The sequence below is a fragment of the Pleurodeles waltl genome, chromosome 4_1, assembly GCF_031143425.1.
Source record: "Pleurodeles waltl isolate 20211129_DDA chromosome 4_1, aPleWal1.hap1.20221129, whole genome shotgun sequence".
Taxonomy (NCBI): Eukaryota; Metazoa; Chordata; class Amphibia; order Caudata; family Salamandridae; genus Pleurodeles; species Pleurodeles waltl.
Window position 1 is genome coordinate 497,700,749 of NC_090442.1, and position 72,089 is coordinate 497,772,837.

Below are 72,089 nucleotides of genomic sequence, written 5' to 3' on the forward strand. Positions count from 1 at the left end.
CCTGTCCACCTTGAACTGCCATTGCTCCCCTTCCTATGTCCCCATGGACAATGCATCTGTGCTACAAATAGACTAGAACTCTACCCTGGACTTTCCGCCATCATCACCCCATCCCAATGCACTTGCCCCACTTCTCCTTGTCACTTCAATAAATACCCTTTGAACAAATACAAGTATGGAGTGTGTCAAATTTAAGTATGTATTCATTTAACCAGGTTCAAAAATTGCAATTCAACTGTTCAGTAATGTTCACATAGGATAGACCTGTAGTTGGCTGCAGTGATCACACCACGAGCGATAGTGGGGCACCAACATCTGCAAAAAGAGTTGCCAAAGGGTACAGTGTGTGGGCATAGAAGTGGGAAATAACAGCCTGCCAGTGACAAAGTGAAACAAAAAAATAAATGTCAATGAAATGTGAAGTAACACTGTCTTACCTGTGTGTTATTGGAAGTATTGTTGAATCACTGCAGTTCTGTTGTCCTCATCCTCTGCCTCCTCATCCTCACTGTCCACAGGGTCGACTGCTGCCACACGGGCATCTCCAGCCTCCTCCTCCTGCAGAAAAGGCACATGGCATCTTAAGGCAAGGTTGTGCAACATGCAGCATGCCACGATTATCTGGCAGACCTTCTTGGGTGAGTAGCACAGGGATCCACCTGTTAGATGGAGGCACCGAAAACTGGCCTTCAGGAGGCCAAAGGTACGTTCAATTATCCTTCTTGTTCACCCATGAGCCTCGTTGTAACATTCCTCTGCCCTTGTCCTGGGATTCCTCACAGGTATCAGTAGCCATGATAGGTTGGGGTAACCAGAGTCACCTGCAAATATTGAGGGACAACATTTAGCCACACACTATCCCATATGGCCCACACCATACTCATACACCAACATCCACTGGGTAGGAACCAGGGCTCACCTATTAGCCACACTCGGTGCCTCTGTAGTTGGGCCATCACATTTGGGATGCTGCTATTCCTCAGGATAAAGGCATCATTCACCGACCCTGGATATTTAGCATTGACATGGGAGATGTACTGACCATCCAGGCACACCATCTGGACATTTATGGAGTGAAAACTCTTTAGATTTCTGAACACCTGTTCATTTTGCTGGGGGGGGGGGGCAAATGCAATATGTGTTTCATCAATTGCCACAATGATGTTGGGGATATGTTCCACTGCATAGAAATCAGATTTCACTGTGGCCAAATCCTCCACCTGGGGGAAAACGATGTAGCTGCACATATGTTTAATCAGGGCAGACAACACTCTGGTCAGCACTATTGAGAACATTGGCTGAGACATTCCTGCTGCCAAGCCCACTGTCATTTGGAAGGAGCCAGTTACCAGGAAATGGATCACTGATAGCACTTGCATAAGAGGGGGAATCCCGGTGTGGTGACAGATAGCAGAGATTAGGTCAGACTCGAATTGGGCACACAGCTCCGTGATTGTGGTCCTGTCAAGTCTATAGGTGAGGGTAATGTGCCTGTCCTCCATTGTTGCCAAGTCCACCAGGGGTCTGTACACGGCAGGATGTCTCCACCTCCTATTCATCCGCAGCGGTTGCAAACTATGGGGTAAAATAGTGAGCAGCTTGTCATTATCTCTACATTCCAACCACTACAGTTCAATGCATGTTGTGATTGTAACAGTATTTTGTTGGAGATGTCCAAATGGTGCATTTGTATACTGTAAGGAAATGCCTCCTTGGCATGATTACCCTCTGACTTTTTGCCTTTTGCTGATGCCAGTTATGATTGAAAGAGTGCTGGGACCCTGCTAACCAGGCCCCAGCACCAGTGTTCTTTCCCTAAACTGTACCTTTGCTTCCATATTTGCCACAGCCCTAGCACTCAGATAAGTCCCTTGTAAATGGTACCCCTGATACCAAGGGCCCTGATGCCAGGGAAGGTCTCTAAGGGCAACAGCATGTCTTATGCCACCCTGGGGACACCTCACTCAGCACATGCACACTGCCTCACAGCTTGTGTGTGCTGGTGGGGAGAAAATGACTAAGTCGACATGGCACTCCCCTCAGAGTGCCATGCCAACCTCACACTGCCTGTGGCATAGGTAAGTCACCACTCTAGCAGGCCTTACAGCCCTAAGGTAGGGTGTACTATACCACAGGTGAGGGTATGTGTCCATGAGCACTATGCCCTACAGTGTCTAAGCACAACCTTAGACATTGTAAGTGCAGGGTAGCCATAAAGAGTATATGGCCTGGGAGTTTGTCAAACACAAACTCCACAGTTCCATAATGGCTACACTGAAATCTGGTATCAAACTTCTCAGCACAATAAATGCACACTGATGTTAGTGTGTGATTTATTGTAAAATGTACCCAGAGGGCATCTTAGAGATGCCCCCTGAATACCAGTCTGACTTCTAGTGCTAGGTTGACCAGTTTCTGCCAGCCTGCCATAACCAGACGAGTTGCTGGACACATCGGGAGAGTGCCTTTGTCACTCTGTGGCCAGGAACAAAGTCTGTACTGGATGGAGGTGCTTCTCACCTCCCCCTGCAGGAACTGTAACACCTGGCGATGAGCCTCAAAGGCTTACCCCTTTTGTTACAGCGCCCCAGGGCATCCCAGCTAGTGGAGATGCCCACCCCTCCGGCGACTGCCCCCACTTTTGACGGCAAGGCTGGAGGAGATAATGAAAAAAACAAGGATGAGTCACACACCAGTCAGGACAGCCCCTAAGGTGTCCTGAGCTGAGGTGACCCTTGCCTTTAGAAATCCTCCATCTTGAGATTGGAGGATTCCCCCAATTGGATTAGGGATGGGCCCCCCTCCCCTTAGCGAGGAGGCGCAAAGAGGGTGTAGCCACCCTCCAGGACAGTAGCCATTGGCTACTGCCCCCCAGACCTAAACACAACCCTAAATTTAGTATTTAGGGGCACCCAAGAACCCAGGAAATCAGATTCCTGCAACCTGAACCAAGAAGAAGGACTGCTGACCTGAAAGCCTGCAGAGATGACGGAGCCGACAACTGCTTTGGCCCCAGCCCTACCGGCCTGTCTCCTGACTCGAAGAAAACTGCAACAGCAATGCATCCAATAGGGACCAGCAACCTCTGAAGCCTCAGAGGACTTCCCTAAAACAAAGGACCAAGAAACTCCCGTGAGTAGCGGCTCTGCTCAACAACAAAAACAACTATTGCAACTTTCTTGCAACTTCTAAAGACTTCACTCTTCCCGCCGGAATAGTGGGACTTCACCCTCTGCACCAGATGCCCCCGGCTGGAGATCCAGAGAACCAACACCACAGGGGGACCCCCAGGCGACTGCAACCTCTGGAGTAGCCCGAGACGACCCCTGTGGGCCTCCACAGCGACACATGCAGAGAGAATCCAGAGGCTCCCCTGTCCGCGACTGCCTGCAACAAGGACCCTGACGCCTGGACCAAGCACTGCACCCACAGCCCCCAGGACCAGAAGGAACCGAACCTCAGTGCAGGAGTTACCCTCAGGCGACCCTCTGCCTTGCCCAGTCGGTGGCTGACCCAAGTAGCCCCCCGGTGCCCTGCCTGCACCGCTAGAGTGACCCCTAGGCCCCTCCATTGATTCTAATACAAAACCCAATGCCTGCTTTGCACACTGCACCCCTGTGCCGATGAGGGTATGTTTTGTGTGCCTACTTGTATCCCCTCAAGTGCTCTACAAAACCCCCTGGTCTGCCCTCCGAGGATGCGGGTACTTACCTGCTGGCAGACTGGAACCAGGGTACCCCTGTTCCTCATAGGCACCTATGTGTTTTGGGCACCTCTTTGACCTCTGCACCTGACCGGCCCTGAGCTGTTGGTGTGGTAACTTTGGGGTTGTCTTGAACCCCCAACGGTGGGCTGCCTATGCCCAGGAACTTAGACTTGTAAGTGTCTTACTTACCTGACAAACTAACCATCACTTATCTCCCCCAGGAACTGTTGATTTTTGCACTGTGTCCACTTTAAAAAAAGCTTATTGCCATTTTTACTAAAGCTGTGTATGCTATTGCTCTAATTCAAAGTTCCTAACTTACCCGTGTGGAGTACCTTGCATCTTATGTATTTACTTCAAATCTTGAACATGTGGTTCTAAAAATAAATTAAGAAAATATATTTTTCTATACAAAAACTATTGGCCTGGAGTTAAGTCTTTGAGTGTGTGTTCCTCATTTATTGCCTGTGTGTTTACAACGAATGCTTAACACTACCCTCTGATAAGCCTACTGCTCGACCACACTACCACAAAATAGAGCATTAGAATTACCTACTTTTGCCACTATTTTACCTCTAAGGTGAACCCTTGGACTCTGTGCACACTATCTCTTACTTTGAGATAGTATATACCGAGCCAACTTCCTACATATACTCTGACGCATTTAGGATCAATGGCCTTGCCCCCCCCCCGAAATGGAGTCCGCCTGTCCTGTATGGAAGGACAGGTGGAAATGAGGTAATTCCGCTGACATTGTGTGCCGTAGTGGGAGATGGTCGAGAACCGCCGTACAACTCCTCATTGGTTAACATTGGGCCCAATGGGGTACAGTAGCCAATGATGATGTATGCTGGCAGTGACGATATGCACCGCCGCGGACGTCACTGCCATTTTCTATCTAATCCCTCACTTGCTACCTGACCTTCAACAGGAGAGGACTTACACTGCATGTGCTGCTGTGACCTGTGTCTGGAACTGATCATGGCTCGTGAGACTGGGAAAAGGGCAGTGGCGGCCGGCAGCTTTAGGAGGGAGGGGGGCGGACACACACACACTCATTCTTTCACACACAGACACGCACGCACGCATGCACATCCATAAACAACACTCATAATACTCAAACATGCACGCGCGCACCAAACATTCAATTTAAAATATCACACACATACACACACACACACACACAGATACACACTTACCTTTTGCCTCCAGGTCCCAGGAGGGTTGGGACTGCTGCCTTCCCTCATTAGGTCAGTCAATGAGGGAAGGCACCAGTCCCAGCCTCGTCACAGAGTGGGATGGGGTCAGTGAGACTGCTGACCCCACCCCACTCTGTGACGAAGTGTTACTGATTGACACTCGCCCTGGACACTTCAGGGCGTAAACCTGAAGCGCCCAGGGAGAGTGTCAATTGGTGACGCTTTCCTCGTCACCCAGGGGAGGGCGTTGAGGCACCTTTGCTGAGCCGAGGAGGTCACACCCATAGGAGCTGTGACCTCCTCAGCCCAGCAAAGTTCAGCTCAGGCAGCCAGCAGTGTGCACAAATTTCGCATGTCTGCTCCTGGCTACCTGAGCTGAACATTGAGAGTGTCTGTCAGACTTACCTTTGTTCAGCCTGACAGACACTCTTCATGAGGGGAAAAAGGTGGGGGGCATGCCCCTCCGCCCTAAAGGTCGGGCCGCCACTGGAAAAGGGCCCCTGCCTTTACCTCGGTGGGCCATTATTATAACAGGGAGGATGGTCAGACTAATACCTTTCCCTGTGTCTATTTCTCTGCAGGTCAGCGCCCATCAAAAGAAGGGTATATGCGTGCCATCGCCAAGGACGTGCAGACCCTGGGGGTCTACAGCAGGCAGAGCACTCAATGTCAGAAACAGTGGGAGGACCTGAGATGCTGGGCATGGAAGATCGCGGAGGCCCAGCTGGGGATGGCCTCCCAACGAGGAAGGGTGCCCGTCGAACCCTGACACCCTGATGGGCCTCATACTGACAGTGGCCTATCCAGAGCTGGATGGGCACTTGGGGGTATCACAGCAGCAACAAGGGGGTGAGTACAGTGCTCCAGTATACAACTTGCGCCTGGTGGGGTGGTATCCGGGTGAGGGGTGTGGGCCCTGTGGGTGCCACTAGCCCAGGCCTGGCATTGCAGGGTAGGTTCCATGTTGGGCATGGTTCTGATGTGAAAGTACTCAAACCAAGCTAGTAGGCATCCACTACTGGGCAGAGGTCTGTGGGTCTCAGGTATGCTGCAATTGGCGTTAGGTGTCCCTATCCATGGGCTGGTGACTAGCATTGTGACTGGTAGTGAATTGCCTAGTGCGTAGGGCTGTTCCCTGTGTGTGAGTGTGTCGTGTACGCCAACGGTGGTGTTGTTGGAGCCATTGACCAAGTGTATCCTTTGTCTCTTCCCCCCACTTTCTGTTTTGACACCCTCTCCTTATGTGCATTAGCATCATCTGGCAGAGGAGCAGAGGCACCAGAGATGGGGGGAGCTGCATCCCACAGGACCCAGGATGCCGAATCCACGACAGTGAGGGCACCAGTGGGACAGAGGGCGAGGTGAGCACCACAGCGGAGACAGGAGGGGACAGTTCGGACACGGATACCTCCTCTGATGGACACTTCTGTGCCCTCCCCAGCTACAGGTATAGCCGCCACCCCCGTACCAGCACCGCCCTCCCAGCAGCCCAGCAGCCAGTTTCCCATGCCCGCTCACCCAGGAGGTTGGTCATCTCCTTCGCCACAGGCACCTCAGCCAGTGCCCCAGTTAGCCCTGCTGCCCTGAGTGAGGAGGCTATTGACCTCCTGAGATCCATCTCTGTGGGGGGTCAACCATTGTGAATGCCATCCAGGGGCTGGCAGCCCAAATGCAACAGACAAATGCATTCCTGGTGGGTATACACACTGGATTGGAGGCCCAAAATAGATCAATCCAGGCTCTGGCCTCCTTTCTATTGGCAGCCATTGTCCCTGTTTCCAGCCTCCCCCCTCCAACTTCCTCTTCCCAATCCCATTCCCCTCAACCCCAACCTATCCCAAGCACACAGTCAGACGAGCATGCACCCAGGACAACACACAAGAGTGGACATGGCAAACACAAGCACCACACTTCATCCCACAGGCACTCACACAAACACCATCCAGAAGCAGATATACCAACATCCACTGCCTCCACTGTGGCCCCCTCCTCCTCGTCCTCCAACTCCCTCCCAGTTGCGTCTCCACTCACACCTGCATGCACTACATCCTCATCCACTACCACCGTCACCAGCACACCTAACAGTACATGCCCCTCACTGGCAGTCACCATCCCCACATCCATGCACAGGTCCCCTGTGTTCTCTACCACTGTGTCTGTGTCCCCTCCTCCCAAAGTACACAAACGCAAGCAAACAGACACCCAAGAGCCATCCACCTCACATCAGCATCCAGCCCATGCACCTGTAACCAAACACAGCAGACAGACATCTCCTACCACCACTCCCTCTTCTTCCACTCCCAAACCATCTCCCTCTTCCCGCCCCAATGTCCCTAAGAAGCTTTTCCTCTCCACCATTGACCTCTTCCCTGCCCCCCGTTCTTCACGTCAGGCCAGGGCGGTCAAAACCCAAGCAAGCACCTCAGCCACCCAGTCCACGGGCACAATAGTGTCCCCAACTACTCCAGGTGGGAAAGGATCACGGCCACCAGCCAGCCAGACGGACAGGGTGCTAGCCCCAAGTGCGTTGAGGCAGGGCAAGGAGTCAGCCCCAGCTACAGGATGGAAGGGCAAGGAGGCAGCCCCAGCTGCAGGACGGAAGGGCAACGAGGCTGCACCAGCTGCATGACGGAAGGGCAGGGAGGCAGCCCCAGCAGCAGGACGGAAGGGCAAGGAGGCAGCACCAGCTGCAGTACAGAAGGGAAGGAGGCAGCCCCAGCTGCAGGAAGGAGGAGCAAGGGGCCTGCAACAGCAGGCAGTAGAGACAAGGGGCCTGGTGCAGGGACTCAGTCGGACCCCCACTACCAACCATGGTGGTGCAGCCGTCCGAGGCTGCAGGGGAAGGGCTGGGGTCTCCCCCCACCACTGTCAGCACCGCCACCAGCACTGCCACCAGCATCACTGCCAGCAGCAGCCCCAGTGGGCAGCTGTCCGAGGCTGCAGGGGATGGGCTGGAGCCTCCCCCACCACTGCCAGCCCCACCAGCAGCACCACTGCCAGCAGCAGCAGCCCCAGTGGGCAGCCGTCAGAGGCTGCAGGGGATGGGCTGGAGCCTCCCCCCACCACTGCCAGCTCCACCAGCAGCACCACCACTGTCATCACTGAGCAGCCATTACCGCAGGTGGACAGAGTATAGTCCTACATCCAGGGGCTGTTGTGCAGCCTGGCCCCAGCACATCCTGTGGTTCTGACACCCAGGTGAGAGACTGTGACCTTGCACTCCCCAGGATCTGCATCACGGGGCTCAATGCCCCCTCCGGGAACCTGGGCACAATGCCCCCTCCAGAACCAGTAGAAGGAGCCATCCACTCACCCCATCCTCCCCAGGATGAAGCTCACTGGGCACAATGCCTCCTCCAGAACCAGTGGAAGAAGCCAGTGGAGAAGCCATACACTCACCGCATCCTCCCCAGGATGAAGCTCACTGGGCACAATGCCCCTCCAGAACCAGTGAAGAAGCCATCCACTCACCCCATCCTCCCCAGGATGAAGCTCACTGGGCACAATGCCCCCTCCAGAGCCAGCAGAAGAAGCCATCCACTTGAGAGACTGTGGCCTTGCACTCCGCAGGACCAAGCACAGGGCATGGAGCCCCCTCCAGAACATGTGGGCAAGTCACACACTTGAGGACTGGGGCCTTGCACTTCCCAGGACAAAGCAGTGGGCAAGTCACTGTGGTCGTCTTCGCCGACATTGGTATTCATAGTGGAGTAGAACATAGAAGAGCATGGAGAACACATGCAAATCGGGCTCCATGGAGGCGTGGTTCTTCCTTGAGTCTCCAGAGGTGAGTCCTTTCCCTTCTGTGCAGTGTTTCTGCCAGGCTTTTGATGTCATTGGTACCGCCCCAGAAAAGGTGGCTGATGTGCATGTCTTAATACAGTGGGCGGAACATTGTCTTCTGCCTGTCTGTAGGCGGTTACCGTTGTGGTGCCTGTTGATTTTGCCCTGGCGGTCGGTGTGTTAAAGTGGCTGTCTGTCTGAGTGGTTTCCGCCGTGGTCATAATTTCATATTTATTACTGCCGGCCTGTTGGATGTATTACCGTTGCTTTATCACCAACCGCCAGGGTTGTAATGAGGGCCTAAATTTGTCTGAGCTCAGTGAACTCTTTGCGGATCTCAACAGTTTCCTTGGCAAAGTCTTGATGTATAAAAATTATATTCCCTTTAACCATTACAGTCAGGGCTTCTCTCTTTGCTTTCTGGAGAAAGACTAAGGCCCTCATTACGAGTTTGGTGGTCACAAAACTCTGACAGCCAAAACTTGTAGGGAGAAGACAACCATAATACTGGCTGCATGACACCCCCGGGCATATTCAGATGTTTCTGCTGGGCTGACCTGCGGGAATATCATATTACAATGTTCCTGCATGTCAGACTGGCAGGAACAATGCTACGGTATTGGTCTTTGCTCCCTTAAGCCGAGGCAAATACCGTAGCACTACAGCACCCTGCAAAGCAGACAGTGCACATTTTGAAGGTGCTGGACATAGGGGTCCCTGCTCTTCCCATGAAATGGCCTAGGCAGTGCATGGGCCCCCCTGGGACCATGCTGTGAAAAGGCTGGCGGAAACAGGAGTCGTAATCAGCACTGCAGCACTGAGTTCAGCACCTCCTTGGGTAAGCAGGCGTCTGACCGCCGTCAGTCCATTGGGAACCTTGTTCCAGGGAGTGTCAGTTGTCCCCTGACGGTCTGACTGCCAAGGTTGTAATGTGGCAGTCAGACCCCCCTACAGTGCGGCGGTCTGACTGCCACTGCGAGTCTTGCAGTCATAATCAGGCCCTAAGTGAAGTTGACGTAGGACTTTAAAGATCATTTTGCAAGGTTTGGTATTTGTTAGACTTGGCATCCTTGGTGTGGTTTCCCCTAACATTTTGCCTCTGCTTCCCAGGTTGTTGATGTATGTTAGACTCTGTTTTTGCTGTTTTTGATACTCTGGGCACTTTACCACTGCTAACCAGTGCTAAAGTGCGAGTGCTTCTATGTAAAATGTATGTGTAAAATTGGCTTATCCATGATTGGCATATTTTATTTATTAGTAAGTCCCTAGTAAAGTGCACTAGAGGTGCCTAGGGCCTGTAAATCAAATGCTACTAGTGGGCCTGCAGCACTGGTTGTGCCACCCACATAAGTAGCCCTGTAAAATGACTCATACCTGCCACTGCAGTGTCTGTGTGTGCAGTTTTAAACTGCCAATTCGACTTGGCAAGTGTACCCACTTGCCAGGCCTAAACCTTCCCTTTTTATACATGTAAGCGACCTTTAAGGAAGGCCGTAGGTAGCCCCATGGGCAGGGTGAAGTGTACGTTAAAGGTGGGACATGTAGTGATGAGTGTTATATGTCCTAACAGTGAAATACTGCTAAATTCAGTCTTCATTGTTGTAAGGCCTATCTCTCTCATAGTTTAACATGGGGGTTGCCTTTAAATAATGTAAGAGTGCAGATTCCCTTTGAGAGCAGATAGAAATTTGGAGTTTAGGGTCTCTGAACTCACAATTTTAAAATACATCTTTTAGTGAAGTTGTTTTTTAGATTGTTAGTTTGGAAATACCACTTTTAGAATAAGGCATTTTCTTGCTTAAACCATTCTGTGACTCTGCTTGTTTGTGGATTCCCTGTCTAGGTCAGTTTGACAGTTGGGCTGTTTGCACCTCTCCTCTGGACAGTGACACAAAGGGAGCTGGAGTGTACCCTGCATACCCTGATGAGCCATTTGTGCTAGGAGGGGCAGGAGGAGTGGTCACTTACACCTGAAAGGGCTGTGCCTGCACTCTCGCAATGCAATCTCCAACCCCTGGTGTGTGTCAGGGGCGTGGTCTGGGCAAGGCAGAATCTGGAGAACAACAGAGACTTTCCTTTGAAGTGCGCTTACTTCAAAGGCAGAAAGGGGTATAAGTATTGGACCCCAAATCCCTGAAAATTAAATCACTTCTAGAAGCAAGAGGAACCTCTGCCAAGAAGAAGAGCTGAGGAGAAGTGCTTCCCCTGCCTGTGACTTCTTTGTTGGGCTATCCTGCAGTTGCTGCTTCTGCCTGCAAAAGGGGACAAACACTGGAGTTTATTATGCATGCCTGCTTGTAAAGAATCTCCAAGGGCTTGCCTCCTGTTTTGAAGTCTCAGGGCCTTCAAAGACTTCCTCTGCTAACATCTGGACTCTCTACTGAGACTCCTGCCCTGCCAAGTGGTGTCCTATCCAGTCCCTGGGCCTTTGAAAGGTGAAGTTGGCAGACAGGAGCTGAAAATCCACATACAGAACTCCGTGCGGGTAAATTTATCGACACACCACCTGCAACGCGGCTGATAAACAACACGCATCCTGCCTCGTGGCTAAAATCGATGCTTCACCTGCATTGTGGCAGGGAGATCGACGCATCGTGGGTGGAGAAAGGACGTGCAACACCAGCTTGCTGCTGCTGATAACGAGCGCAAACCCCACGCAGCACGGTTTTCTAACACCATGCAACAGGATTTTCCACGCATCATCCCTGTGCGTCACACGACTCTGCGAGGATCCGAGGTTCCCCGTCTGGAAATCGACACATCGCTCTCTTGCAAGAGAGAAGAAAGGATGCATCGCCAACCCGACCTGAGAAGAAAACAATGCACGGCCTCCCTTGCAAACAAGGAATTGACGCATTGCTGCCTTTTCCGATGCACGCTCACCCATGCGGCTTTATTTTTTATGCTAACCAGATACTTTGTGTAACAACAGCATTCTTACTGTTTTCTAAGGATTAAGACTCTTATTCTTTTGAAAATTCATATCTTGACTTGTGTTTGTTGGATGTTTGTCGTTTTGGTCCAGCTTGATTAAGATAAATATTACCTATTTTTCTAAACTGGTGTGGTGTCCATTTTGTAGCGTTTTCCTGGTGTTACTGTGCGTTTTGGTACAAATACTTTACACATTGCTTCTGAAGTTAAGCCTGCCTGCTTGTGCCAAGCTACCAAGGGGGTGATTGGGGTTTAACTAAGGGTGATTTTCCTTTACCCTGACTAGACTAAGGGTCCTTGCTTGGACAGGGGGTAACATGACTGCCAACCAAAAACCTAATTTCTAACAGTATTGCTTGGATTGGGATGTGAAGGGATTCTGTGCACCTTGCCAATTTCAATTTCTCTAGGAATTTTATATGTAAAAGAGCAGGTGACAAGTTGTCTAAATATGTTCTGCAGTTATTGCCTTTGCCATCTTCTGGTAAATTAAAGATACACGGATTGTACTGTTGATTGTGATTCTCTAAATCAAGCAGGAGATTACTAAATTTTTTTCAGTAACAGGCACCATATTATCAATTTTAGTTTTGTTATCCTGAATTTTTATTGCATTGTCAGAAACCTTCATAGAGAGACTAGCCATGTCTTTACAGGTATATTTTATTTCTGACACAATATTTTCTGTAATAGAGTGTAGTGCTTGTAATTCCCCCAGGAAAGTTGCTAAAGAGGGCTAATTCAATTTTTAAATTAACTGGGGGAGGAGAGGTTATTTGTTTGTGCTTGTTGTGCACACAAGTAACCACATGTCCACACTCTATTAAGGAGAACAGTATTTTCATCTCCATTGCAGTAAATATCCTCCAATAAAGTTAGGTGCTCATAAAATGAAAGATAAATACATATAGAGATGAGATTTGCAATAAAGACAGGCAGTGCAGCAGCTAAAACCAGCTGTGGGAGTGGTTTAGGCCTCAGCCGCGCCCTTTCCTGTATACGACTCCACCTTCTTGACAGGATTTACAACAGCTCTGCAGCATGGAACCAGTAGAAGGCTCAAGGAGAGAGAACATCTTGAATTATTCACTAAAAGTTTCAAGAATTACTGCTACATGAAGCACTGGCCCTGCAAAATCATCCTAAACATATTGGAGAAGGTAAAAAGTCACCTTAACAATCTTAAAGTGTCATTGTTTATGAGGGAATCTCGGAGGCTCAGCAGGAAGTGGCCACCTTGATTTTCACGCTGACATGACCAGTAAGTTTCATGTTTAATCCCCGATTGTGTCTATTGGAGAGTGTTATCAAAAAGCATCCTTCTCATCTCCAGTTAGCTCTTTACAAAAGGATGCCCCTGTGCAAAGAAGCATAGTTTATAAATATTCTTGATGCTAATATGCCAGTTCAAACTTTCTACTAAGTAGTTCTATAAAAATACAATCCTGGAATAAATAATTGGAGCAGTCTTTATTTCAGTTCATGGCCCTCCCCCATGAACGAACAGGCCCAATTGAGGCTTAAACAATAAAATAAACAGTACTGGCTCACAACTAGGTCCTTGTAATACTCCAGCTCATCTATCCAGCATGCCCAAACTTACTAATAAATAGTGATATAAAAGGCTCCATCCTCGACAGGTATTATTTCAGTCTAAAGCCCTGTGTCACAAACCAAAAGGATCACTCAAAGCACGAATCTGAACAGACAACATTGGCTCACAACTAGGTCGACCACAGGTCAATATAATTTATTCAGTGTAGCACTCAACATTTAGAGGATCACAAATCCTGTATACCCCAAAACTATTGGCCACTAGAAGACTACCCTGCTGCTACCAGAGAACTGCCTATTGCCTGAGGACTGCCTTGCTCTCTGAGAAGGAAGGTTGGACCTCCTCCCTTCATCACAGGCTAACATGAGTGACTCCACTGGTCAGTTGGCTGACCTCCTGTCTGAGCTACAGGGATGCACCAAACTCCAGAGCTCCCTGCAACTGCCCAGCTGACCTGCTGTACTGGGCATGCCTGGGCCTGCAACTCAACCTGCCCAATCCCCGTTGGCTTCTGCTGGAGTGAGTTCCTGATCCCCAAGAGGTGTCTCCCCAGCTACTGGAACCTTGGCTGGCACCTAAGGTTCCTCGTCCTTACTTATCTGTGGGTTCCATTAAAACCAATTTCAGAGTGATTCAACTCAACACAGGACCCTGTATTGCAGGTCCTGATTGACTGCCTAATTGGAAGCAATGCATTATGAGCCAACTCAAAGCAGGACTTTGCATCACATCACCCTCAGCTGTTCATCTGAACCGAAGCAGGACGACGCAAAGCCTTGCATCAAGGACATAAGGTACAATTCTCCGCTGGGCTAAATTGGTCACTGTATCAGGTGCACACTCCTTTTTGGATGGTCTAAACTTGTGACTTGGCATGGTCGAGTGTACCCAGATATCCTCATTTGGGGGTTTGCGCTTCTAAGAGATATTTTTACCCAAAACCTCTAAATTATATATCTCTGGCTCTACTGTTTGGATTTTTTTCGTTCTTGTACCATTGTATTTATGAAAATTGTACTATATTTTTCTAAGTTAAGTTGTTAATTTTTCTTGTGTTATATTGTAATTTCATTATTGTTTGAGTGCTGCAGAAATAATTTACACTCTAAGTCTGACTGCGAGGGCTTGGCCATGCACCCATGAAGCAGGATGGGAGTTGTGGCACACCCGGCTGAACTCCAACATCCAGCGGTATCTTGAATGGAAAAACCGGACCTGACCTGGCAACCAGCATTGAACTAGCCTACAGCAGGCAGGCGATCTACAATTGAGTGATGGAGATCACATTTGAGGTGTAAAAACAGTAACCAGCAGGTTACCGCCTGGCCATCCGGCTGCTCTCCAAGATGGTGGTGCAGCAAGCATGCCGGAGCAATGGAGCAGCACGTAGCAACTAGCAGGATGGGACTTCCAGGCCCCATACACAGCAGAGCGCACCATCACTGTGATGCCACAAGGTCCGGGGGTAGGTGTGAATGACCGGAGGTGGCAGTGCGAGGGACCGAGTGGCAGATGGGCCGCCTATGACGGGGACTCAGCCAGAGAGGACTGCGATCTGGCAGAGGAGGCAGTAGCGGCCTACAGTACATCTGCATCGACCACTGTGTGAACCGGCATGGCAGAGATAAGAGGGAGGGTAACTGCTGGACTGGTTCATTCTCTACAGCGCACTGGGAGACCCCTACGGCGGCATGTGGGGGAATCAGCCTCCCCGGGGGACGGAGGCCTGTCTAGTAGGCCCAACTGCACTCCGCACCTGACCTGGAGTGATCCGGAGCCCTGGAAGCAGATGACCCGGCCCAGAATCAGTTCTGTACAACCTCTCATGAAGGGGAGCCTATGTGGAGTGCAGCACATAACCCAACCTGCCCGCTGAGGGGAGGTATTGAGGAGCACATGACCAGCAGTGTATGGAGAGGAAAATGGTGGAACAATGCATGTGGCTGAGAAACCAGCAGAGGAGCTGCCTTCTGGAACCCTGGCGACTTAGGGGGGCCCACACCCCAAAGAAATACAACAGCCAGAGGCACATCTGGGACAGCAGAAAGAGCAGCAGACGGCCCCGTGGAAACAGAGGGGTCACTGACCAGGTCTATTACTGCATTGGAGGGAATGGGGGAGCCCTAGGGTGCTGCTAGGACTCACACGCACCTCTGATCTTTGACTAAAAAGCACTGGAGGGGGTCCCCTTCCCTCTATCTCTGTGACACTGCAAGCACTTGTGCAGGTATCCAACATATAGTGCAGGAGATTACCCATACCACCCCCTCCACTTACCTGCACAGCGTATTACTCCACAGAGCACAGACAGCCTGGCCTGATCTACCTAGGGCATATACATAACTAGTGGGACGTCTACAGACTGAACAGTATACACCACCATTCCAGATACCAAACTGACTACCTGAACACCTGCTTTTTAGCCTGTGGTAGGCTGACTCTTCTGAAGTACCGGAAAAGCCCCTGGACTGAAGCATTAACTGAATCATAAAGATGGGCAAATATTCCAAAAGCCAAGACCAGGCTGACACTGACTCCTCCCGGGGCTATCCACGACCACTCAAACACTCGTGAACACCAACCCTCCCCAAATAAAGCGAAAGTGCAATGGTGTACACTGTACTGCAGGTCATTGCTGCCTCCTGCGAGGAGTTAGAATGAAAAATATATGCTGTGGCCACCAACATAGGACTCTTAAGGGACGGCCACAGAAGGCTGGCCGAAAGAGTCATGACTACGGAGCAGACGCTCAACACAATTACTCCCAAACTGACATTGGTACCTGGCAAGAGGTCGAAGGTGGAGGAGAGCCAAAACATTGGAGAAAAGAGCCAAAGACTGAAAATAGGGATGAAATAATATTCAGATCATTGGTCTTCCCGGGAAAATAGAGGACACCTCCAGGGACACGGTCACCTTTCTGGGGAAGTGGCTCTGTGACAAAGTGGCACAAGTAGGCCAGTCCCAATACTATGCTTTCAAATGCACACACCACTTGCGGGCATGACGGCCTCTGCCAGGAGTGGCTCCATGGCTTTTTGTGGCCAAACTCCTGTATTACCATAACCAAGATCATATCCTGGCCCAGGCACGACTCAAGGGAGACACTCTAGTGGACAGCCAGAGGGTGATGCTTTTCCTAGACTTCACCAGGGAGGTCCAAAAAATGCGACCTTTGGTATAAACAATGCCATGTTCTTTCTAGCCAGGCTATGAATGGCACATGGCGGAGGAGTGAAATTCTTCATCACACCTGCTGCAGTATAGGATTGGGTCGATGGGCTCCCCCGGGGGGACGGTCGCCCTGCAGCTGCCACCCAGGCCCAAAACAGAAATCAACAAAGAGGAGGATGATAAAGAATATGGCAGCAGCTCTGCGCTCACAGGCCATGCAGGAACACCAAAGAGTTGTAGAGGAAGTGGCAGCAATTAGCGCAGCAGGGTCCAGCCCCCCATCCTTGGAAGCAGACAATGGATCCCGGGACTATAACTCGGAGCAAGCATCAGTGACCTCTCACGACTCCGAATCCTAGATGCTGTTGATCACCCCGGGCACATCTGATTAAATCATCCAGTGAAACTACCCTAAGTACTGGTGCACTGTGAAGTACCAAACTGTGACTATAATTGTATGTCATGACTGTATGAAAGTTGGCTAGTGGTTCGGCCCTAACTATTATCACTCATCCTTACTTCCTCCGGGTGGCGTGAAGTGAGGTTGAGAGGTGCTGTGGCCGGTATTTAGGGGTATTGGGATGACTGGCTGGCAAAGACCAGAGCACAGTAGGAAATTATATCCCCAATGCTGACCAAGGGGTTCCTGGCTGCAATGTCCAGGCTCCTAGCACCATAAATGACTCAAAATATCCTACTGGGGGGCCTACAATAGCGTAGCAGACCGAATACGGGACAGGTCCCACCCACCATTACTGGATTCCCTTGTTCACTGCCTTGCCCGCATGCTCATGGACTGGCAACTGAGATGGGGTCTAATAGACACTTGGCAGCACACACATTACAATGATAGAGATTACTCGTTCTACTTAGGAATGCACGACTTATACAGATGTCTAGACACCTTCTTGTGCTCCCAGGGAGTACATAGTGCGACTTGAAACACAGAATACCTAGGCTGGACAGTGTCTGTGAGCGCCCTCGTATCCCCAACTAGTGCCTACAAGTAGAGACATTGGAGAACCTGATTTTCTAGAACACCACTGGGGAGGCCATACAGACTTATTTCATAAACAACACGGATACAGCCACTTCTCCCTTAGTGGATGGGACACCAAACTTATGAGCAAGCCTTAAGGCAGTTGGAAATTGCAAGGCCAGGGAACCAAGAACTGACACAACAATGCCTCAGAGGACTTCCCTAAAAGGACCAAGAAACTCCCGTGAGCAGCGGCTCTGCTCAACAACAAAAACAACTTTTGCAACTTTCTTGCAACTTCTAAAGACTTCACTCTTCCCGCCGGAATAGTGGGACTTCACCCTCTGCACCAGATGCCCCCTGCTCGAGATCCAGAGAACCAACACCACAGTGAGGACCCCCAGGCGATTGCAACCTCGTGAGTAGCCCGAGACGACCCCTGTGGGCCTCCACAGCGACACATGCAGAGAGAATCCAGAGGCTCCCCCTGTCCGCGACTGCCTGCAACAAGGACCCTGACGCCTGGACCAAGCACTGCACCCACAGCCCCCCGGACCAGAAGGAACCAAACCTCAGTGAAGGAGTTACCCTCAGGCGACCCTCTGCCTTGCCCAGTTGGTGGCTGACCCAAGTAGCCCCCCGGTGCCCTGCCTGCACCGCTAGAGTGACCCCTAGGCCCCTCCATTGATTCTAATCCAAAACCCAATGCCCGCTTTGCACACTGCACCCGGCCGCCCCTGTGCCGCTGTGGGTGTGTTTTGTGTGCCTACTTGTATCCCCTCAAGTGCTCTACAAAACCCCCCTGGTCTGCCCTCCGAGGATGCGGGTACTTACCTGCTGGCAGGCTGGAACCGGGGTACCCCTGTTCCTCATAGGCGCCTATGTGTTTTGGGCACCTCTTTGACCTCTGCACCTGACCGGCCCTGAGCTGCTGGTGTGGTAACTTTGGGGTTGTCTTGAACCCCCAACGGTGGGCTGCCTATGCCCAGGAACTTAGACTTATAAATGTCTTACTTACCTGACAAACTAACCATCACTTACCTCCCCCAGGAACTGTTGATTTTTGCACTGTGTCCACTTTTAAAATAGCTTATTGCCATTTTTACTAAAGCTGTGTATGCTATTGCTCTAATTCAAAGTTCCTAACTTACCTGTGTGGAGTACCTTGCATCTTATGTATTTACTTCAAACCTTGAACATGTGGTTCTAAAAATAAATTAAGAAAATATATTTTTCTATACAAAAACTGTTGGCCTGGAGTTAAGTCTTTGAGTGTGTGTTCCTCATTTATTGCCTGTGTGTTTACAATGAATGCTTAACACTACCCTCTGATAAGCCTACTGCTCGACCACACCACCACAAAATAGAGCATTAGAATTACCTACTTTTGCCACTATTTTACCTCTAAGGTGAACCCTTGGACTCTGTGCACACTATCTCTTACTTTGAGATAGTATATACAGAGCCAACTTCCTACATATACTCTGACGCATTTAGGATCAATGGCCTTGCCCCCCCCCCGAAATGGCGTCCACCTGTCCTGTATGGAAGGACAGGTGGAAATGAGGTAATTCCGCTGGCATTGTGTGCCGTTTCGGGAGACGGTCGAGAACCGCCACGTAACTCCTCATTGGTTAACATTGGGCCCTATGGGGTACAGTGGCCAATGATGATGTATGCTGGCAGTGACGGTATGCACCGCCACGGACGTCACGGCCATTTTCTATCTAATTCCTCACTTGCTACCTGACCTTCAACAGGAGAGGTCTTACACTGCATGTGCTGCTGTGACCTGTGTCTGGAACTGACCATGGCTCGTGAGACTGGGAAAAGGGCAGTGGCGGCTGGCAGCTTTAGGAGGGAGGGGGGCGGACACACACACACACACACACACACACTCATTCTGTCACACACAGACACGCACGCACGCACATCCATTAACAACACTCATACCATTCAAACATGCACACATGCACCAAACATTCATTTTAAAATATCGCACACACTCATTCTTTCACACACACACACGCATGCACACACATCCATTAACAACACTCATAATACTCAAACATGCACGCGCGCACCAAACATTCAATTTAAAATATCACACACATACACACACACACACACACACACAGATACACACTTACCTTTTCCCTCCAGGTCCCAGGAAAGGTTGGTACTGCTGCCTTCCCTCATTAGGTCACTACAGAAACCAGGGGGCACCCTATAACTCTACTCTGCCTAGGGTAAATATAACATTAATACAGAAAAGGATGGCAGGTAGAGACAAATTTCATCTTAAATTATAAGAACAGTCCTATATTCTGTTACTTCTGAATTTATTTATTTCTCACATTTATTTTAACTAAATTATTCAAATAGCAAAAAAGGACTTATGGTAATATAACACTTATAACTAATATCACAATAACAATACATCAAATGACACTTGACAAGACATACATAATAGCTTACATCAAAGAATTACCACTATAAAAACATCTTAAAATAATGCCCTATATATTTGAATGGTGGTCACTTGTTATCACTCCACATGTGATCCACTTTTATGTGCTAAGGTATTAGGCTTTTTTTATATCATCATCAACATGTTATATATTTCTTTCCAACAAGCATGATACAATGCGTCTTAGATTTTTTCAAAATAGTCCATTATTTAACCAACCCAATACACTTGCAAAAACAAAAAGGTCGACGCGTTTCGGCCTGCTGATTTAAGGCCTCATCAGGACTGAAAAAGGGCAATCATAGCTCTAGAGAAGACAAAAGAAAAAACGTAGACAGAACTTACGAATATACATTCATCCATATCATAAATAAATCAGCTTAAAAGTGTATGATACATGCCTACAGAATATATGATGTTACATAAAACTTAAATTTATTTGGAACCCTTATTCACTAAATTTTGTAGTGTACAAATCTATGTAAATCAGCATAAGCCAATTTTATCACTTGCTGTGGATAACTACTTCACTACTTCTAGAGTGGACTAAGTTATTTAACCAGATATACTCTATTTTACTTATACCTAAAATAACCGGCTGATGTGTTTACCTTAATTAGAACCCGAGTGACAAGTGCCTAAGATCTTGTCCTTAGTTAACATAAGCGCTGAGCCCAGCTGCTTATATGTGTCGATCTGGAATGAATCCAATGCTGCTAATATCGGCAACCTAACAGGAAACATAGAGGCTTAAATCAACATTCAAATCCTTGTTTCAAACTTGCTACTTTAAATAACTAAAACGCCGTTGTTATCTTTACCGTGTACAGCGCGTTAGTCAATGGAACTGGCTCTCCGGCGTGTAGCCTTGCAAATGCCGGTCTTCCGTGTTGCGTTCGTTCCTAAGCAACTAAACGTGCTAGAGCCGTTGCGGCGTCTCTAATAGTGAATGCCGACCGTAGCGTCATGGGTACTCTAACAGACATGGTGGCTCGCGTCGGAAAAGACCGCGGCCATCTTAAAACTGGGAAAACTAATTCTCTTTCCCATTACTAAAGCCAGTATTTCCGAAATTCTCTAACCCAGCTTTGATGTCAAGGAGAGTAATTATTCAAAAATATATGTACCCTCACCTCGCAACAACAAAAATTTATAATAATTAGTAAGCATAAAAATGAAATAATTTACCTCTGCTTAATTTGTCTGTTATATTTCAAATTTTTTGCACTTGGGCAACACTACTTCAATTGTTATCGGTTTAACTATCTAAAGAGCCTTTTCGTATTTCCTGCTCTCTACCCAAAAGGATTTATAAAGCACATTTCTTCATACTTCTGGGTCAACTTATAGACATTAAACAAAGATCGAAAACAGGTTTACATGCTTTTTCTTCACGTCAAGGTACTACAAAAATATATCTATTTCAGCAAACCTATTGTAACTAAAGTAATATAACGCATTAAGCAAGATGCATTATCATTCTGTAAGTGTTGACAGGATATCAAAGTTTCTTGAGATAGGAAGCAGGTCTCACTTAATTAATGCCCACATTTCATCAACGTCATTTAACCCAGTTCTCGCTGTTTGAAATCTCTCAATGAATCTTGCTTCCATTTTCAATAGTTTTTTTGTCATTGGTAATCCATCCAGTTTGGGTTGTATTGCCAGTAGAACTGTCCACCAGATGTCTTCTGTTGTATGCATATAATCCTGGTAATGCTCGACTCTCGATTAGGTCAGTCAATGAGGGAAGGCACCAGTCCCAGCCTCGTCACAGAGTGGGATGGGGTCAGTGAGACTGCTGATCCCACCCCACTCTGTGACGAAGTGTTACTGATTGACACTCGCCCTGGGCACTTCAGGGCTTAAACCTGAAGCGCCCAGGGAGAGTGTCAATTGGTGACGCTTTCCTCGTCACCCAGGGGAGAGCGTCGAGGCACCTTTGCTGAGCCGAGGAGGTCACACCCATAGGAGCTGTGACCTCCTCAGCCCAGCAAAGTTCAGCTCAGGCAGCCAGGAGTGTGCACAAATCTCGCATGTCTGCTCCTGGCTGCCTGAGCTGAATATGGAGAGTCTCTGTCAGACTGACCTTTGTTCAGCCTGACAGACACTCTTCATGAGGGGAAAAAGGTGGGGGGGGCATGGCCCCTCCGCCCTAAAGGACGGGCCGCCACTGGAAAAGGGCCCCTGTCTTTACCTCGGTGGGCCATGATTATAACAGGGAGGATGGTCAGACTAATACCTTTCCCTGTGTCTATTTCCCTGCAGGTCAGCGCCCATCAAAAGAAGGGTATATGCGTGCCATCGCCAAGGACGTGCAGACCCTGGGGGTCTACAGCAGGCAGAGCACCCAATGTCAGAAACAGTGGGAGGACCTGAGATGCTGGGCACGGAAGATCGCGGAGGCCCAGCTGGGGATGGCCTCCCAACGAGGAAGGGTGCCCGTCGAACCCTGACCCCCGATGGGCCTCATACTGGCAGTGGCCTATCCAGAGCTGGATGGGCACTTGGGGGCATCACAGCAGCAACAAGGGGGTGAGTACAGTGCTCCAGTATACAACTTGCGCCTGGTGGGGTGGTATCCGGGTGAGGGGTGTGGGCCCTGTGGGTGCCACTAGCCCAGGCCTGGCATTGCAGGGTAGGTTCCATGTTGGGCATGGTTCTGATGTGAAAGTACTCAAACCAAGCTAGTAGGCATCCACTACTGGGCAGAGGTCTGTGGGTCACAGGTATGCTGCAATTGGCGTTAGGTGTCCCAATCCATGGGCTGGTGACTAGCATTGTGAGTGGTAGTGCATTGCCTAGTGCTTAGGGCTGTTCCCTATGTGTGAGTGTGTTGTGTACGCCAACGGTGTTGTTGTTGGAGCCATTGACCAAGTGTATCCTTTGTCTCTTCCCCCCACTTTCTGTTTTGACACCCTCTCCTTATGTGCATTAGCATCATCTGGCAGAGGAGCAGAGGCACCAGAGACGGAGGGAGCTGCATCCCACAGGACCCAGGATGCCGAATCCACCGACAGTGAGGGCACCAGTGGGACAGAGGGTGAGGTGAGCACCACAGCGGAGACAGGAGGGGACAGTTCGGACACGTATACTTCCTCTGATGGATACTTCTGTGCCCTCCCCAGCTACAGGTATAGCCGCCACCCCCGTACCAGCACCGCCCTCCCAGCAGCCCAGCAGGGAGTTTCCCATGCCCGCTCACCCAGGAGGTTGGTCATCTCCTTTGCCACAGGCACCTCAGGCCGTGCCCCAGTTAGCCCTGCTGCCCTGAGTGAGGAGGCTATTGACCTCCTGAGATCCATCTCTGTGGGGGGTCAACCATTGTGAATGCCATCCAGGGCCTGGCAGCCCAAATGCAACAGACAAATGCATTCCTGGAGGGTATTCACACTGGATTGGAGGCCCAAAATAGATCAATCCAGGCTCTGGCCTCCTCTCTAATGGCAGTCATTGTCCCTGTTTCCAGCCTCCCCCCTCCAACTTCCTCTTCCCAATCCCATTCCCCTCAATCCCAACCTATCCCAAGCACACAGTCAGACGAGCATGCACCCAGGACAACACACAAGAGTGGACATGGCAAACACAAGCACCACACTTCATCCCACAGGCACTCACACAAACACCATCCAGAAGCAGATATACCAACATCCACTGCCTCCAGTGTGGCCCCCTCCTCCTCGTCCTCCACCTCCCTCCCAGTTGCGTCTCCACTCACACCTGCATGCACTACATCCTCATCCACTACCACCAGCACACCTAACAGTACATGCCCCTCACTGGCAGTCACCATCCCCACATCCATGCACAGGTCCCCTGTGTCCTCTACCACTGTGTCTGTGCCCCCTCCTCCCAAAGTACACAAACGCAAGCACACAGACACCCAAGAGCCATCCACCTCACATCAGCATCCAGCCCATGCACCTGTAACCAAACACAGCAGACACCTTCTACCACCACTCCCTCTTCTTCCACTCCCAAACCATCTCCCTCTTCCCGCCCCAATGTCCCTAAGAAGCTTTTCCTCTCCACCATTGACCTCTTCCCTGCCCCCCGTTCTTCACGTCAGGCCAGGGCGGTCAAAACCCAGGCAAGCACCTCAGCCACCCAGTCCACGGGCACAATAGTGTCCCCAACTACTCCACGTGGGAAAGGATCACGGCCACCAGCCAGCCAGACGGACAGGGTGCCAGCCCCAAGTGCGTTGAGGCAGGGCAATTAGTCAGCCCCAGCTGCAGGATGGAAGGGCAAGGAGGTAGCCCCAACTGCAGGACGGAAGGGCAACGAGGCCGCACCAGCTGCAGGACGGAAGGGCAAGGAGGCAGCCCCAGCAGCAGGACGGAAGGGCAAGGAGGCAGCACCAGCTGCAGTACGGAGGGGCAAGGAGGCAGCCCCAGCTGCAGGAAGGAGGAGCAAGGGGCCTGCAACAGCAGGCAGTAGAGACAAGGGGCCTGGTGCAGGGACTCAGTCGGACCCCCACTACCAACCATGGTGGTGCAGCCGTCAGAGGCTGCAGGGGAATGGCTGGGGTCTACCCCCACCACTGTCAGCACCGCCACCAGCGCTGTCACCAGCACCACTGCCAGCAGCAGTCCCAGTGGGCAGCCATCTGAGGCTGCAGGGGATGGCCTGGAGCCTCCCCCCACCACTGCCAGCACCGCCACCAGCACCACTGCCAGCAGCAGAAGCCCCAGTGGGCAGCTGTCCGAGGCTGCAGGGGATGGGCTGGAGCCTCCCCCCACCACTGCCAGCTCCCCCAGCAGCACCACTGCCAGCAGCAGCAGCCCCAGTGGGCAGCCGTCTGAGGCTGCAGGGGATGGGCTGGAGCCTCCCCCCACCACTGCCAGCTCCACCAGCAGAACCACCACTGTCATCACTGAGCAGCCATTACCGCAGGTGGACAGAGTATAGTCCTACATCCAGGGGCTGTTGTGCAGCCTGGCCCCAGCACATCCTGTGGTTCTGACACCCAGGTGACAGACTGTGACCTTGCACTCCCCAGGATCTGCATCACAGGGCTCAATGCCCCCTCCGGGAACCTGGGCACAATGCCCCCTACAGAACCAGTAGAAGGAGCCATCCACTCACCCCATCCTCCCCAGGATGAAGCTCACTGGGCACAATGCCTCCTCCAGAACCAGTGGAAGAAGCCAGTGGAGAAGCCATACACTTACCGCATCCTCCCCAGGATGAAGCTCACTGGGCACAATTCCCCCTCCAGAACCAGTGGAGAAGCCATCCACTCACCCCATCCTCCCCAGGATGAAGCTCACTGGGCACAATGCCCCCTCAGAGCCAGCAGAAGAAGCCATCCACTTGAGAGACTGTGGCCTTGCACTCCCTAGGACCAAGCACAGGGCATGGTGCCCCCTCCAGAACATGTGGGCAAGTCACACACTTGAGGACTGGGGCCTTGCACTTCCCAGGACAAAGCAGTGGGCAAGTCACCGTGGTCGTCTTCGCCGACATTGGTATTCATAGTGGAGTAGAACATAGAAGAGCATGGAGAACACATGCAAATCGGGCTCCATGGAGGCGTGGTTCTTCCTTGAGTCTCCAGAGGTGAGTCCTTTCCCTTCTGTGCAGTGTTTCCGCCAGGCTTTTGATGTCATTGGTACCGCCCCAGAAAAGGTGGCTGATTGGCATGTCTTAATACAGTGGGCGGAACATTGTCGTCTGCCTGTCGGTAGGCGGTTACCGTTGTGGTGCCTGTTGATTTTGCCCTGGCGGTCGGTGTGTTAAAGTGGGTGTCTGTCTGAGTGGTTTCCTCCGTGGTCATAATTTCATATTTATTACTGCCGTCCTGTTGGCTATATTACCGCTGCTTTATCACCAACCTCAAGGTTTGTAATGAGGGCCTGAATCTTGTCTGAGCTCAGTAAACTCTTTGCGGATCTCAACTGTTTCCTTGGCAAAGTCTTGATGTATAAAAATTATATTCCCTTTAACCATTACAGTCAGGGCTTCTCTCGTTGCTTTCTGGAGAAAGACTAAGGCCCTCATTACGAGTTTGGTGGTCACAAAACTCTGACAGCCAAAACTTGCAGGGAGAAGACAACCATAATACTGGCTGCACGACAACCCCCGGGCATATTCAGATGTTTCTGCTGGGCTGACCTGCGGGAATATCATATTACAATGTTCCTGCATGTCAGACTGGCAGGAACAGTGCTATGGTATTGGTCTTTGCTCCCTTAAGCCGAGGCAAATACCGTAGCACTACAGCACCCTGCAAAGCAGACAGTGCGCATTCTGAAGGTGCTGGACATAGGGGTCCCTGCTCTTCCCATGAAATGGCCTAGGCAGTGCATGGGCCCCCCTGGGACCATGCTGTGAAAAGGCTGGCGGAAACAGGAGTCGTAATCAGCACTGCGGCACTGAGTTCAGCACCGCCTTGTTTAAGCAGGCGTCTGACCGCCGTCAGTCCATTGGGAACCTTGTTCCAGGCAGTGTCAGTTGTCCCCTGACGTTCTGACTGCCAAGGTTGTAATGTGGCAGTCAGACCCCCTACAGTGCGGCGGTCTGAATGCCACTGCGAGTCTTGCAGTCATAATTAGGCCCTAAGTGAAGTTGACGTAGGACTTTACAGATCATTTTGCAAGGTTTGGTATTTGTTAGACTTGGCATCCTTGGTGTGGTTTCCCCTAACATTTTGCCTCTGCTTCCCAGGTTGTTGATGTATGTTAGACTCTGTTTTTGCTGTTTTTGATACTCTGGGCACTTTACCACTGCTAACCAGTGCTAAAGTGCGAGTGCTTCTATGTAAAATGTAAGTGTAAAATTGGCTTATCCATGATTGGCATATTTTATTTATTAGTATGTCCCTAGTAAAGTGCAATAGAGGTGCCTAGGGCCTGTAAATCAAATGCTACTAGTGGGCCTGCAGCACTGGTTGTGCCACCCACATAAGTAGCCCTGTAAAATGACTCAGACCTGCCACTGCAGTGTCTGTGTGTGCAGTTTTAAACTGCCAATTCGACTTGGCAAGTGTACCCACTTGCCAGGCCTAAACCTTCCCTTTTTATACATGTAAGGGACCTTTAAGGAAGGCCGTAGGTAGCCCCATGGGCAGGGTGCAGTGTACGTTAAAGGTGGGACATGTAGTGATGAGTGTTATATGTCCTAACTGTGAAATACTGCTAAATTCAGTCTTCATTGTTGTAAGGCCTATCTCTCTCATAGTTTAACATGGGGGTTGCCTTTAAATAATGTAAGAGTGCAGATTCCCTTTGAGAGCAGATAGAAATTTGGAGTTTAGGGTCTCTGAACTCACAATTTTAAAATACATCTTTTAGTGAAGTTGGTTTTTAGATTGTTAGTTTGGAAATACCACTTTTAGAATAAGGCATTTTCTTGCTTAAACCATTCTGTGACTCTGCTTGTTTGTGGATTCCCTGTCTAGGTCAGTTTGACAGTTGGGCTGTTTGCACCTCTCCTCTGGACAGTGACACAAAGGGAGCTGGAGTGTACCTTGCATACCCTGATGAGCCATTTGTGTTAGGAGTGGGCAGGAGGAGTGGTCACTTACACCTGAAAGGGCTATGCCTGCCCTCTCGCAATGCAATCTCCAACCCCTGATGTGTGTCCGGGGCGTGGTCTGGGCAAGGCAGAATCTGGAGAACAACAGAGACTTTCCTTTGAAGTGGGCTTACTTCAAAGGCAGAAAGGGGTATAAGTATTGGACCCCAAATCCCTGAAAATTAAATCACTTCTAAAAGCAAGAGGAACCTCTGCCAAGGAGAAGAGCTGAGGAGAAGTGCTTCCCCTGCCTGTGACTTCTTTGTTGGGCTATCCTGCAGTTGCTGCTTCTGCCTGCAAAAGGGGACAAACACTGGAGTTTATTATGCATGCCTGCTTGTAAAGAATCTCCAAGGGCTTGCCTCCTGTTTTGAAGTCTCAGGGCCTTCAAAGACTTCCTCTGCTAACATCTGGACTCTCTACTGAGACTCCTGCCCTGCCAAGTGGTGTCCTATCCAGTCCCTGGGCCTTTGAAAGGTGAAGTTGGCAGACAGGAGCTGAAAATCCACGTACAGAACTCCGTGCGGGTAAATTTATCGACACACCACCTGCAACGCGGCTGATAAACAACACGCAGCCTGCCTCGTGGCTAAAATCGATGCTTCACCTGCATTGCGGCAGGGAGATCGACGCATCGTGGGTGGAGAAAGGACATGCAACACCAGGTTGCAGCTGCTGATAATGAGCGCAAACCCCACGCAGCACGGTTTTCTAACACTGTGCAACAGGATTTTCCACGCATCATCCCTGTGCGTCACATGACTCTGCGAGGATCCGAGGTTCCCCGTCTGGAAATCGACACATCGCTCTCTTGCAAGAGAGAAGAAAGGATGCATCGCCAACCCGACCTGAGAAGAAAACGATGCACGGCCTCCCTTGCAAACAAGGAATTGACGCATTGCTGCCTTTTCCGATGCACGCTCACCCGGGCGGCTTTATTTTTGATGCTAACCAGATACTTTGTGTAACAACAGCATTCTTACTGTTTTCTTAGGATTAAGACTCTTATTCTTTTGAAAATTCATATCTTGACTTGTGTTTCTTGGATGTTTGTCGTTTTGGTCCAGTTTGATTAAGATAAATATTACCTATTTTTCTAAACTGGTGTGGTGTCCATTTTGTAGCATTTTCTTGGTGTTATTGTGCGTTTTGGTACAAATACTTTACACATTGCTTCTGAAGTTAAGCCTGCCTGCTTGTGCCAAGCTACCAAGGGGGTGATTGGGGTTTAACTAAGGGTGATTTTCCTTTACCCTGACTAGACTAAGAGGGTCATTCTGACCCTGGTGGCCGGTGGCCGCCAGGGCCACCGACCACGGGAGCACCGCCAACAGGCTGGCGGTGCTCCAACGAGCATTCTGACCGCGGCGGTTCAGCCGCGGTCAGAAGCGGAAAGTCAGCGGTCTCCCGCTGACTTTCCGCTGCTCGTTTGAATCCTCCATGGCTGCGGAGCACGCTCCGCAGCCATGAGGATTCTGACCCCCCCTACCGCCATCCTGTTCATGGCGGGAAAGCCGCCATGAACAGGATGGCGGTAGGGGGGGTCGCGGGGCCCCTGGGGGCCCCTGCCGTGCCCATGCCAATGGCATGGGCACAGCAGGGGCCCCCGTAAGAGGGCCCCGCAAAGTATTTCAGTGTCTGCCTTGCAGACACTGAAATACGCGACGGGTGCCACTGCACCCGTCGCACCTTCCCACTCCGCCGGCTCGATTACGAGCCGGCATCCTCGTGGGAAGGTCGTTTTCCCCTGGGCTGGCGGGCGGTTTTTCAGCAACCGCCCGCCAGCCCAGGGGAAAACTTGTAATACCCGCCGCGGTCTTTTGACCGCGGCGCGGTATTTTGGACGGCGGCATCCTGGCGGGCGGCCTCTGCCGCCCGCCAGGATCATAATGAGGCCCTAAGGGTCCTTGCTTGGACAGAGGGTAACATGACTACCAACCAAAAACCTAATTTCTAACAGTATTGCTTGGATTGAGATGTGAATGGATTCTGTGCACCTTGCCAATTTCAATTTCTCTAGGAATTTTATATGTAAAAGAGCAGGTGACAAGTTGTCTAAATATGTTCTGCAGTTATTGCCTTTGCCATCTTCTGGTAAATTAAAGATACACAGATTGTACTGTTGATTGTGATTCTCTAAATCAAGCAGGAGATTACTACATTTTTTTCAGTAACAGGCACCATATTATCAATTTTAGTTTTGTTATCCTGAATTTTTATTGCATTGTCAGAAACCTTCATAGAGAGACTAGCCATGTCTTTACAGGTATATTTTATTTCTGACACAATATTATCAGTAATAGAGTGTAGTGCTTGTAATTCCCCCAGGAAAGTTGCTAAAGAGGGCTCATTCGATTTTTGATTTAACTGGAGGAGGAGAGGTTATTTGTTTGTGCTTGTTGTGCACACAAGTAACCACATGACCTCACTCTATTAAGGAGAACAGTATTTTCATCTCCATTGCAGTAAATATCTTCCAATAAAGTTAGGTGCACATACAATGAAAGATAAATACATATAGAGATGAGAGTTGCAATAAAGGCAGGCAGTGCAGCAGCTAAAACCAGCTGTGGGAGTGGTTTAGGCCTCAGCCGCGCCCTTTCCTGTATATGACTCCACCTTCTTGACAGGATTTACAGCAGCTCTGCAGCATGGAACCAGTAGAAGGCTCAAGGAGAGAGAACATCTTGAATTATTCACTAAAAGTTTCAAGAATTACTGCTACATGAAGCACTGGCCCTGCAAAATCATCCTAAACATATTGGGGAAGGTAAAAAGTCACCTTAACAATCTTAAAGTGTCATTGTTTATGAGGGAATCTCGGAGGCTCAGAAGGAAGTGGCCACCTTGATTTTCACATTCACATGACCAGTAAGTTTCATGTTTAATCCCTGATTGTGTCTATTGGAGAGTGTTATAAAAAAGCATCCTTCTCATCTCCAGTTAGCTCTTTACAAAAGGATGCCCCTGTGCAAAGAAGCATAGTTTATAAATATTCTTGATGCTAATATGCCAGTTCAAACTTTCTTCTAAGTAGTTCTATAAAAATACAATCCTGGAATAAATAATTGGAGCAGTCTTTATTTCAGTTCATGGCCATCCCCCATGAACAAACAGGCCCATTTGAGGCTTAAACAATAAAATAAACAGTACTGGCTCACAACTAGGTCCTTGTAATACTCCAGCTCATCTATCCAGCATGCCCAAACTTTCTAATAAATAGTGATATAAAAGGCTCCATCCTCGACAGGTATTATTTCAGTCTAAAGCCCTGTGTCACAAACCAACAGGATCACTCAAAGCACGAATCTGAACAGACAACATTGGCTCACAACTAGGTCGACCAGAGGTCAATATAATTTATTCAGTGTAGCACTCAACATTTAGAGGATTACAAATCCTGTATACCCCAAAACTATTGGCCACTAGAAGACTACCCTGCTGCTACCAGAGAACTGCCTATTGCCTGAGGACTGCCTTGCTCTCTGAGAAGGAAGGTTGGACCTCCTCCCTTCATCACAGGCTAACATGAGTGACTCCACTGGTCAGTTGGCTGACCTCCTGTCTGAGCTACAGGGATTTTTGTCGTTCTTGTACCATTGTATTTATGAAAATTGTACTATATTTTTCTAAGTTAAGTTGTTGTGGGATTTTTCTTGTGTTATATTGTAATTTCATTATTGTTTGAGTGCTGCAGAAATAATTTACACTTTAAGTCTGACTGTGAGGGCTTGGCCATGCACCCATGAAGCAGGATGGGAGTTGTGGCACACCCGAATGAACTCCAACATCCAGCGGTATCTTGAATGGAAAAACCGGACCTGACCTGGCAACCAGCATTGAACTAGCCTACAGCAGGCAGGCGATCTACAATTGAGTGATGGAGACGAAATTTGAGGTGTAAAAACAGTAACCAGCAGGTTACCGCCTGGCCACCCGCCTGCTCTCCAAGATGGTGGTGCAGCAAGCATGCCGGAGCTATGGAGCAGCACGTGGGAGCTAGCAGGATGGGACTTCCAGGCCCCATACACAGTGAAGCGCACCATCACTGTGATGCCACAAGGTCCGGGGGTAGGTGTGAATGACCAGAGGTGGCAGTGCGAGCGACCGAGTGGCAGATGGGTCACCTATGACGGGGACTCAGCCAGAGAGGACTGCAATCTGGCAGAGGAGGCAGTAGCGGCCTACAGGACACCTGCATCGACCACGGTGTGAACCGGCATGGCAGAGATAAGAGGGAGGGTAACTGCTGGACTGGTTCATTCTCTACAGCGCACTGGGAGACCCCTACGGCGGCATGTGGGGGAATCAGCCTGCCTGGGGGGCGGAGGCCTGTCTAGTAGGCCCAACTGCACTCTGCACCTGACCTGGAGTGATCCGGAGCCCTGGAAGCAGATGACCCGTCCCAGAATCAGTGCTGTACAACCTCTCATGAAGGGGAGCCTACGTGGAGTGCAGCACATAACCCAACCTGCCCGCTGAGGGGAGGTATTGAGGAGCACATGACCAGCAGTGTGTGGAGAGGAAAATGGTTGAACAATGCATGTGGCTGAGAAACCAGCAGAGGAGCTGCCTTCTGGGACCCTGGTGACTTAGGGGGGCCCACACCCCAAAGGAATACAACAGCCAGAGGCACATCTGGGAAAGCAGAGAGAGCAGCAGATGGCCCTGTGGAAACAGAGGGGTCACCGACCAGGTCTATTACTGCATTGGAGGGAATGGGGGAGCCCTAGGGTGCTGCTAGGACTCACACGCACCTCTGATCTTTGACTAAAAAGCACAGGAGGGGGTCCCCTTCCCTCTATCTCTGTGACACTGCAAGCACCTGTGCAGGTATCCAACATATAGTGCAGGAGATTACCCATACCACCCCCTCCACTTACCTGCACAGCAAATTACTCCACAGAGCACAGACAGCCTGGCCTGATCTACCTAGGGCATATACATAACTAGTGGGACGTCTACAGACTGAACAGTATACACCACCATTCCAGATACCAAACTGACCACCTGAACACCTGCTTTTTAGCCTGTGGTAGGCTGACTCTTCTGAAGTACCGGAAAAGCCCCTGGACTGAAGCATTAACTGAATCATAAAGATGGGCAAATATTCCAAAAGCCAAGACCAGGCTGACACTGACTCCTCCCGGGGCTATCCACGACCACTCAAACACTCGTGAACACCAACCCTCCCCAAATAAAGCCACAGTGCAATGGTGTACACTCTACTGCAGGCCATTGCTGCCTCCTGCGAGGAGTTAGAATGAAAAATATATGCTGTGGCCACCAACATAGGACTCTTAAGGGATGGCCACAGAAGGCTGGCCGAAAGAGTCATGACTACGGAGCAGACGCTCAACACCATTACTCCCAAACTGACATTGGTACATGGCAGGAGGTCGAAGGTGGAGGAGAGCCAAAACATTGGAGAAAAGAGCCAAAGACTGAAAATAGGGATGGAATAATATTCAGATCATTGGTCTTTCCGGGAAAATAGAGGACACCTCCAGGGACACGGTCACCTTTCTGGGGAAGTGGCTCTGTGACAAAGTGGCACAAGTAGGCCAGTCCCAATATAATGCTTTCAAATGCACACACCACTTGTGGGCATGACGGCCTCTGCCAGGAGTGGCCCCATGGCTTTTTGTGGCCAAACTCCTGTATTACCATAACCAAGATCATATCCTGGCCCAGGCACGACTCAAGGGAGACACTCTAGTGGACAGCCAGAGGGTGATGCTTTTCCTAGACTTCACCAGGGAGGTCCAAAAAATGCGACCTTTGGTATAAACTATGCCATGTTCTTTCTGGCCAGGCTATGAATGGCACATGGCAGAGGAGTGAAATTCTTCATCACACCTGCTGCAGTATAGGATTGGGTCGATGGGCTCCCCCGGGGGGGACGGTCGCCCTGCAGCTGCCACCCAGGCCCAAAACAGAAATCAACCAAGAGGAGGATGATAAAGAATATGGCAGCAGCTCTGCGCTCACAGGCCATGCAGGAACACCAAAGAGTTGTAGAGGAAGTGGCAGCACTTAGCGCAGCAGGTCCCAGTCCCCCATCCTTGGAAGCAGACAATGGATCCCGGGACTATGACTCGGAGCAAGCATCAGTGACCTCTCACGACTCCGAATCCTTGATGCCGTTGATCAACCCCGGGCACATCTGATTAAATCATCCAGTGAAACTACCCTCAGTACTCGTGCACTGTGAAGTACCAAACTGTGACTATAATTGTATGTCATGACTGTATGAAAGTTGGCTAGTGGTTGGGCCCTAACTATTATCACTCATCCTTACTTCCTCCGGGTGGCGTGAAGTGAGGTTGAGAGGTGCTGTGGCTGGTATTTAGGGGTATTGGGATGACTGGCTAGCAAAGACCAGAGCACAGTAGGAAATTATGTCCCCAATGCTGACCAAGGGGGCTTCCTGGCTGCAATGTCCATGCTCCTAGCACCATAAATGACTCAAAATATCCTACTGGGGGGCCTACAATAGCGTAGCAGACCGAATACGGGACAGGTCCCACCCACCATTACTGGATTCCCGTGTTCACTGCCTTGCCCGCATGCTCATGGACTGGCAACTGAGATCGGGTCTAATAGACACTTGGCAGCACACACATCACAATGATAGAGATTACTCGTTCTACTTAGGAATGCACGACTTATACATATGTCTAGACACCCTCTTGTGCTCCCAGGGAGTACATAGTGCGACCTGAAACACAGAATACCTAGGCTGGACAGTGTCTGTGAGCGCCCTCGTATCCCCAACTAGTGCCTACGAGTAGAGACATTGGAGAACCTGATTTTCTAGAACACCACTGGGGAGGCCATACAGACTTATTTCATAGACAACACGGCTACGGCCACTTCTCCCTTAGTGGATGGGACACCAAACTTATGAGCAAGCCTTAAGGCAGTTGGAGATTGTAAGGCCAGGAAACCAAGAACTGACACAACAATGGTTAGAAGCCAGAGAGCAGGTAGCAGTATGTACAGAGAAACTTTGCTGCTTTGATTATTGTGAATAAATGATCCATGTTCATGCAGAGCACGATAAGTCAGGGACCCTACTAGCTTGGCTTGGGAGTCCCTCCTCCAGAGGTTCTGTCATCCTTGAGGTAGACTCAGTTTCAGGCAAACAGGAACACCTCTACATGCAGGGAGCCATAAATAGCAGGTTTGAGGAATACTACACTACCCTATATGCTCCTCCACCAGACCCCCCCCAACTAATGAATGACTTCCTGGACGCAGTGGGTCTCCCAATACTAAAGCCGGAAGAAAGGGAGGCACTGGGCAGAGATATCACAATTCAGATTGTAAGAGCAGTGGTTAACGTTCTGGCTCTGGGTAAGACTCGGATTCCCAGTCGAGTTCTACGTGGCATACCAAGGTGACCTAGCACCTAAAATCGTGGACCTCTATGTGATCACTCGGGAATCAGGTCACCTGCCTACCACCACTAGTGAAGCATTATTGATCCCACTACTGAAACCTCTAGACTTGCGGGCGTTCTGCCCATTGTCAATGCTTTACATAGACAACAACATCTTAAGTAGAATATTGGCAACAAGGCTCTTCCCCCTGATGCTCAGGCTGATCCACACGTATCAGGCTGGATTCATCCTGGGGCACAACACGGCCCATAATAGTTGAAGGCTCAATGCAATACTGGACGCAGAACTAATAGACAAACATAAAGCGGCCATAGTAGCAATAGATATTGAAAAGGCCTTTGACAGCCTACGATGGGACTTCCTATTACAAGTGATGGAGAGGATAGATTTAGGAGCAGAATTTATCCAATGGGTTAGACCAGTGGTTCCCAACCTTTTGACTTCTGTGGACCCCATTTTATCATTACTGGAACCCAGGGACCCCCAATGAATCATTAATGGAATCCAGGGACCCCCTTTTGAGTCATTACTGAAAGCTGGAGACCTAATCTGTTAATATTATTTAATTTTCTAAGCAGTCGCGGATCACTTGAGGAGGCTTCGTGGCCTTTCCCCACTTTTATTTGCCATTGTTGTTGAGCCTCTGGCCAGTAGTGGGTGCTCCCGCACGGTGTACCAGGGACTAGACTTTGGGGCATACAACACCACTCCACCCTCTTTTCAGATGACATGTTCCTGTTCCTGTGAGATGTAGATAACGGACTACCTAGAGCAACAGCCATGCTAGAATGTTTTGGGAGGACATCTGGCTTGCTCATTAATTGGTAAAAATCCCACCTCTTCCCGCTCAGCAGTGCAGCCCACCAGCCCTGTGACCTGCTGGGCCTTACTTGGGAAGGGATGTGCCTCAAATACCTGGGGGTCCAGCCATACCCTGACCCTCTTGATAGGCTGGAAAACAACATTGGAGCAGTGGTCAGAAGCTTACGGTCCACTATAGAATTTTTGGAAGACCTTGCTCTTATCGGTAGCGGGCAGAATCTGAATCGCAAAAATGGTAGCACTTCCCAGACTATTGTTCTTCTTCTCCACACTGCCCCTCATTATACCACAAGGTATTGTTAAGGACCTGAACTCCCTATTGATGCTGAGTGGCATTGTTGAAGCTGTGCGCCCAACCGCAGAGGGGATACTAGAGGTGCCAGATATGGAGGTTTACTACTGGGTTGCTCAACTAAAGTGGTTCACCCAGTGGATCTAGAGTTGGCAACATTCTGGGGGCACTGTGATGGAGACTCCACAGAGTCCTAAACACTATATCAGATCTCCCCAAACCCCAGCCAACCACTGCGAGAGAGAGCTACTGACTTGTGGGTCATCCATCCCTGCTGGCAGCGAGCCCTTTAGCGCATGCGTACTAGGGCGCCATATCCTCCAGATTTGCCAGTGCAGAGATTAGTGTTAACGATGCAGGGTGATGCTCTACTGTGTATCGTAGAATGGGCCAGATAAGGAGTAACCTGAATAAGGGACCTTCACAGAGATGGAGAAATCTTAGCTTTTGAGGACTTATCCTCAACCTTTGATGTACCGAGGGGACAGTTTCTGTTGCATAGGGCGATAATCGCCACAATACGTGATCTATGGGGACCAACAATATGTGATCAATGGGACCAGGGACAGAAGAACCATCACATAACCGATGATGCCAAACTTTATGTACCATTTCGGGCCTGACTCTATCAAGCTTTGTGACATAATAGTAACACGCCTCTATTAGCACTGCGTGAAACATGGGAAAGGGACCTTACACGTCCAATCACAGAGATGGACTGGACCAAAATCCTTGCAAACACATACACAGTGTCCCACAATGCTCAATTTAAACTGATGAGCTTTTACTTCCTGCACAGGGCCTACTTAACCCCTGGTAAGATAATCTGCCTCTTTGGGGCCAGCAAGATGGCCTGTCCATGCTGTGGGGGACACAGGGCAGAGATGCAGCACATGGTATTGACATGCCCACTATTAACTGATTATTTGAAAGGAGTGGTGAGCACTGTCAAATAAATTACGATGAGGTTGATCCTACATACTCCCCTGGTCTGTCTTTTGGGGAGTTTTCCAAGGCCCACTAAATGTAAAACAACCACCTGGTTCATAGACTTAGCTCTGATCATTGCGAAAAGGGAGATCACAATGAACTGGAAGAACACTAGGAGCCCTAGACTGACAAAGTGGAAGGAAGAGTTGGTCAGATGGGCGGGGTATGAGGGAGCAACACTAATTAGGGAGACAAAACGGGGCTGAGGAACACTATACAGAGCTCGAGCATGGGAACACTTGGCAGATTGCCTAAAAAACTCCGAGACACACACACCACCTGGCTCACCAGAGCAAACTGACACACACACCACCTGGCTCATCAGAGCAAACTGACAAATCAAGTAGCAAATAGACACAGTCACCCTCCATTGCTAATAGAGTGGGGCTGGGCAGCGACCTGACTGTGCACATCAAGGCCCATGCAGAGACCTGACTCATATACATGACAGCTACTAAAACACTAAAGTAGGGACCTGGGCGGGCAGAGGGAGGATGGAGAGGGTTATTTTCTATGCCCAACAGGGCTTAGACACTGTATAGAAGAAATCCGGTCGATACTTTAAGATTGAGAATTGCTGTTGCATTGACGGGAAAAAACAGATAATATGTCATTGTATTGAATCACAGTGTTTCTGGGCCCCTGGGGCTTGGTTATGTATTGTCTAAAAATTAAATAAAGTTTGTTTAAAAAAAAGTTAAGTCTGACTGCTTTTGCCAAGCTACCAGATATCTTAATACAGGTCAATTTAGTGACTTTTGTGGTTTACCCTAACAAGGACTGTGTTTGTTATTTGATTGAGTCTTCCAACCCTCTTAACTAATAACCAAATTTCTTACACATACATATATTGTTGGTGAGTCATGTGACCCATACACATAAGCATAACCCTGAAAAAATAAAATAAAAAGTCTCACTAACATGGAAATGTCCTCGTCACTGGTCTCCCAAAACAAATTAAATTCTTACCTAGATGCAAACTACATTCTGGTTCTTCTCTCATCGCAAATACTAAAACATGTGACCATATCTCTCTTCCATTATATCCATGGTAGCCAATGGGACCTCGGAGTACAAGATCACATTCATCACTTTTAATTCCTTGAACATAACTACCTGATCAAATTACCTAAAATGTGCAATGTTTTCAGGGCCTTAAAACGTAGCTCACATCCTTGTTTGAGGAATAAAACTATTAACATACACTTTGTTTCATCTGACACCCTCAAAAAATCCACTTCCAATTCAAATCAGAATAACCCCTGTTCTTCAACACCTCACGCAGAATCCTGCCAAATAAACAGGTGAAGTCCGGAAGACTGCACAATGTTGTCTCAGTTTCCTATTCCCATTATTATTAAGAACTACAATGTGATTTGGGGCCAGATATAGCAAACACTTTGCGACTCGCTAACGGCAAAAATCGCCGTTTGCGAGTCGCAAATGCGTGTTTGCTATGTAGAAATGCATTTTGCGAGTCGGAACCAACTCGCAAAATGCATTTCCGAGTCGCAAATATGAAGGGGTGTTCCCTTCCTATTTGCGAGTCGCAGTGGTATGCAATTCCATACGCGGTCGCAAATGGAGTCGCAGTTACCATCCACTTGAAGTGGATGGTAACCCACTCGCAAACGGGAAGGGGTCCCCATGGGACCCCTTCCCCTTTGTGACTGGACCTAAAAATATTTTTTCAGAGCAGGCAGTGGTCCAAGGGACCACTGCCTGCCCTGAAAAAATCCGAAACTAAAGGTTTCGGTTTTTTTTTCTAAGTGCAGCTCGTTTTCCTTTAAGGAAAACGGGCTACGCTTGGAAAAAAAAAACTGCTTTATTTAAAAGCAGTCACGGACATGGAGGTCTGCTGTTCCCAGCAGGCCTCCATCCCCGTGAGTGCCCAGAGTCGCTATGGGGGCGCAAATTGCGACCCACCTCATGAATATTAATGAGGTGGGTCTTTGCGACCCCATAGCGAGTCGCAGAAGGTGTCTGAGACACCTTTCTGCATCCCAAATTGCGACTTGCAATTTGCGAGTCCCAAGGACTCGCAAATTGCAAGTCACAATTTGGGAATTTGCTACATCTGGCCCTATGTTCGTTACTGGCCTTTGGAGGCACATTTACTGCCCCCCTTCCCTACCACCTCCTGGGACCACTGCTCACTGGTATATCAGACTGTACAGCAAGGAGTCTTCCTCCTGGTCCTCCCTCCCCCACCCCTCAGGTAGAAAAAAAGATAATAGTGACACCACGGAAGCCGAAATGAGACAAAGGGAATAATGAGTAAAATGTCCTCTTAGTACAATGTGAGTGTATGATCTTAGTAATTCACCCACTGCCAGACTTCCAAAGTGTGCTATCTAATCCAACCTACACTGCTACTGATAACTGTATCACCAGCAGCACCTTCAGAGTGATGGTGATAAATACCTCTAAAGAATGTAAGCTGGCACAGGTACAAGTCAGTGTAGTGTAGAGATCTGCGAGTAGACCCACTTCATCTGGACTGGAAAGGAGTCAAAATAATGGAAGGAAGGATAGAGACCTGAAACAGGGTTAAACAAGAATCAAGGTAACATTGCCTTCCTCAAATAGGGAAGAGAGTAAGGTAGGATCAAGTGCAAGTAGGGGCGGCCCCTCTACTATGGAGGAGGAGCGTCGCCCCACTGCTGAAAGGCAGCAGAAAAATAAAATGATAATACAACAATTGTATTATCATTTTATTTTTCACTTCCTCCTCGAACAGCGGGTCGGGCGACCCTCATCAGCAGCAGGGGAAGGAGAAATAGTGTGCACTCTAAGTGAACATGTTGGTTTGGCCAGCCATCCCAGGCCAGCCAAACTGACATGCACACCTAGATCTCTCTACCCGGGCTGTGTCGCACAGCCCGAGTGAAGAACCAGTGCAGGCTCCCAGTCCCCAGCTGAGTGGCATTTTAGGCCACTCAGACCAATCCAGGCACTTCTCTCATGCTGGGTAACAGCATGATAGAAGCATCTGGATAAGGTGGGGAGAGGAACAAACAGAGAAGCACTGAGGTGGCGAGGAACACAGAGGAGGCATGCAGCAGGTAAGTGCTTTTTTGCCCGTTTTGTTTTTAGTATTCCCACCCCCACCGGCATGACACCCTCCTCGTGTAGCCCCCCGCCTCCCTCTTTTTATTACAAGCAGCCACCGCTGAGTACAAGGTAAGTGAAACATTTAAGTACCTAAACAGTGAAGGCAGATACACAGGGGAAGGTCTGGTCAACAGGAACTGCCTTAGTTGGTCATCGCTCATAGAGAGGACATTGTTGAACCACTGCCCTTCTGTGGCTGAGCCCTTTTGTATGCCTTTCCGATTAATAATTAATCTATTTGTGCTAGGTGGGTCTCTGTGAGAAGGGGTGGGGCCCCACAAAGTGACCTGCACTTTAAAAGCAGAGCTTGCATGTCAGCGGCTTCCAGCTCCCTGAATAGTATTGGGGTATCCTAGAGCCCTGTGCTTTGAGGAATGCCACCACCAGTGCTCAGTGGCTAAGTTATCTATTTTTCTGTTTCCTGCTGCTTGAAATCTCCAGATGCCACTTCTTTTCCTGTAAGTGATGACTACAATGGGGACAAGGAGGAGATGGTAGTACAAGAACAACAGTGCTCTAAAGGATTGCCTCTGAGATGCAACCTCCTTTTTGTCAAGCAGCACCTTCAAATGTTGCCTTGATAAATACATTATTAATTGATTTTCATCTCTAATTTTCTATTTTCATTTTATTTTAATATTTCACTTAAAGTTTGCTTTATACCTCTTCAAACAAAATAAGTATATTAGATTATATATGTACATACTTTGTTATCTTATAGTCTGTTTTAGGCTCTCTTTTATTTTTAACCTAATCTACATTGCTTTACCTGTTGTACAATCATTCAGTGCCCTGACACTCCTTTGGGCGTCAAGCTGTGAGCTATAAGGAAAAAAAGAAATATAAATGTATAATTAAAAAAGACTCCAGCCACCAGGTGGCCAAAGATATATTTACAACATTGCCAATTTCACCACGACAAAACACTGCAAATATCCAGGCAACACAGTATAGCCAGTGATGTAGGAATTGTTATATGGGCTCTAGGGCAGGCATGGAAATGAGTCTCATAGTTCTTCCATTTCCCTGTTTGGAACTAAATAAAGCTGAAATTCAGGTGCACTGGGGCGTTTTTGTTCCAGGGCCCCATCGCCACTATACCTGTTGCCATATTGAATAGCTTCACAAGTACGCATAGCCTTTGAAAAAAATAACTATCAAGTTTTCCTGATAGCTTTGACAAAACAGTGGAATCCTTTGAATGTTATATTTCCTTGTGATGTGTGGATGGGGCTCCATGTCTTGGGTTTGTTAAGTATGGCGACATGTAGTTCCCAAGCCTGGGTCAGTGGTTTGATAGCAATGCTACACGGGTCTACATCATCATAGAGTGTTTCCATAGCAATACAAAGATACCAGGTTTATTGTAAAGATTTTCAAAAATGAAATTAAAAAATATATTTTAATGGAAGAACAAATATCTGTGCCATTTGTGCAGACGTACAATCCTATGATCCCATACAGGCTACTCCACTCCCAAACAAACCCCCCTCCTGATGAAAAAAAAGATATATGGATTAAAAAATACAAATAATATTAAGAGACAAAAACATGTGTGTAAAGTTAGCAGCAATGACTCGATCTAGACCGGACTTGTGGGATTACTAAGCATCAGCCCATACTCGTCGTCACTCTGAGTGGAGGTAAAGGTCCTCTCCAGAACCTTAGAAACAGCTCAAAGAGAGTAGGAGGCAAAAACAGTGGCAAAAGCACCCTGGTACTTGAAGGGGGACGCCACAGAGTGTGGTCCTGCAAGGAGAGTGGATCCAAGAACCACTTTCTGCTTCATAACATGAGTAGCCCAAGGAAGAAGTCACACATGCACTTCGAAGGATACCCTTTATGTTGAGACAACAAATGTGGAGGATACCCCTTGCACAAAGACGTATCAAGAAACCATTGGAACTTGACCTGGATTGGGTCTGATTGCAAATGGCTTTCTTTCCTTCTGTTTGGAGCTGCTGGAGATCTTCTATCAGTAGGGCACGTGCATAGAAGAGAAGGGAAACAGACCATTCCTCCATCAACCCACAGACTCAAAAGAACATTCAGCCCATGTTACCAGGTGACTTGAACTGCACTTACACAAATGTCTTTAAAACGATTACTTCACTGAACACAATGTCTAACTCGCAGCACTCAAATAAGAGCACAAGAGGACAAATATCTTGTGAAAGAGTACAACTGACAGCCCACAGGCAAGTGACATCGGCCCTAGCATCTGCAGAGGAGCACAAGTCAAATCAGGGAGCGTATATAAAGCTTTGTCCAAGGGTCATATGCAAGGCACCGATTGGCACCCATGTCAGTGTTTTCCCTCAACCCCCACCCCAGCAGCCCTAGAACTGAATTTGCAAATACAAAAAATACATAAAAGGCAGCAAATTCCAAGCAGCTGCCAGTGGTGCTGGGTGAGTAATAGTGCAGGTATAGGCAAATGTCCCACTCTGTGGATTTAGAGCTAGCTCAGGGTTACTCTACTTAGCACCACGGTAAACTATGACGGAATGGATTTATATTTTATATAAATGGTATGTATACACAAACATATATAAAATATAAATCCTGGGGCTGAGACTCCCTTTAAAACAGTGCCAGATCATTTTTGCATTTCACTCCGCCATTCTGCAACCGAGGGTGTTCTCCTTCATCCACGGAGGTTGTTCAGCTCACTCTTGGTATCAGTTTTGTCCTCCTTTGCCCTGCCCTCTCCCTTTATATCTTCTCCTCGCCGTTCCTCTCTTCATCAGTCTTCACACCTTTGGATTTCTAGAAGTTTGGCACATTTTTGCGTCCACCTTCGCCTTCATCTTCCGAGTCAGAGAATTCTTCATCACATGTATCCTCTTGTCGGCCGAACGGATTGAGATGCGTTTGTCCAGGTCATCGTCATCTTCATCAGCACTTTCGTCTGCAACTAGATCCTGTGGGTTGGCATGCATCTGAATACCAAGTACATGTGGAAGCATGCACAGGTTCTCATCGAGACGCTGCTTTATCTTCTCCAAGTACTCTTTGGTGTTCTGGTTCGTCATGCTCGATGGACTGATGTGAAGTTTGAAATCCAGAATAAAGTATTCAAAGTACCATGGGTGTAGGAAGTGTGGGGGACGCAGGGGATATGTCCGCCCCCCAGATTTTGGAGTGGGAGGAACACGGGGACAAGGGTGTTGGGGACGAGTGGACAGAAGAATTTTCCCTTCTCTTCTGTAATTCGAAGGGCCATTAGCGCATGAAAGTGCAACCTATACTGGCCCTGCACTTGACCAGTGACATGCCTCCAGGACACTCGCCCTTTGCCCTTTTGTTGTGCTGCAGCACACAAGGGATTCTTTCTCACCTTGCCATCATCAGCTGCCTGCAGTCTGCACTTCTGAGAACAAAGGGAGATGAGAGAGGCCCTTTGTTGATTGCTGTCTGCATCCCATCCCTCCTGAGCCCGACCCTTCCTGTCCCTTGAAGATCAAACCCTGAAGACAGCAGCAAGATTTGATAAATTAAGGAGGTTTGGGTAATTAAATAAAGTATTTCCAAGTATCTCCCTTTCTTTTTAAATACAGTCTTGTGTTCCCGAGTATCTCCCTTTTTAAATACAGTATTGTTGAGTTACTGTGAGATATGAGCAGGGCAGGCTTCAGCGCGCTGGTGGCACCCTGTGCGGCAATGTTTGTAAGGGCCCTTGTTTCTGTCGCCTCTCTCTCACTCTCTTCTCGCCTCTGTCTCCAACTTGCCTGCCCCAGTGCTAATTATTGTCCCCTAAGTTGACATCCTGCCCCCCCACCCAACATTCTGGTCTCCTGTCTCTCCCTCAGCCATCCTGGCATTTGTGACAGCCCACTTTGAAGGCCAAGGGCTGTCTGTAAATCTCATTTCCTGCCAATGGCCTGTAGATGCGAAGCCAGCACTGTGGCAACTCACAGACTTTACAGGACTTCACAGGCTGTGGTGGAGCAGAGCCTGACACTGCTGGATAGACAGCGGAGAGACCAGCACACAGCATGGGTCCCAGGAAGAACCAGATGGCCTGAGAGATGGACAGGGCCAGGTAAGGCAGCAGGGCCGGCTCTAGGGCAATGCAACCGGTACCACTGCAGCGGGTGCTTACTTATTATGGGGGTGCTGTGTTTTCGAATATATTGTGGCTTTAAAAGCACCTGCTGGGTGTTCCTTGCCACCAACAGTTTTCAGGCAACAATAAATATCTCACGATAATTCCGGTGATTAATGGTCTTCCTAGAGAGAGATTGAAGTTTTGTCTAGTGGAAGTTTTGACTCATAACGTACAGGGTTACTATGCCTGCTGCAAGAATGTCTACATGCAGATCACAAAGTGCATATAATGTGAATAGGTCAGTGGGTTACTGCTTTTCTCAGATGTAGGAAAGTGCCCTCTATTTGGCATGGTTACCCCACTTTTTGCCTGTTGTCAGTATGTTTTGACTGTATTCACTGGGGTCCTGCTAAACAGGACCCCAGTTCTCTCTCCCATTAAATGTGGTTGCTTGGACCACACACACACACACACACCACATTTGGCATACTGGTGTCCCTTATAAGTCCCTAGTATATGGTACCCAGGGCTTTGGGGGATCAGGGGTTCCCCATGGGCTGCAGCATGTATTATGCCACCCATAGGAGCCCACGTAAAATGTGTCTGCAGGCCTGCCATTGCAGCCTGCGTGAAAAGGTGCATGCACCCTTTCACTTCAGGTCACTGCAGCAGGTCACTGTAAGTCACCCCAATTGTAGGCCCTCCTAGCCCAGAGGGCAGGGTGCAAGAACCTGTGTGTGTGTACCTCTGCAGGAGCAGAGGTGCCTCCACGAACTCCAGCTCCATTTTCCTGGACCTCGTGAGTGCAGGGATGCCATTTTACAGGCGTATTGGACATAGGTCACTACCTATGTCCAGCTACATAATGGTAACTCCGAACCTGGGCATGTTTGGTATCAAACATGTCAGAATCATACCCCAATACTATTGTCAGTGTTGATTGTATGATTCCATGCACTTTGGGGGCTCCTTAGAGGATCCCAAGCATTGCTCCTACCAGCTTTCTGGGGTCTTCGGGGCACCCCAAGCTGCTGCCACCCCTCAGACATATTTCTGCCCTCCTTCTGCTGCTTGAGCAGCTCATGCCCAGGAAGGCAGAACAAAGGATTTCCTTTGGAAGAGGGAGACAACACCCTCTCCCTTTTGAAATAGGTGTTACAAGGCTTGGGAGGGGTAGCCTCCCCAAGCTACTGGTATGCTCTGAAGGGCACATTTGATGCCCTCCTTGCATAAACCAGTCTGTACCAGTTCAGGGACCTCAGCTCCTACTCTGGTGCGAAACTGGACAATGGAAAAGGGTGTAACCACTCCCCTGTCAATCACCACCCCAGGGGTGGTGCCCGGAGCTTCTCCAGGTGGCCACTTGATTCTGTTATCTTGAATCCAAGGTGGATAGAGGCCTCTGAGAGCATCTGAGTGGGCAGGTCAGGCAGGTGACATCACGGCCCCCTCCTAGGTGGTCACCCTGCTAGGTGACCAATACCGCTCTCTGGGATATTTAGAGTTTCCCTTTTGGGTGGGTCCTCAGATTTGACGTGCAAGATTCTAGCAGGACTCCTCTGCAACGTTTACTGTGACTTCTGGCCACTGGAACCGCAACTGGACTTCACAGGAACCTACAATCTGCATCTCCAGCGACAACATCGCCCTGCAACATTGTTTCTTCGGCTCCTTCCAGCAACTGCAACATTTACCCGGCTATGCTTCCTCCGAGGGCAGCAAGTCTTCAGTCAGCATGAGAAGAAAGAAGATAAATTCCTTGGAGTGAAGGATTCACTTACCTGCATCCGCAGGCACCAACTGCAACAACGACTGGCTGCATGGATCTCCTCTCCTTCTGAGCTGCATGGATCCTGCATCAGGGGTGGAAGTGTGGAGTGGTCTCCTTGGTCCTCTCTACCAGCGGTCCAACTTTGGAGTCGGTAGGTCCTTGCCTTCCCATGCAGGACAGTACCCCCATGAACCATGTCTCTTGCATCTACTAAGGCTTGTTGTTGTTTCCTCCAAGGGATCTCCAGGCTCCGTGTAGCCCCAGCCCCCAGCACTCTTCCCTGTGAATCACAGCCCTCAACGTGCTTCGCCTGCGATGTCAGACCTCTCTTCAGGTGTGGTGAGTGAGCCTCTCTGCAGCTCCTGGGCTCCTTTCCTGTAGGTCTTCTGTGGGGGCTGCCTCTCCTTCTCCAGACTCTCTGCCTTGCTGAGGGTCACCTGGGACTCCCCTCCATGGGTTGAGTCCCCCTGGGCCTTGCTGGTCCTACAGCAACATTTGCCTTTGCCAAGGCTTGTTGGTGGGTTTTCTACACCACAGACTGACTGCAATTCTTTATTTGGCGTGGGACATTGACTGCATCACCAAGGAACTCTTCATCTGCTCCAGTGCTGAATTGCTGACCGTCTTCGTCTCCCAGTCGACCAACTCCTGCATCCACAGGTGGGTGGGTAGTGGCTCCTGCCAAGACCAGACACTCCAATGTAAACTGGACTTGGTCCCCTTCTTTTCCAGGCCTTCCTCTTCCAGGATCCACCTCTAGTTTCTTGCAGTCTTGTCTGCGTTTTACAATATCCTTCTCTGAAGTCATTTTGGTGGGTTGGGGAAAAACCATTAACTTACCTCTTTTCTCCTGGTCACTGGGGGGCACTCTGGTACTTTTCTTTGGGGTTTCCTAGTTCCTCCAGCTCCCCTCTACTGAATCTTCTTCCTTGGGTGGGGGCCCAGCTTTCGCATTTCACTTTTTTAGTATATGGTCTGGTCCCCTCTAGGCCTTCAGTATTGCCTATTGCTTTTCACTGTTTTCTATTGCTTTTTATGCCAATTTCTGATTGCTACTGTACATATAATAGTGTGTTACTTACATCCTATTGGAGTATTGCCTATCTAGTGTTTTAGTGTTTGTGTTACTGTAATAAGGAACCTTTATTTTCGTAAAACGTGTTTCTTTCATGTGTGTAAGCGCCATGTGACTACAGTGGTATTGCATGATCTTTGCATAAGTCCTAGATAAGTCTTGGCTGCTCATCCACAGCTACCTCTAGAGAGCCTGGCTTCTAGACAATGCCTACACTTCAATAATAAGGTGATACCTGGACCTGGTATAATGTGATAATACCATAGGTACTCACCACACACCAGGCCAGCTTCCTACATCAGAGAGCTCCTTTTTTGTCCCCTGCAATTTATTAATGAAAACTCATCAAAGAGCTACATGTAAACATCAAGGTATAGATTTCAGTGTTATGATTTCCCCCCACTTTTTCAATAACTTAATGTTGCAAAACAAGTTAACTTGAGCGCAAATCAATTCTTATTATTAAAGAGAGCCCCATACCATGGTGGTATGTTTTAAATTCTGAGTTTATGCTTCTCCAGATAAAGCACTCTTAAACTATACCTGCTACCAGTATGGATGACCTGTGACACCTACACCTTGTAGTTCTCTGCCTTATGTAACATTTCATATACACTGATTTACACACATATGATGATTGTCTCTGCGTAATGTCTGTGTGATGTATAGTGCCTTGACACCCTAGACTGGTATGAGGGATGAATGATGGAACAACACATGAGTATATCATGCATGCCTTAACATCGCGGTCTCAAGAACGACCGTGTCTTTACTACGCATGCCTTTACAATGAATTTCATTGTAAAAAGTATGTTTGGTAAAAGAACATTTGTGGTAAATATTCCCTGCCCTGCCTCCTTACACCTGATACCATACTCCCCCCCCGCACTGAGCCCTAAATGTAACCCTGCCCTGTCCTGAAAACTTTCCCGACCCCCAATCTGAACCCTAAAACCTACCCTTAACTGCCCTAAAAACTACCTTGACGCCCCGCCCCCACCCTGAACCCTAAAACCTACCCCGCTCTGTCCTAAATACTACATGACCCCCACCCTGTACCCTAAAACCTACCTCACACTGTCCTAAAAACTACCCCGACCCTACCCTGCCCTAAAAACGACCCCAACCTCCCAACCTCCCACCCTAAACCCAGCCACAGCCCTACTTGCCTCTCTCTCCTCTGCTTCTTCCTGTTCCACCCGGACAGCTAGACCGCTCTCTATGCTGTAACTATGCATATGCGTGGTAAAGTAGTGTGGTAAAGGTATACGTGCTAGACAGCGTTTCCGTATGCTGGCTCAGCGGAAAAGTCACATCAACATTGAAGCCGGCTCATAATAGAGCTGGCGGCAATGTTGATGTGCAGCGGGTGTAGCAGCACCCGTCACACATTTCACTGCCCGTAATTCATGGATGGTGCATGGGCAGTGCAGGGGCCCCCAAGGGCACCCCAAGTCCCCCTTACCGCCATCCTTTCCGCCATGGACAGCCTGGCGGTTGGGGACTCATAATCCCCAGGGCAGTGCTGCTTGCAGCTCTGCCCTGGGAATTATGACCGCCCGGCGGAAGCCTGGTGGTATATTGGAGGGACTGGTGGTATGGCCGTGGCTAAAGCACCATGGTCATTATACACTGGTGGAACACCACCAGTGTTCCGCCGACCGCCAGGGTCATAATGAGGGCCTTAGTGTCTCCTACGCCCCTGCAAAGTACTCATTGTATCCAGCTCATTCGGTATTTCAGAATTCAGAGCTACAGCTGTCTCGCAGGTCCAGGAGCGGGCCACATTTTGGATAGTGTAACCACCGCCACCAAACATCAGCAGTGGCAGGTTGAACGTCACACACTTGGCATGCCCTTTGATGGTCAAATTAAAGCAGCTAAATCGATTCCCAGACAGTGAACAGCACCACACTGTAAGACGACAGCACTAGGCTGGTACATCTCCATCACCTATGTCATCACTGGTTTAAAGATGGCTTCATAGGACTCCTCATCAATACCATCCCGGTGGGGAAAATTCACAGCATAGTACTTGCCCTTCCCCTCTCCGATGTCCGTAGGTCCCCTGTCCCAGGAAAGTACTCTCCTTACTTGTGGAATTATGCAGTCAGGACAGGGTCAGTAGTGTAAAAGGCCTCTTCCACACCATCATCATGGTGAATATCGATATCTACATACAGCACCTTCGGGTGGTAATTCAGTACCTCCAAGATGGCCAAGACAATGTCGTTCACGTAGCAGAAGCCGGAAGCCTCAGATTTCTTGGGGCATGGTGGAGTCCACCGGCCCAGTTCACAGCAATGTCCGTTTGCTGCTTGTTCAGTACGACAGCGCTGGCTACAGAACCTCCCTCAGAAAGCTGGCAAAACTCAGAGCCCGTCGAACACAGGACAGTCTTCTCCGACATTGAATCGCCGCATCTGTTTGCTGTACTGCGACATGTTATCAGGTCGGATCGATCGCAGAAACTTTATGTAGCCGTCGCTGTGGTACTTTGTCATCTCCTCTGCATTGGACTTGTTAGGCCGATAAATCTCCATTTCCTGTAAAGTCCATAGTTGAGCAAGAGGTTGTGAGCCATACGGATCCGTCATAGTAGTAACAGACTTTCTTCTTTGTCCCCAGACTCAGCGCCATCTTCTGCTTTCCACAGCAATACGAAAAGGAGATGCGTGGACTAATGGACAAATAGCAACAATTGACAAACATCGAAAACAACAATAATGAATTACAAGAAACAAGAACGCATTACTGTGGGCCTCGAGGCCGGTGACTGACAGCAAGACGTCAAACCTCAGTATTTTCGTTTTTTGTTTTTTGTCATCTTTTAATTCGAACCTATTGAGGTTTTATCTAATTAAGCTTACACGCTGAGCATCACTTTAGAAAAGTGATTTGATTTACACTGAAACACTTTCGCTGAAATCTTCAGGTGTGCTGCAGGTTTGAGCAAGAGAAAACAAATACCACGCGGTCGTGTTGTTGAAAAAGTGCACAGACTGCGAGTTCGTTAAGTTTGTTAACATAATTATGGGTCTGTTAGTGGGAACCTAATTCCCTTCTGTTAGCGAGTCGTTGGGTTTCATAGAAGCAGCTGATACCAGAGAACACCCATAGTCAAAGAAACAAATCCACCCGCCATCATTTAACCCCTCCAGTTTAGGGCGCACAGTGTGGAGTCTCGGAGTACAAAATATGTGTACTAAATAACTGAACTCGTCCTATACAGAATGACTATAACCAAGCACCTACCGTGCGTGCTGGTTTATGCAACAGACATAGTAGAAATCGAGTGCTGTATCTTAATGAGCAGGCGAGTGCCGAAACTGATTTGGGATAAGGAGCCTTTCCCTAGATGAACTGCTAAAAATGCGGTTGTTTACAGCAATGGTTCCCAACCTTTTGACTCCTGAGGACCCCCACTGAATCATTACTGGAAGCCTGGGACCCCCAACCAATTTGTATGATTTAAATTTCAAACATTAAAACGGTAATTCGCAAAAAATATAACAAATGCACAACAAACAAGTACTCAAATTATATATTTTTTAATTTTGAAAAAATATGCACAAATTGAAACATTTTATTGGGAAGGTTGGCGCTGCATCTCTGCAACAAACGTTTACATTTTTGGTTTTATTTAGGAAAGGTGAATCCTCAGGTCAGATTCTACATTTCCAGAGAGATTTTTGTTTTTATTTTTTAGGTATGTAGGATCTGAGAAAGCTTTTTCACATAAATATGTGGTGGGGAAAGGAAGTAAACCATAATGGCCTCTCATCTCTCCCTAGCCTCTCTGTCACATGTAATTAATTTGTTTTATAGCACCTCTCATACAACTGTAGGGTGTCAGAGCACTTTACAGGGGACTAGAAGGTGTAGGATTCACATGTCATCCACACTGGTAGGCATTTTCTAAGAGTGCTTGGTCTGGAGAAGCACAAACTCAGGATTCAGAACACAACAAGAATGTATTTCTACACAAGCAAACCTTTTTTAGCAGCATAAAGAAAATGAAAGTCTGTGAAAAAAACAGTTTTCTAATTTGTGCCAGGCAGTTTGCATGCAGCTCTTTAATGACAGTTCTTAGCTCACTGTGCTGGATTACGATTATAAACTGCACAGTAACAAATCTCTGTGATAAAAGCAGTAACCCACTGTGCCATGCACATACAATACTGTTCTTTGTATGGCAAATGTTCTTTGCAGCAGGCATATTAACTGTGCTACATTTGAGTCAAAACTGCCATTGCCCAAAACTCTCATTGCTCTCCTGCTGGTGCATTAATCACTTTCAATTATCACAATATGTTATCTTGAAGCTTTTATTTTTTCTGTACAAGGAGCTTTGCAGTGCTTTTAAACTGCTGAAGAAAGGAAGTAATAAATATAAAAACACACACGTTTGTCAGAGGCGTCAACTGGAGAAGCGCCTTCCCCCCAGCCCAGGCCTGTGGACCCCCTGGTAGTGTGTCACGGACCTGTGGGGGCCTTACGGCCCCAGGTTGGGAACTACTGGCTTACAGGATTGGTAGGTGCCTAGTCTGGCTCAACAAGCCCCTCCACTGAACCGAGCTAAAGAAAGACAACCAACTAACTCAGTCAGCGAACCTTTATTCAGTTTGAAACGTAGACTATATAATATATATGAAGACACAAAACTTGACCAATAAAATCACAACAATAATGAAAAAGTAAAGATAATAACAAAACAAATGTCAAAACATGATAAAACAACCGATTAACTCAAATATGGATTTCACACGGGTAATAAAAGTTTTATTTGTTAAACGGAAGCATTATTTTTAATAATTTGTTAGCCTTTTACATATGATGACTCCTATACTAGTCAAAACCAGCAGGTAGAATTTATAATTATGAGCAGTTCTTAAGAAAAGGGTAATAATTTCTTGAACATCACCCGGGACCAGCCTCACATTTCCATCCTATCAATACGAACTCAAAGGAAACCCCTTGCATCATACCGGCGGCCAGCTATGGAACACGATGCCGAATTTCCTCACTCTATCAGCAACCTTTAAGTCTTTAGGAAAGTCTTGAAGACCTGGCTCTATAAACTCGAGGGTTTATATATGCATAGGTTCAAGTTAGTTAGCTCCAGGATGCTAATTTTAGGTAATAGTCTGAGCTCAATAAATATTGTTAATAATAAAAAGAAGAATTAAGGGACTACACCAGCCTTCTCATTGCCCAACCAGACAGGTTCTGGTTGAGAACTGAAAGGAGGAGTACTCATAGAATTCTGCCCGTGGCAAGTCAGACATTAAAAAAAAGGTAGGGTGGACCATCCACCTTGTTTGTCTGCCAGTCGACAAGATCATGGGGCTGAAATGTGTTTCTACTGAGTGAATGAAGGTAGTTAGTGCAGAGTCTCCACGTGGGAAGGGGCCTATCAAACTCCCTAGCCCAGGGAGGGCTTAGTCTTCACAGACTGCCAACTCTCTCCCTTTGCGGCCCATTAATACCAGCCACAATAGGACTATCGGGAAGCTAGACTTACTCTGGAAAGCCCTCATTAGCACGAAACAAACCCCCAGGTCCACCTAGATGAATGTAAGAGCAGTGGACTGCTAGCTTTGCGGAGTATAAGCAACACCAAGACTATGCCAGACAGTGATTGAAATAGCTGCACAGTGATGTGCTACTTCCTGGCATTGAAAGGAGGATTTTCCATAGATATCCTTCAATCCCAACCCATACAGTAAAAAGGTAGAGTGGATGTATTTATCATTTTTACCTTGCAGTCCACAACATCATCAAGCAAAAATGTGTTTTTTGCCTAGTGAAGGAAGGTAGTGCAAAGTCCGCAAGAGAGAAGGGGTTTCTCACACACTTTTCCCCCAACACAGGGGAGGGTGTTTTCCATGGATTCTCAACTCTCCTCCTTACAGAGACTTAGGACCTGATCTAGAGTTTGGCGTGACAAATATACCGTCCACCGTATTATGATTCCATCACATCCTATGGAAATAGTAATACGGTGGACGGGATATCTGTCACATTTGTGACTGAGTAACTCAGGGCCTGTTCTAGGACTTTTGGGGCCCTGAGCAGAAAGGGAATGTGTGAGGCTCTTCTAATTTCCATACAATGTAAAATCACAGGCAATGACATCACAGGAAGTGCCATCATTTGACTATTGTTGATCAACTTTGCAAGAAGTAACTTTCTTGGTGAGGATATCACTAAAACAATAAAAACTAAAATATTGAGACTAATAAAAATAAGTATGTATATTTTACATTTTAAAGTTTGATTATTTGGGAGTATGTTATAGTATTCACACTGGGTGGAAGGGTTTGGCCTAGGTTGCTCCAAAACGTATACGTTTAATCAAATGTTTACAATTTGTTTCTAGATTAGTGCATTAGATACGTATGCATGTATGTAGTATTTATACAGCGCAAACCTAATTGAAAGGCTGCGAAGCACTGAAAAAGGTCAAAACCAAAGACACACTCAACATGTGACAGGAAGAATAGATGGTTTGTGGACTATAACTTCATCATGATGTAGTTTAAAAAAAAGTTGAGCATTCAGCTGTTTTCCAAATTGGGGCTGGGTTCAGGCTGTTGTGTCCGGATGGATATGGGAATATAATTCTAGATCCTCTGTACATAGATGGGAAAAGTCTTGTGCTTGTTTTTTCTCCTTCTAACACATCACCTTCTTCTGTATGAAGGACTCCTTGCTGCAAGTGTGTGAAGACACACTGGAGATGGTAAGTTTATCATCCAAGAGGGCAGGGTGTCATTCGTATATAGTCCAAAACTAGCCAAAAGGCAGAAGAGCAATGTCCAGGGTCAAAGATGAGCATAAAGTCAAGGAGTGAAAGTAAATGTACTAGTTTGTTGACTGTCAAAACATTGTGAGGGCTTTGCAGATGATGCAGCTGGGTTTGAAGATTGTGCGAGCTGCCAAGGGGAAACCGTGGATTCCATCACAGTGGAGTGATGTGGTCATATTTCTTCATGCCCTAGTGAGGTGTGCTGCAGCATGTAGAATGCCCTTGTCGCGTATGCTCTCATTATCCTAATGAGACTACTGGATTTTTGGGCGTCAAGATCGTTCACAGTGTGGGGGACTAAGTCTAACCCACGGCGAAGGACCCTTGTCACCCCAAATCCGGGTTGAGCTCCGGCTAACTAGCAGTGCCTTATCTCTCCCAAAGGGAAGAGACAATTGGGCAGCCGAGCGCATGACATCTTAGTGCATCCCAGGGAAGTCGTGGTCACTCAGATCCCAACCAGTTCTCTCATACACAGTGTGGTCTCATATATAAATGACAAAGGCAGTTTGAGTTTTAAAGATTGGTTTAATAAAACAACTGCATTTTAGATAACAAGGCGTGAGCCGCAATAACCAGAACCATACAACACAGTAGGATTGAAATAGTAACGAGGAGAGTGAAACATAAGAATAACGGTATCATAGTGCAACTCTATGTACGTTCTCTCTTCTAAGTTCTATTTTGAGCACAGCATGTTAAGCCCTAAGCCTGCCTTTCAGGTTCCCCCGGGAGGACATCGACCCTCATACCTGAGCAAAGGCCTGTGATCGGGATCAGTATCTGCAACAGGGCAGTCAGCGTCTAGTTGTGGGTTCCTGGTCAGAATCTCCCTCTCACGTGTACTGGGACTAGAAAGTGTTTTTATGCTATTGATGTGAACTAACACCCCGATGTTCCTGCTTAAGAATGTGTACCGTCTACGAACCATAAAGACTAAACTTCTACCACGTCTATCGGCAATGTACCAGACTGTATCCTTGACTAAAGCACAGAGTGAGCAAGAATGTATTGTTTGCGAACTCAGTGCTGAAGTAAGCTAAACAGTGTGATAGGTGGAAAATAAAACAAGACCGTGAAACTGGTTATTGTAAAATAATAGTGCAAGGCTAAATAAAATGCATCTAGGGCAAAGTGCACAGAGGCCTAACACATTAGGCAAACGTGCATAAAGCTACATTAAAAATGGCTACACTACACCCTTAACAGAGGGATTGTGTAGATTAAAATCACAAACTAGTTTCCCAGATACCCAGTCCAAGATAAGGTATGTGCAAGAAAGAAATGAAAGCAAGTAACAGTCCTATTTGGGCTAAAAGGGTCTAATGTAATTGGCTGTGAGCCATGGCTACAACATCTCTATCAAAGTACTCTGTATCCGTTAAATATTCAGATACTAATATTTAGTATACACTGATATGGTTTCAGAGTGCATTTCATTTTGTAAATTAGTATGCTGCAGATTCAATTAACAGATCTGAGATACATCTCCATTCATCTGATATCTCCCAATTCCAAGCAACACCTGGAAAGCACATATTGAAGAACAAATAAATAAAGCCCAGGACAGGGAGGCAGGACTCTAGGGTTGTGTCTGGTCAGTATTTTCCTTACCTCATCAAATCCTTACCTCATCAACTAAGTAAAAAACTATCAAAGTGAAAGTACACATAATATAAAGACAAATGGTATAAGCAGAAGTCTTCAAATTGCGAGGAGGCCCCCTGGTGGGCCTCAAGTGATCTCAGGGGGACACAGCCTTAGCAGTGGCTGAGATTAATTCAAGCATTCCATCCATCATTATTTTGAATACTTCAGTGTGTCGCCCTAAATGGGATGGGTATGTCCAGCTGTGGGTCCCTTGCACCCTGTCACTGGCACCAAGGTGAACCTGACTGATGAGCACCAACTAAGGTGAAACCGGTCCTGGGTTGCATGTGTTACAGTTCAGGGAGGTCTGGCCTGGAATTTTGGTCTGGACTGTTCCTATTGGAAAAGGGTCCAGGCTAATTTGCACATGGCTGGGTCCAAACTGAGATGGAATGGTGTGCAAAATAATGATGGACCCGGATGCAGTCTGGGTAATTACCAGTTTCTGAGATTAGGTCAAGCATTACTGCCATCACTTATTTTTCGTACACTTTTTTGTGGACAGTAAAATACATCTGTAATTTGGGTGCATTGTACCCATGACCATACAAGACCACAGTCCCACTGCACTTGCTGCCCTATAGATAGCAGCATCCTTCAGAGGGACTTCTTGTCTGGGTATTGCAGCCATGGACCAGTGCTGCAAGGCCCAAGACAGCAGGCTCCCTCCCTTGTGCCTCTCAGCACCAGACCATGGCTGCCAGGCCTAGGGGAGAACGATGCCAGACAGTAAAACACAGCCATAGTCTGGGTGCATTGGGTCCCTAACATCCATGAGCCCTGGTGCCACTGCACCTGCTGCACTGCTATAGCTACACATTTTAGAGAGGTCACCATGAGTCTTATAGCCATACTCCTGCGCTGCTAAGCTCATGGGCTGATGTTACCTTCCTTGAGTGTCCAATCACAGCTGGCAATGAGGCCCAGGTCAGATACGTCCTCTTTCCATGGGCCTCACAGTTCTGAAATATGGCTGTGAGGCTTGTGGAAGAGAGAAAAGTAGCACAGCAGTGGTGCCATGGGTCCTGATGCAAAGTAAAAGTGTCTCCTCCACCTTGTCCACTGGCTGTGCGGTAAATACAAATAAAGTCATATTTTGGGAACATTGGAAAACGAATACCCCTAGACCCAGTGGGTCTAGCACCTGCTGAACTTCTGATGGCTATACCCCTAACATGGACCCATGCACAGAGCTGTGGTACAGAGCTGTGAAACAGTTTCATTTTGGACCAGAAGAGGGGACCACACAAGGCATGCACCCCTCCTGGGCCTGTCTGACGTGGTGTACCGCTGAGAGGATTAGGGGAGGGAGCCCACTAACCAATGGGCCTCACTGCACATAAGCATGGCTGTGAGGCTCAGGGGAGAGAGCCCCCCCAAAGGTCTTGCAATGCTTCATTGTGGCTATGAGGCGTAGGGTTGGTGCCCCCCCTCCCCACTAGGCCTCACAACCATTGTCTAGTGCTGCGAAGCCCAGGAGAGGGGAACCAGAATAGGGGAGCCCTCTTCCATGAGCCTCACAACAATGGTGTAGCTCAGCAAGCCCAGGGTGAATGCCACTTCCCCTGGACCACCCTACTATGTTTCATAGCTGTGAAGCATAGGGGAGGCTGGTCCCATCCACTGGTCTAGTGCTGCAAGGCCCATGGGTTGTGGCCCACTGCCCTGAGGCTCACATTCATGGTCTGATGCTGCAAGGCCCAGAGGCAGAGAGCTTCTTCCCTGGGCCTTGCAGCCATGATCCCAGTCACTGCTGCATGGGTCAAGTATGGAGCCAATTTCTATTACCACTTCACAGGACAATCTGTGCCTTTGGAGAAACACCACACATGTGGAGGCATATTGCGTGTGCAGAGACGAAAATCTCTATTGGGGATCAGGGGAACTATGTGTCAAATAGCAGTTTTGGGGGGTTTCATTTGAAATCCACCCCTCTAAAGCAGGCTACGTTAAAAGATAGCTCCGGTGGAGATTGAGTTTTTGGATGTGATTATTCTCCATAATATTTGAGTTCTAATCTCTTCACCACCTCCTGGAGTAAGCCTTGACTGCTCGTTATTGCAAATTTTGAGCAACAAGTTTAGAAAATAAACTGTGGTATCCAAAGAGAATAAAATAGTCTTAAGCTTGGTAAATATCAGTATTTACTGTGCATACTGTCCAGTAAACACCCACTGCGACAGGTTGTGGTCCAATCGGTACTTTTAACCATGGAACTTGACATCTAATCTATTTTATGATGGAAATAAACACCATGTCTAAAGCTGGGCATGGTCCATGACAAAGAAACCATTCCCTGGGAGGGGTAGCCTCTTTGCCTTGCCATCAGAATCTCTGACACCCCAGATGTGATCTAGTGGACTAGTTGGAAATATGGAACTGGAAAAGCAGTTTTTAATCCTTGCATCTCATTTGGCCAAATTGTGTACGCTTGGGCAATCACATTCCTGACCTTATTGCCAGGGCCACTGGAAGTATGTGATTGTGTGGCCATGTCAATTTTCTTATAATTAGAGATTTGCAGCACTTGTCACATAATCCATCATCTGCTGCATAATCTGTATTTTTTAACAACAATATTGTTTCTAGGTCAAATGGTTCAAAAATTACTAAAAATGCCCCAGTGTTACTGCACATACGAAGACCCTTTGCAAAGCTTGGCTGGTCACCTTTCTGTTGCTTATTCCTAAATTTGCATGCTAGACTTGTACTAATCCGGTGCAACCGATGTCCAGGCAGTGTTACCAACTGTAAAAACAACAACTTAGTGAAATACTATTATCATAAAATGTGCCACATTAAGCTGCATGATTTGGTTTTCCTTGCTGCATAATTTACTCAACTGTGCCACATAATTTGGTCATCCCCTGCAGTATTCTTCTAGTGGCCCTGCTTATTCTGCTTCCTTTTTGGCAAGATTGAGAGTATTTTCATTCAATGTAAAACTGCTAGTCATTTTATTAAAAAAATTGACTGAATATTACCTAGAAGGAGAGATGTGCCCAGTCACATGGTATAGTCTCCTAAATGCAGTACTTTGGTAAATGTATAGCCTTTGCACCAAGTAGCAGTGTATTACGGTCCTGGGTCTACTAATTTAACAAACTGTTTGATCCTGGGCAAATAATACTCTGCCTGTGCCTCGTCTGCTGATTTGACGATATGGTTGCACTTTGAGATATGTGATAATGTGAGAAACAGACACCAAGTGCATCCTCCCTGGCTCTGGCTCAGCTCGAGGTCCTGTTTGAACCTCAAGCCCATAGCGAGTTGAGCTTTTATGTGGCTTCTGCCTGCCATTCTCCCTCTAGCCAGTATGTGGTGTTATGGCTAGAGCTGTCTACTCTGGAAATGGGGAATCAGGTTCCAGTCTTGGCATCAACTCAACATCTTGTGATTCTGGGCAAATCATTTAGACCCATATGTACAAAACTTCCAATTTGCATTTCTTAAATAGCAGATCCTAAGAAATTGCTATTTAGGAAATGCAAATTGGAATGTATTAAAATAGATATTTCCTAATAGCGATTCCTATTGAGTCCCAATCTCTATTAGGAATTACAAACTCGGAACTGCAAAACCTCCCCTATCTATTGGCTTAAGCACCCCCCACCCCCTTAAATCTAAGGGAAGAAAAAGTGGTTCTCTTGTAAAGAGCTCCCATTCCCTTGGGTGAGTGTGTGTTTCAAGGCATTGCAAAAAGTACATTTTGGGTGCCTTTTTTGAGTTTGTACATGGTTACCATCAGACTGAATTCAAAGGTAATAACATTTTGTAAATGCCCATTTCACATTTAGGAAATGCTATGTACATGGGGTTTGGAAATCGCAAATAGGAAATTCCTATTTGTGATTTCTTATTTTGGTAATCACAAAATGCAATTGCTACGGGTTAGAAATCACAATTTCCGACACCACTGAGCCCTTTGTACAGTGGAAAAGGCAGTTTTGCATTTCTTAATGGGCAAAAACTGTGATTCGGTCTGGTGAGAAATGCAATAAGCTTTTGTACATATGGGCCTCAATCTCTCTGTGCCTGAAAAAAGGATATGTACTTCTGTAATGTAACCGGTGCTCATGTAAAGTGGTCCAATACCTCTGGGTCGAGTTCGCCCTATATAAAAATGCATAAAATGGTTTCATTCTTTCAAAGCTCTTTGCTTCTAAGGTTGCCACCTGGCCTGTTTTCTATGGTGGCAACAATGGTATTCTAGTGTCCCTGCAGTATAAAAATAAACAAAATCACTTAAAGTATTTTTGGCCCTTATCTTTATAACTTCAGACAGCAGCTATACCCAGAAAACATATTTAAATGTGTTCTAGAGCTGTGTTAACAATCCCTAACAAATAAGTAAAGTAACCAAAAGCAGAAGAGTTGTGTCACAAATTAGTACATACAATTTTTTTAAAGTCCTATTTAGTATCTGTTCCGGCCTTTGCAGACTCTTCAAACAGCAATAAATGGCTAATGTTTTTCTCTTGAAAGGGAGACATAGGAATGATGTCTCATGTTGGTGGGCTCAGCGCAGGGCCTTGGGCAGTCGCCCATGCTACCCACACCTTGCGCCGGCCCTGGAGTAACATGTCCACCAAACTCTAAATCAGGACTAAAACTAGCAAGAAGCTAGTCTTTTTTAGGGCAGTATTAATTATTCAAAGGGCAGCATTATCATAGTAAAAGGTGCCACACTGCCAATGTCAGAAATAGAAGAGGTTAACCCCCACACCACCATTGACAGAAAAGGATAGGCTTCACTAGCACAGGGCAAACTCCTAGTGAAATGAGATCTCACCAGGTGGATGTGCGAGTTGCAAACTGCTCTGCTAGAAGATATTTAACAATTGAGACAGTTGCCTGGAGACATTCTTCCGTCCTTCATTCAAAGAGGGCCCACAACTCCCTCCAAGGCAACAAGAACCAGAAAATGCTTAGCTTTCTGTATCCAGATGTGCCAGTAAAATTCAGCCATGTTGTTGTCTAATCCCGTTTGGTACTGGGACCAGACTACTTTTCTATTATTCATCATTTTCTTTCCTTTTCAAACACTTTTCTGTTTCTCTCTTATCCTTCTCTCGTCTCCTTGGACCTTATCAAGATCCCTGTGGAATCTCCATTGAGGCTCTCCTCTGATCATCACGTTTATATTTTTACCTATTCTGTGTTTATTCAGAGTTTTCCTTTCTCTTTCCTCTGGTCATCCTTCAAAAACTGATACATGTCCCATCTACGCAACCCTGTATGCCCACCACATTTAAAGGGCAGGGGAACGCTGTCAGTAGAATAGTCCAGCTAGAGTTAACCCTGCTGTTCAGCATGGCTAAAAGTTATTGGTGTGAAGTGCCAGAGCGGAGTGGGGGAGTAGAGTGTTATAGAGTGGATTTGTTGGTGTGTTGTATAATGGAGTGGGGGGTAGAGTATTGTAGAGTTGAGTAGAGGGGAGTAGAGTTTAGTGGTTCAGTGGTAGATACTGTCGTAGAATGGAGTAGGGTGGAAAAGGGTGGAGTGGTTTAGAGTGAACTGAGGTAGTGGGGTGGATTGGATCAGAGCAGAGTGGGGTGGATTGGACTGGAGTAAAGTAGGGTGGAATGAGAGAAGTGGGGTTAATTGGTATGGGTGGAATGGAGTGTAGTGGGGTGGATTGAAATGCGGGGAGGTGGATTGGGGTGGATTTGATTAGATTAGGGTGGGTGGTTTGGACTGGAGTGATAGGGTAGGGATGTGGTGGTTTGGATTCACAGGATTGGAGTTGGGTGGAGTGGATTGGAGTAGGGAGAATTGGATTGGAGTATGGTGGATTGGATTGGAGTAGGATGGACTGAATTGGAATGGGTGGCCGGATGGGGTAGGGTGGATTGGATTAGAGTGCAGTGGAGTGGAATGAGTGGGGTAGATTGGAGTGAGGTGGATTGGATTGGAGTGGGGTAGATTGAAATGGGGTGGGGTGTGGTGGTTTCCAGTTGGACGGATTAGATTGGACTGCGGTGGGGTGGATTGGAGTGTGTTGGATTAGATTAGGTTGGGTTGGAGGGGGACGATTGGACTGGGATGGGGTGGATGGATGGATTGGTTTGGAGGCGGATGGAATGTACTGGGGTGGGGTGAGGTGGATTGGCTTGAGGTGGGGTGGATTGGAGTGGAGTGGATTGGACTGGATTAGTGTGGGGTGGATTGGATTGGAGTGGCGTAGGCGGGATGGATTGGACTGGAGTGCTGTGGACTGAACTGGGATGGGATGGTGTGAATTGGACAGGGGTGGAGTAGGATATATTGGAGCAGACTGGGGTGGATTGGAGTGGGGTGGAGTGGAGTGGATTGAAAGAGGGTGGGGTGAACTGAAGGAGTGGATCAAATGGGAGTGGGTGTCACAGTGCCCTTTCCTCGGGATCTGCACTCTGCTCAACAAAAGGCCCACCTCCCGGCGTCACCAACTCAGAAAGCTATCAGAGCACAGAGTTATGATGAAGACAGGCAGGGGGGAGGGAATTAGGGTAGGGAACTGCAGGGAGAGAGATCTGAAAAGAAACGGTTAGAACAAATATGCATATACTCATTCATAACAGTATAAACTCAACAATAGACTCTTGAATAAAGGCGTCTCCATGGTATCAGATTGAGACCCTTTTTGAATTGGGCGTAGCCCCTTCTTTGAATCATGGAACAAGAACAAACTGCAACCTCTGAACCTAGAGATGGCAAGAGCTTTGGACTATGGTCATACTCTGAATATCAATCATGTAACAATTATGCATTCATAACATAAACGTTTGATCTCAGCCTAGAAATTCTCAAAGACTTAAATATGTATCTCACATATTATGCTTCCAGAAAAACAATGAAACTATAATTTGCTTAGCTCCAAAACGTTTTCACATTTGCTACTAAGGCCTGAAAGTTTTACTCATTGAACTTGAAGCACTTTGTTCGTTGGGCAGAAGCGCCTTGTTTATTGTTCATGAAGTGCTTTGATCATCATACATGAAGCGCTTTGTTCATTATGCCAGAGAGCGCTTTTACTTGCTTTGTCTGAAGCGCTACGCTCGTTGTGCTAAGGGGCGCTTTACTCATGTGGCCTGAAGCGTTTTGATCCTAGTGCCAAGACCGCTTTACTCATGTGGCCTGAAACGCTTTTGAATGTCGTGCCAAGGGCGCTTTACTCGTATGGCCTGAAACGCCTTTGAATGTCTTGTCAAGGGAACTTTACTCGTGTGGAATGAAGCGATTTGATTCTCTTGCCAAGGGCGCTTTACTCGTGTGGACTGAATCGCTTTGATTTTCATGCCAAGGGTGCTTTACACGTGTGGACTGAAACGCTTTGATTATCGTGACAAGGGCGCTTTACACATGTGGACTGAGGCGCTTTGATTATTGGGCCAAGGGCGCTTTACATGTGTGGACTGAAGTGCTTTGCTCGTTGTGCTAAGGGGCGCTTTACTCATGTGGTCCGAAGCGTTTTGATCGTCGTGCCAAGGCCGCTTTACTCGTTTGGCCTGAAGTGCTTTTATCGTCGTACCAGGAGCGCTTTACTCTTTGGACTGAAAGCGATTTGCTCGTTGTGCTAAGGGGCGCTTTACTTTTGGAAGTAACAACTCCCTTCAAGATTGGGCTCATCAAGGCCTTACCGCAGCAAGTACTACCTACTCGTATCTGAATTCACCATGGAAACAAGGATACTCCGATTTGCTGTCAATCTGCCATGCAGGAAATCTGCTCTTCTTCAGAGGAACCCCCACGAGGTCTGACTGCATCAAAGTCTTCACAATAGTGAGCAATGTGCTTGGGTGTGGCTGGGCTTTATAGGCCTGCCACACCCCAAGATGGCCGCTGCCTCTAGAAACCTGGGAATTGTAGTCCATTAATAGAATAGCAATGATAAGTGCATCTTGTCCACCAATGTCCTGACCCTGTAGCTACATGAGCTTTACCACAGGGCAGGCAACGCTGATAACCACTTCTAGAACAAGAGGGGATGACAAGTGGTGCGCATGAGGCGCCGCAAATATGCGCAGCGGAGATACGGGCGGGACCTGGACCGCGCACAGCCTTATTCCTGACAGTGGGGTAGAATAGAATGCATTGAGATAAGGTGATGTGGATTGGATTGGCGTGGGATGAATTGGACTGGAGTGGGATGGATTTGAGTGTGGTGGATTGGTGTGGTGGTGTGGGGTGGAATGGAATGAGGCCAATCATATGGGGTGGATCAGTTTGGGGTAGAACAGATGGTGACAGATCAGATTAGGGTGGATCAGATTGGGGTGGATTGGAGTAGACTGGAATGAGGTGGATTGGAATGAGTGGGGTTTATTAGGGTGGGTGGGTTAGATTAGGGTGGGGTGGGGTGGATTGGACTGAGTGTGGTGGATTGGATTGAGTGTGGTGGATTGGATTGAGTGTGGTGGATTGGATTGCGATGGAATGAATTGGGGTGGATTGGTATCGGCTGGATTGGAATGGAATGGAATGGCTTGTGGTGGATTGGACTGGAGTGGGGTGGATTGGATTAGAGTGGGTGGATGGGAATGGGGTGATTGGATTAGTGTGGGGTGGATTGGGTTGGTGTTGGGTAGATTCATTGGAGAGGGTTAAATTGGGTTTGAGTGGGGTAGAATAAAATGGTTTGAAGTGGGGTGGATTGGACTGGAGTAGGGTGGATTAATGTAGCCTGGATTGGACTGCAGTGTTGCGCATTAAAGTGGATTGTATTGGAGTGGGATGGATTGGGGTGATGGGGGTGTTTTGGACTGGAGTGAGGTGGATTGGGTATCAGTGGGTGGATTGGTTTAGACTGGAGTGGGGTGGGTTGGATTGGAGTCGGGTGGGTTGTATTGGAGTGGGTGGGATGGATAGGATTGGGTGGGTTGGAGTGGATTGGAGTGGGGTGGATTGGACTGGGGTAGCATGAATTGGACTGGAGTGGATTAGGATGGGGTGGATTGTCTTGGGGTGAGGTGAGGTGTATTGGATTAGAGTGGGGTTGATTGGACTGGTCTGCATTGAGGTGGAATGGTTTGGTGTGGGGTGGATTGATTGATGTGGGATGTGCTGTATTGTAATAGGGTGGATTGTGCTCGATTGGAGTGGAGTGATTTGGGATGGAGTGAGGTGGACTGGATTGGGGTGAGGTGGATTGGTTTGAAGTGGGCGAATTGGAGTGGGACAGAATGATTTGGATTGGAGTCAGTTGTATGGGGTTGGAGTGGGGCAGGGCAGAGTGGGGCACATTGGAGTTGGGCAGATTGGAGTGGGGAAGACGGTTTTGGATTAAAGTGGGGCAGATTGAAATGGATTGGAGAGAAGCAGATTGTTTTGGATTGGAGTGGGACAGATTGGAGTGGGGCAGATTGTTTTGGATTGGAGTGGGGCAGACTGGAGTAGGGTGGACTGGAGTGGGGCAGATTGTTTTGGATTGGAGTGGGGCAGACTAAAGTGGGTCAGATTGTTTTGGATTGGAGTGGGACAGATTGTATTAGAGTGGATTGGAGTGGGGTGGATTCGATTGGAGTGAGGTGGATTGGATGGGAGTGGGAGTGGGAGTGGATTGGATTTGATGGAAACGGGGTGGATTGGAGTAGGGTGAACAGGGATGGAGTAGGTGGACTACATTGGGGTGAGGTGAATTGGATTGGAGTAGGACCTATTGTTTTTGATTGGAGTGGGGCAGAATGGAGTAGGTGGATTAAAGTGGGGCAGATTGTTTTTGATTGGAGTTCCGCAGATTGGAGTGGGATGGATTTGAGTGGGACAGATTGTTTTGGATTGGATTGGGGCAGATTAGAGTGGGGCGGATTGGAGAAGGGTAGATTGTTTTGGATTGCAGAGGGGCAGATTGGAGCGGGCAGATTGATTTGGATTGGAATGCAGCACAGTGCGGTGGGGCAGATTGTTTTGGATTGCAGTGGGGCATATTGTTTTGGATTGGAGTGGGTAATATTTGAGTAGGGTAGATGGGAGTAGGGCACATTGTTTTCGATAAGAGTGGGACAAACTGTTTTGGATTGTGGGGGCAGATTGGAGTGGGGCAGATTGTTTTAGAATGGGGCAGATTGGTTTTGGATTAGAGTAGTGTGAACTGGAGTGGGGCAGATTAGACAGGGGTTGGTTGGGAGGATTGGAGTGGGGTGGGTTGGAGTGGATTGTATTAGGGTGAGTGGTTTGGACTGAAGTTGGGTGGATTGGTGTGGGGTGATGCCTAAAAGTATCAGGTGGGAGATTGCTGTACTCACCTAAACTTGTATGTGAATGATCATTGTGTGTGCAAGTTTGAACAACATCTGTGTGCGTACTAATGTTCCTGGTATGAACAGGTGGAGGACCCTAGGGAGGAGGATGAGGACAATGATCTACAACCTCAGGATAGGGAAGGACAAAATACTACTGCTGGGGCACATAGATGTCACACATTGTTGAGACTTTCTTCATTTGAATCTTTCAATTAATATGTCATTCAGAATAAACTTGTAAAGACGTCACTGAATCACTCAAGTGTCTTGTCAAACAAATGCAACAGCAACTCATACATATCTAGGAAAAAAGACGAGGACAAAACAGTGGGAAAACAAGTAGGAAAATACTCAGGAATACCAAACAACTACACACAAAAGAATGAGAATGGAATGTGTGGGTGTACTGTTTGCATTGCCAGTTTAACATACATCTTACATAGCAACACACATATCATACAGGCCTGTTGGGTTTAAATTTGACAGCAGCCACTTTGTTACTCCATGTGAGGAATGTTATCCAGATGTCAGCCCGTGGTAGGACAAGAGCAGTCAGTACCCACAACAGTAGGTCAGTGTCAGCCATGTGACAACGCAATGTTTTCATGTCTCAATCACAGGTGAAAAATCAGAACATAGCCCTCAGTGACACCCACATGCATGACAAATATTGTGTGACATACAATTGACACTGCACTGGTATGTGACTCAAATAAGTACTTATCTCCCATTTTTGTCAAACAATGTAATTGCCTCTCTCATTCCCTTGGCAAAATCCATGTGTCTATAAGGACACAGACTTAGTTACACATGCATATGTATACCATAGGTGTCAGGAGTACACCTACAATCCACCCATAATCATTGTGCATCTGACAAAGGATGCTGGCAGAAGTTGTGTGTGAGTGCCCATGTTAAACACATACACATATTGAAAGTCAAGTGAGAAACTCCTGTACTGAACTGGCATAGCCATTATGTGGAGGTGTCTCACAGACTACTCAAGAGTTGTGGCTGGAGTCCAGAGGTGTGTGGATGTCAGTCACTCATCCAGCATACAATGGATATGCTTTAGTAAATAGTGCTTGCCCTGTAGCAAACTCAAGGTTCATTGGCAATTATCACATGGACAAAATACAATGACATGCATGAAGGACTGGACAGTGACGATGATAAAGATGAGGCACAAGTACCAATTTTCCAAACAGTGCCACCAACAAGATGGCAATTGAGGCTTACAGTACACTATCTGGCTTCTACAGGTGGTAATATCTGCACAATCTCAATTTATCAATCCACAATACAACATTCTACATATTTAAGACCACACATATAAGCATACACACTGTATAGGCTACTTAACATCCCCGTCACACTGTCAGCAAGTCCACATGTGTGTTTGCCCAGCACAAACAAGTATGAGTGATGCATGTGTGAACCGACAATATTTGTATTCTGGGTCTACAGACATGTACGTGCCCCAGTATCTACCAATGGAGTGCCAATGAAATAATGGCTGATATGCTGTTCCAAATCACAGACTTGTGCAATTCCCAGTAGATAAAAGTCCAAAACTGAAAGAAATCCCCTGTAAGTCCCTAGTAGATAAAAGGGCAAGACTGACAGAAATCCCTTGTAGGTCCCTAGTAGCTAATAGGGCAAGGCTGACATCAACAACCTGTAAGTCCCTAGAAGATAATAGGGCAGGGACGTGTAGACATACATTTGTAAACCTACACTTGAGTGTGTAGTGATGTGTAGTCTGCCATCCCTGTACTGCCAAAGTTTTTCTTGAGACAACATTATCACAAAATACAACCTTAATATCTCCCCAAGGTGTTCCAGGCTCTGTGTGGCCCAACATTATGAGCATGGACCAATGATTTTTGGTAACACACCTCCTAACATTTACAAACAGTGGTGATGTACCTACCGAGGGTAACATGTCAGCCACTGACATGACCAAAGATATTGTACTGATAGTGCCCTATGACCCATGATTGTATCATGCAGATTTTTGAACTGATATCCCAGACATACCAGAAGGTAGAAGGAATCACACATGAAGAACACAAACCAACCACATGCATGCATGACAAACACATCCATGGCACATGTCTCTACACAACATCCAAATACTTCCATGCACGGGGAACCATTTATTATTCATGTTGCATGAGAGTATGATGTCTGCTCCTTTCGACACACATTAGATTGTCAAACAAATGCACTGTCATAGGGGTCAGTTAGCTGGCCACAATCTATGGAAATTATAGAGCATCCCAGGATATACTCTTAGCAAGGGTATCAAAAGAATGAACATGTCAAGCACATAGGTCATCTATCCTAAGCAGTTGGCTACACATACTGTGGAAAAGTGCCATCTGTGTAGTCAGATCCCAATATTGCATGTACCCCCACATACGTACATTAACAGTAAGCATACTGTGCACATGGGAAGACAGAAAGGTAGTAAATAGTGTAATTCCTGTCGAGCAAGCGGCTTGTAAATGAGATCACCACACTTGCTAGCACCATACATTTTAAACACCACCAACCCTTGCATGACAGCCTGCTGTCTGTACTTTGGTACAAAGCACATAGGCCCACATTATGACATTGAAAGTACATCCCACTTACTGCCATGCCAACTGCCGCCAACATAACGTCGCCGTGGCGTTAACCGCCAAGCATATTATGACACACACATACCAATCCGTCACTATACAGCCACTCACACAAGTCTGCCAGCACACAGGTCAGTGATAAACTGCTGGTATCCAAACCCACACCGTTATGCCAACAGAACTACGCCCATAACATTATGACCCACAAATCACTGCGGCGGACATTCAATGGCAGTAAACCATTGGCGGTACATACCGCCACGCTCAAAATGCACACACTCAAACAAAACTACACCACATTGGACAATTCAAACTACACACACCTGACACCCATACACACACCACACCCACACCACTATAAAACACACACCCACAATACCTACACCCCTTAACGACTAGAAAGAATATCCACCAGAGAGACATACAGCAAGAGCACCCACACAACCAGAGTAACATTACATCATCACCTATACATGATCCACGCACCTTCATCACACACCCCAACACATCACCCCACACATCCTCACCCACACTACACCCATGGCACCACAACAACACTCCAGGTTCTCAGAGGAGGAGCTAAGGGTCATGGTGGAGGAAATTATCCTGGTAGAGCCACAGCTATTTGGATCACAGGTGAAGCAGACATCCATTGCTAGGAAGATGGAGCTATGGCGGAGAATCGTGGACAAGGTCAATGCCGTGGGACAGCACCCCAGATCAAGGGATCACATCAGGAAGAGGTGGAATGACCTGCGGGGGATGGTGGGTTTTGTGGTAGCAAGACACCAACTAGCTGTACAGAGGACTGGCAGTGGACCCCCACCTCCTCTCCCACAACTAACAACATGGGAGGAGCAAGTCTTGGCAATCATGCATCCTGAGGGCCTGGCAGGAGTAGGAGGAGGACTGGACTCTTGTAAGTCAAATCTCTATTACTATCACCCCCTCTACCTGCATGCCATCACAAACCCCCACCCTCACTCCCATCACTTCACTACCTCCCAGATATCCCACCACCACAACCCACTCCTCCCAATACCAAGCCCTGCATGCAAAACAAATGCATGGACAACCCTCACAGACCTGCATGGACACCTATCACCACTGCATGCACACAGGAGAGAATCACATAGCCTACCAAATAGCAACTAACACAAAGGCAAATCTGCCAGGGCAACAACAACTATAGAGGGTAACACACCCATGCACAATATGTCACGCACAGAAACAATAACAGTGCATTCACATCCACACAGGTACCCTAGCCAATGTCACCCGAGAAGAGGTGCCAACAATAACCAGTCATCCCCAGAAGAGGCCCACAGTGATGACAGCAGCTCTACTCGCCTGGATCTGGATGACCAACCTGGCCCATCAGGGATCTCCGGACAGTCGGTTACCCGGGCACAGTCACACACCACCACAGAGCCTCCCCACTCAGGAAACACCACCATAGCACCCACCCAGCGGGCCCACACCTCTGTCCCCAGGACATGTCAATCAGCAGTGTGTCCATCACAACAGGGACCCCAGGCCACCCCACAAACAGAGGACAATCAGGGACCTGGGGTCAGTGGCAGTGGGCACACGGTTCAGGGGTCAGAGACACAGGACAACAGGGAAGCTGGGAGGACTGCTGTGCGACAGGGGGAGGACAGGCCCAGGGAACCGACTCTCCAGGAGGCACTCACCGTGATCCTAGGACATACCAACATTCCCAGGATATGCTGTGACAGATACTGGACAAATTGCAGGAGAACATGCGACTGCAGAAGGGACAGTACCTGGGGATCAGGGAGGACTTGAAGGACATCAACTCCACCCTGGTCTCCATTGCAGGGGTGCTGGCAGACATAGCCAACACTTTGATGGAGGCAGTGGCACAGTACCAGGCCCCTGACACTAGCCAAACCGATGAACAGCCCTCCACCTCCGCTGCCTCTAGTGGACAGGAGGCCCCACCACAGGACCAACAGGCCACCAGCACCCCTCCCCTTGCAGAAGGAGAACCACCCCACAATTGTTCCCTGTGATCCAGGCAGAAGCCAGAGACTATTGCCAAGACCCCATCAGGAAATAAGACTCTCCTGATTGTCGCCCTTGTGTCCCACTCTGTCACCCTGTCCACCTTGAACTGCCATTGCTCCCTTTCATCTGCCCCCTTGGACAATGCACCTGTGATACAAATAGACTGGACTCTATCCTAGACTTTCCTCCATCATCAACCCAGCCCATTCCACTACCCCCTCTATTTCTTAGCACTTAAATAAACACCCTTGGGAAAAATACAAGTATGGAGTATGTCAAATGATTTAAGTATGTATTTGTTTTTCCAGGTGTAAACATTGTAATTCAACTGTACAGTAATGTATACATAGGAAAGACCTGTAGTTGGCTGCGGTCAGCAAACCAGGAGCGATAGTGGGGCACAAATATCTGCAAATAGAGATGCCAAAGGATACAGTGAGTGGCCATAAAAGTGACAATGTCAAAAACAAAACTGTCAATTAAATGTGAATTTACACTGTATTACATGTGTGTCATTGGAAGTACTGACAAATTATGGCACTTCTGTGGTCCTCATCTTCATCATCTGCCTCCTCATCTTCACTGTCCACAGGGTCCACTGCTGCCACACTGCCATCTCCATCCTCCTCCTCATGCAGAAAAAGTACCTGGTGATGCAAGGCAAGGTTGTGCAACATGCAGCATGCCACGATGTTCTGGCAGACCTTCTTGGGTGACTAGCACAGGAATCCACCTGTTAGATGGAGGCAACGAAACCTGGCCTTCAGGAGGCCAAAGATCCTCTCTATAATTCTTCTTGTTCACCCATGTTCCTCATTGTAACATTCCGCTGCCCTTGTCCTGGGATTCCTCACAGGGGTCAGTAGTCATGAGAGGTTGGGGTAACCAGAGTCATCTGAAAATATCGAGGGACAACTGTTAGCCACACACTATCCTATATGGCCCACACCATACCCATACACCAACATACACTGGGTGGGAATCAGACTCACCTATTAGCCACACCCTGTGCCTCTGGAGTTGAGCCATCACATTTGGGATGCTGCTATTCCTCAGGATAAAGGCATCATGCACAGACCCAGGATATTTTGCATTCATGAGGGAGATGTACTGGTCCGCCAGGCACACCATCTGCACATTCATGGAGTGAAAGCTCTTTCGATTTCTGAACACCTGTTCATTTCGCCGGAGGGGGAAAATGCAATATGTGTCCCATCGATTGCCCCAATAATGTTGGGGATATGTCCTATTGCATAGAAATCAGCTTTCACTGTGGCCAAATCCTCCACCTGGGGGAAAACGATGTAGCTGCAAATGTGTTTAATCAGGGCAGACAACACTCTGGTCAGCACTATTGAGAACATTTGCTGAGACATTCCTGCTGCCAAGCCCACTATCACTTGGAAGGAGCCAGTTGCCAGGAAATGGAGCACTGATAGACCTTATACAAGAGGGGGGATCCCGGTGGGGTGACGGATAGCAGATATTAGGTCAGGCTCCAATTGGGCACACAGCTCCATGATTGTGGCCCTGTCCAGTCCATAGGTGAGGATAATGTGCCTGTCCTCCATTGTTGCCAAGTCCACCAGAGGTCTGTACACAGGGGGATGTCTCCATCTCCTGTTCATCCACAGCGGTTGCAATGTAGGGGGTAAAATGTTAAGCGGCTGGTCATTATCTCTTAATTCCGACCACTACAGTTCAATGCATGTTGTGATTGTAACGTTATTTTGTTGGAGATGTCCAAATGGTGCATTTGTGTACTGTGACGCAGTTAGGATCCATGGCCTGCCCCCCCCCCCTGAAATGGCGTCCGCCTGTCCTGTATGGAGGGACAGGTGGATTTGAGGTAACATTGTGTACCATTGCGGGAGGCGGTTGAAAACCACCGTGCAACTCCTCATTGGTTAA

General features: G+C 47.9%; 1 pseudogene; it reads right to left on the minus strand.

Moving 5' to 3' along the window:
- Positions 1-42,244: 42,244 nt before the first annotated feature.
- On the minus strand, positions 42,245-49,484 carry LOC138288532 (probable histone deacetylase 1-B; annotated as a pseudogene).
- Between the last annotated feature and the right edge of the window lie 22,605 nt (positions 49,485-72,089).